The following is a 72,089-nucleotide window of genomic DNA, read 5'->3' on the forward strand; positions in this document are numbered from 1 at the left end:
CCATAATCTCAACAGGCTTTGGGCTCCCAGAAAGACTTGGCGGCTTGGCGCCCAAGAAATTCTTGTACATTCGCCCATCCTTATTGTTTCTTCTTTCCGGGACATTCCTTCGTTCTCCTTGAGTCCCAACTTGACTCATAATGCAACTATTGTTTCCTTCCTCCGAACTAATTCGGGAATTAGTTCGGGTTCCTCAGTAGGTATGATTGGTTCGTCTCTATTTTCATGTAACATCTGTCGCATTTCTTCCCTTTGTTCGGCTAACATAGCCCGAACCATGGCTTGCACCCCAGCCATTGTTATTGGTTCTGGTGCTGCTGCTACAACCGGTATTTACTCAATCACTGGTGGTTGATTCCTGTTTTCATCCGCGTTTCCAACGCCACTCCTGGTTCTTACCATTTTTGATCTACACACCAAATAAGGTGAAATTAGATCCTCATCCATGATAGATAATCAAATCATCCTTATCACTCCGAAACGTTTATATGTTAGTTCTAATACCATAGACGTACGCTTAGAATCCTACACACATAAGGTTTCCAAATCCGGTCAGCAATAGACCATAGATCCGAACAATTAATATCATATATGGTAACATATAACATTTAGCACATAAAAGCATTTTAGGCAACTTTCCTAAAATAAACTAGTGCTCATGTCTGAAATATAGCAGACACACATCTAGAAATCTCCACTTAGCATTCTAATTTTAAGTCTAGAAATCCTACAAATTCCTAGTTCGCTTAAACTAATGCTTTGATACCAACTGTGACATCCCCAAAATCACGGCCAGAAAAGACCGGTTTCATTTATGCTTTTAAAATAATTTTCAGAGTAAATCCTTTTGATTTAAAAGAGTTGCGGAATTTGTTCCCAAAACAAAATATGATAAAATAAAGTTTATCAAAGCATTTCATCAAGAGATGCATTTTCATTATATAACAATATTCGAGATGTCATGTTCCGATAAACAGACCAAAAGCATAAACAACAAAAGATAGACCATACAACAGTTACATATAACAACTGGTCTAATATCAAAAGATCTTGATAAGTCATCAAACTTATGCTCTCGCGCCACTACCTGTAATACAACAAAACTGAGTGGGTCAGGCTTGGGAGCCTGGTGAGCATATAGGTTTTTCAACCCGCAATAAATAATTATATTTAATTTCACCAACAAACAATAACCCGATTACCCATTCCCGTTATCCTCACTTTACGTCCCTAAAACAACATCTATCTCAAGGGACCTAATCTAGGATTTTCATCAGGACGGACATTATTGCAAAGGGGTTTCCTCAACAGTAGATGTCCTAAAGGCAACCATGAGGAGGATAGAGTACACCGGTGAACACATCGTTCACAACACCTACAGGTTATGAACCTGGTAGCGTTCCACAGGACTGTTTAGAAAGAGTATATGGTCGTTATCCATACTCCGCTAAATAACTAGATCAACAACAACATCGAGGTCTCTCATCTGTTTATCACACATCAACTATCTACCCATGTGCTACCCAACATATTAGTAGATAAGAATATATATTTTTATACATAGTTAAAAACCTGTATAGCATTCTCATTCAATACATATTCCAAGCAACAGATGAGACACATACACATAACACGTATTTCATAGAGAATAAATCATATCTATGAGATAGAAGAAAGTGAATATATATTCACACATATAACAACAAAATATACACATAACACGTATTTTGTATAAAATACTTAATAATTATGCGTTAGAAGAAGGTAACTACACACTCACTTGATCAGAAGATGATCATACGGCACTACGACTTGCAGAAGTAGTATTCTTCGGTAGATCTGGAAGATCTTCACACACCGGGCTTCTCGCAGGCAGAGATTCGGCTCAGAAACTCTTTTCTTCGCGGGATCTTTGAGCTTCGGGTCTCGGGATGATATCGGGGTTTCACGGGTACTTCTTTGCACGTAAATCGAGGTAATATGAGTGAGAGGAGAGAATTTGAGCAACCAAACTCGGCTGCCCCCCTTCAAGCTACTTATAGGGCTGAATTTGCCCTCGCCACGTCGTGGTGACTGGTCGTCACTGCGTTCGTCATTGCAGGTGGGTCTGACAGACTCCAGAGCATGTGCCATGTCGTGGTGACTGATAGTTTTGGGGTTTCGCGCCCCGAACTTCAGAAATTTATAACTTTCAAATACGAACTCCATTTTTGACGTTCTTTATATGCACGCGTAGGTGAGAATACGCTCTACAACTCTCGTTTAGACTCCGTTGGCTAATTTTGATTTTATTTTTAATATATTACAAGGTTGTAAAAATCGTTTGACGGTAGCTTGACGGTCGACTGGTGTTAAGAGATTAATCGGTCTTGGCGGGGATTAATAGAAGATTAATCGGGGACCATGGATTATTAATAAAATATTAAAATTAATTAAATATTAATATATCTTAAGAAAAATAGATACTTCAAAATTAGAAAATAAGAAAAATTTTAATTTGCAAATTTGGAAATACGAAAATATGAACATTTTGGTATAATATTTGAAAATTTGAAAATTTGAAAATTTGAAAATTTGAAAATTTTGGAGTAAAAAAAGAAAGTTGGTTTTTTGAATTTTTTTAAATTTTTTTGACCTTTTTTTGACTTTTTTTGTCTTTTTTTGACTTTTGTTGACCGATTAATCCCGCCAAGGCCGATTAATCCCGCCAAACCCGATTAATCATAAATTTCCTATTAATGCCCTAATCCTCAACAGTTGGAGAACGTCAAACGATTAATCCCGATTTCTGCAACCATGATATATTATAATATATTTTTAGTAGGCCGGGACAGGAAAACTCCGTTATAAATTCATAACTTCTTCATCTGATGTTCGTTTTCGCCCATCTTTTTATCGTTTAACTACTATTAACGAGATCTTCGATTCTCGTTTAGATTGTTTCGGCTAAAAATCACTCGATCTCAAATTGAGGATTCGGGCTGCATACTGCTAAGTCGAAATTTCGGAAAAATCATAACTTCCTGATACGAAGTCAGATTTGGGCATTCTTTTCATGCACGCTCTCGGTTTAACAAAATCTACGACTTTCCTTTAGATTACTAGGGCTAAATATTGCTCTATCTTAATTTCGTATTTTACGTCATTCAGCGTCGTGCCGGTTCTATCGCGAAACTTCGACAAGTCATAACTTCTTCGTTATAACTCCGATTTCGGCATTCTTTATATATTCGGAAACCTCGTTTCAACTACTACAACATTATCCATAGATATCGGCTTTATCTAACATTTCATTTTGACTCTTATTTTTATTCTTAATTAAATTAAGACACACAATTAAGCACAAAACACATAATACTCAAATAATACACTTCTATTATTTCAAAACGGGTTACAAAGGTTAACCTAGACTATTATATCAACATTAATGACAAGCCCAGAAACACAGGCGTTACAATCATGTAGTGTGGTCGGGCTTAATACATAATCCCAATCCGATCATCCAAAATGCGGGTCCCGACAACCCATAATCCATATATCCAAAATTAGGTTTTCTAAACCCTAATTAGGGTTTCCAACCCAATCACAACCCAATAGTAACAAAACTAGGTCTTTAGATCAATTAGGGTTTCATTAGGCCCACTAGGGTTTTACTAGGTCCACTAGGGTTTCATAAGTCGGGCACCACCCACTACCAGCTCGGGTAGTGGTGGCCAACGGCGGCTCACGGTGGCGGACACCGCCTCACGATGGTGGTTATGGTTCTAGTCCATTTTTGTCCAAGCATCCCAAAAGCAACTAACACAAGCAAAAGCACACCGCCACCCAACACGACAGTTGGTGGCGGCAGGAGGCGGCAGCCACCACCTCATGGTGGTGGTTATGAGTTTCTTTTTATTATTTCGATGAAATACAATGTTACAACGCGAAATCCAAATAAACGCACACACACAAATCACACTAAGATAAGCACACACACAGCCACCCTTGTGGTGGTTGACTGTGGCACATGGTGGCAACGACCACCTCACGGTGGTGGTGGTGGTGGTGGCTTGTCCGGCCAAATAAACACCCACACACAACACCCTCTCATCGAAAAAATAAACACAAACGCACCAAGCACACACACAGTCACCTTTCACGGTGGCTAATGACGGCAAATCAGGGTAACATGGCGGCAGCGACATCAATGGTGGCTAAAGGCGGAAATAGTTGTGTCTTCGGAAAACGAATCAGCCGATGAGGCAGAAGTGGCGACATAACAGCTCGGAGAACGGCGGATGCGGAACAACAACGCTACAACGGAGCTTATGGCGACCGAGTCTTCACTGGTTGCGACGGTTCACAAAAGCAATCTTCGCCAGTGGCCATAATCCGTCGTGGTCTTGGTTGGTCGGAACATCAAGGGGGTCGAATGGTGGATGAAGCTTCACATGCCGGTGACTGAAGAAGGAGAAGGAGGAGAACGGTGGAATTCTGGTGGTTGTTGCGGTCGTTGGCTGATCGGAAAAGGGCTGGTGGCAACGCCGGTGAGGGAGGCATAAGGGTGGGTGGCGACTAAAGTGTTAGCTAGGTTTAGGGTTATATATTGCATTTATATGAAGGGGTGACGGGTTCATGCCCATCAATTTCAAGACTTAGTCCATAATTACACTTCTATCCCCTCCTTCCGAATTCTTTTCAACTTAAATCCATTATTTACCAAATAGCCCCCCTTCCTTAACAATTCATTTCAATCAAAGTCCCAGAAGTTACCGTTTAACCCCTAACATTCCAAATTATAACATTTGGCTCCCAAGAACCAACATCCCACTAAATATTATGGATTTTAGGGCTACTATTCATATTAATTTTTATCTTTTTATTTACTTATTTATTAACCAGGGTGTTACAAAAAGCATTCAGCTGGTCTGCAAAAATAGTGGCAGCAACCGCCACTGAGTTGGCAGGAAAACTACCCGGATTTCCTAGCGGAACAAAAATAGTCATTGACGTAGGATTTGGTGGAATGGAGGTTGACGATGGACAAAATTCAGCAGCATGGGTATCCGGATTCTGTAAATACTATTTTTTATTTCTTGAAAAAAAACTATATCCCCTTGTGAAGCCTTGATAGTTTCCTCATCGTTTTCATCATATCATACAAACCAAATGGATCTAAAGATAAGTCTTCATATTCAATAAGATATTGCACACTACCATCTTCTTCAAAGAAGCCTTTACCGTGTCCACTCCCTTCCTCATTTCCCAATTTAGAAAGCCCAATTGTAAATGAAAGAGTCCATCTAGGAGCTTCTTTAATTCTAACTTTGAGCACCACCTCATCAACCCAAATCTTTACCACTTCTGAAATTATATATTGACAAGAAGTCAAGATACACACCCTATTTTCATACACTTTTTCCCCAAGGCCATCATTTACTGTACAATGACGTACCATTTGGCAATGATCTTCCGAAAGGTATCTTTACTCCAAGCATATAAATTAAGGAATACCTTCAATATCAAACCAAACTAAACATTCCAAGGGGAGAAAATTCTTATCCCATGCACTTTTTTCCAATATCCAATGACTCAACGCCTCATTAGACATGAAGTTCTTACAAGTATCTTGGAATCAACATGAACCATAAACCTCCCACATATCGGATAACAAAATCAACAAACCCCTCATCCAAACATAAAATATTATGGGAAGTAAGAGTATGGTAATCTATAGCATTAGCAAGACATAAAAGCATCTTTTTTTGCTGTAACATTCAATTCCAGGTATTTTCCTCTTTGGTCCTCGAAGTTTATAATATTTTGAAAAAATGGTCCCCTCATATGTTGGGCGTACATTTTGGTACGCTTAGTATACATGTGCGCCTTGGATCAGGAAGCTTAACCACGTACGATGGGCGTACATGGTGTATGCAGGGCATACACAACCAAAAGATAACCCTTAATTTTTAAGGCATAATCCCTATCTAAGCATCAATATGGCCTTTCGACACTCACCCTCATCCTCCACTGTTATTCATGTCCCATTAAACACTAGTTTACCCTTTTGAGTGCTCTTGAGCTTGGAAGTGACTTTTGTGGCATTTTTGGTGTGTTTTCAAGAAGAAGAACATGGAGACCAAGCATTTGTTGAGGTTGAGCTTCTAGATCCAGAGTCTACATCAACTTAGGAAGCTTTTGAAGGTAAAAAGTTTTTACCTTGATGATTCATTTGGTTGTTGGGGTTTAGGACTTGTTTATGAGTTCATTTTGGTCTCATGGGTTCTTTTGTGAGATCGGGCAACTCTAGAGGTTAGAAGTGTTATATCTCACTCCCCTGGATGTTTTAGATGCATAAAAATGTCATCTTGGTGGTTAATATGAGTCCATGCATGAATATTAAGTCCTTAAGGTGAGCCTTGTTGGAAAAAATGGATGTTGGGTTCCATTAAGACATGCTAAGGCATAAAGTTGCCAACTTTATGTCTTAGAACCCCATAATGGTCGAGATGTGAAAGTTGGAGCGAATGATTATAAGGATTAAGCACCAAATGGATTAAGGTGGTAAGCAGCTCAATACGTTGAGCATACCAAGGGGTACACTGCATACTAAAAAGCGGACGAATACGATGAGCGTACAGAGAGTACGTCAAGTGTACGCCTCTTAGTGGGCTTTGGACTTTTGGGCCTTAGTTAGTTTGGGTTTTGGCCTGTTTAGGGAGGATGAGTTTACGAATTCTGTTAGTGGGCCTTAAGATGTAAGAGTTGGGCCTTTAAGCCTTGGGGCCTATTATTGTGTTTTGGGCCCAGTTTGGTTAGGCTCATTATGGAATAGGTAAATGGGCCTTTATCTTAGGAGTTTCGACTTGGGGCTTAGGCCCACGATTATGGTTTATAACCTATCTCTGATTAGGGTAATTTGTTTATGTTCAGTGTGGGATCTTACGGTTCGGAAGCCGAGCAGTTAGTTATTTATCAGCAGACTAAGGTGAGTTTTCTCACTGTATCAATTGGTCGAAGGCACCAAGGTCGACCCATTATTTGTGATTCGGAAATACCAAGATTCGGCCCTTGGAAACTGTATGAAAGACCAGGATATGGCCCCTGCATTTGTATGAAAGACCAGGATCTGGCCCCTGGTGTAACACCCAGAATCCAGAAGACCCGGAAAGGAAAGAAAACCCTTAGTCAAAGGGGTCAACTCGTCGAGTCTAAGGAGGAACTCGACGAGTCAGAGCGGGTTCCGTGTCACGGATTAAGTGACCAACTCGGCGATTCGGCAGTGGACTCGATGAGTCTGGTCTGGGTTTGGAAACCCTTATTCTGGGACTTGGTGACCTATTTAATCATCCTAATCTCCTCCCTAGGGTTTCATTTGCAGCCTCTCTAGTCCAGAACTCGAAACCCTAGCCACCCAACTCCATTGTTGAGCTAGTTCTTGCCTTGAGAGTGAATTGAAGCTTGGAGAAGGAAGAGGGACCTTGGTGGTGCAAGAAGAAGCTATAGATCCAGATTTGGGGTAGCATGGCAGATCATTTGGAGGTATAAAGCTTATACCTTGGTTGTTAATCATCTAGATTCCCTTTCTAGCTTGTATGTTCCCCCTTTTGGGTCATTTCCAAGGCCGATTTGAGTATTGAGCCTTTGAGGACGAAAATGACTTCAGATCTGGGCATTTCTGAGCTTGAGGAGCCTTGAGTGGGTAGCTTTATCCAGCTATAGCTCCATTTCATGTCCTAGACCTTCATTTTAGCTTGGATTAAGAGTTTTAGCTCCATATCACCTTGCATGCACGTAAAGTTAGCAACTTTACGTGCAATGATGGCATTAGAAGTCCAGATCTATGGGTTGAAGGTGTTGGAATGGACTGTAATCGGCAGAATAGAGATGTCACAAGGTGGCTCGACGAGTCAGTTCATGAACCCGGCGAGTCGGGTCGCATACCCAAACCCTTCTGTTTATGATTCGGATCAGTGAGTGGAGTCAGTAAAGGATTCAACCAGTCTGGGTCCGTAATGGACCAGAAGATCATAGTACTCGACGAGTTGAAGAGGAACTCGGCAAGTCCAAGGCAATCTTCTTAGTTTTGAAATGAACTCGACGAGCTCAAGGATGAACTTGGTGAGTCGGTTGAAGATAGTCCTGAAGTGTTAGATGAAGGAGAACTTGTCGATTTCTCGCTAGACTCGACGAGTGGAGTCAGGGTTATTATGGGACTTGAGGAGCATGGACTCGGCGAGTTGGCATAAAAACTCGACGAGTCGAGTCAATTGGAAGGTTGACTTTGACCAGGACTTTGACCAAAGCTGACTTAGTTAGCTTCTTGATGACAGTTAGGCTAAGTGTTGCTATTTTTGGTATTGGTAGCTCAGAGAGCTAGAGGAGCAGCAGTTCGGAGAGAGTTGTTGGATAGCAGCCTGAGGGTTATCAGCAATTTCAGCAGTTTAAGGTGAGTCTCCTCACTGTGTGCATGGGTCTACGGCCACAATGCCGGCCCATTATGTTCATGCTCATGTTTATGCTTATGTATAGAAGGAAGACCCGGGGGTTAGCCCTAGGCACTTATTGGTATATGATCCGGGTTACGACCTGATGTCGGGCGAGGCCCGAGGAATGTTAGGATGCTAGAGGTCTTTGTGCTTCTTGCATGTTTCGGTATGATAGGATCCGGACCGAGGGTCCGATGTCGGGGTAATCCCGAAGTACGTTAGATGATAGAATGCTTCCGGGCCGGGGGTCCGATGTCAGGGTATTCCTGAGGAAGATTCTTGTGTAGTGCGTTAGGTTATACTTGTTGTCTTCGTGATACTCGTATGTGCCTAGTAAGGAGGTGAGTGTGGGGGAGGTCCCGTATCTCATCACTAGCTGAGTATGGATGGGGTTCCATATGTCGATATTAGCATAACAGGGGCGAGGCCCATGATAGGAAGTATGTGAGTGTGCGCGAGGGCCCGTATCTCACTACTAGTAGGAGTGTGGACGGGGCTCCACTACTTCAGTAGCAGACCAAGGGTGGGGCCCAAGTTATGCGAGGCCTGAGAGCAGGGTATGACTAGGGAATGTTTATGTATGTTTCAGTATGTTATTTAATCGTATGTATGTGTATGGCGGGCGAGGCCTAGAGTCATGCGGGGCCTAAAGGAAACAGATATGTATATCGGGCGGGGCTCGATGCCAGGTGGGACCTGATGCCAAGAGGGGCCTGATGACAGACAGGGTCCGATGGCGGGCAAGGCCCAATGCAGCGGGCAGGGGGGCAGTATGTGATTATGTGCTCATAGTTGTATATGGCATGTTTGGATCAGTAGATATGTATGGTATGTGGTAGGTTGGGGAACTCACTAAGCTTCGTGCTTACGGTTTTCAGTTTTGGTTTCAAGTACTTCCGATAGCCGGAAGAAGAGCTCGGGATGATCGCATGGCACACACCAAGAAGTTTAGCCTGGGATGTTTACTCTGATAAAATGAATAAGTGTTTTGGGAAAAATACTCTGATTTTTCATATAACCCTTATAGTATGTTTGAAATGATTTAATGTTATGGTTTAGTAATGTTTTTAAAAGAAAATTTTGGTCATGATTTTTGGGATGTTACACCTGGCACTTGTATGTAAGACCGGGATTTGATCATCATCAGGAAATTGTTTGTAAGACTATGGTTTAGCTTATAGCATTGTTTTATTCATATTTGGTATGTGGTACTTTAGGGGAAGTCACTAAGGTTTTTCTTATAGTTTTTGTATTTGTGGTTTCGGGTACTTTTGGTACTAAGGGGATGCGCCCGGCGTGATGGCGCAACATTCACTCCTCACTATTTTCTGCATTTTTGATATTGTACTTTGATGACTTGACATTATTGTTATATGATGGTTTTTGGAACAATGTGATGGTTGTAACTCTTGTTTTTAAAATGAAATTTTTATATCCTGGTTTGTGGGATGTTACAATTTCAACAATAAAATCCCCGGAAGCAATGTCAATAATATCTTCAATAGGTTCATCCCTTCAATTATCCATGGATGATCCTTTCACAACACTAGCATAGGAATTAGACGGGACATGTTGCTTTTCGACCTTAGAGCGGACCGAGTAATGTGAAGATGAACTACCATTTCTAGAGAATTTCGAGAACGATGCAAAGAGCTTATGATATCGAAACCAAGTGTCACACAACTATTTAATCATATGCTATGTATTGCTAATACCCAATAACCTAACGAATCCAAACCATTTACCCATTTGAGATTTTTTTTCTTAGAAATAAAAAAAAATCACTAATTTTACCCAACCGGCCACAAACATGCCACAAATCAATGCTTAACACAGAATCAGGAAAATTCGTTAAAAAGAATGAAGAAACGTTTGAGCTTAGATGTGACTAATTATGCCTCTCCAACCTCCGACTTTTATTCAATCTCACCCCTGTCCATATCGATTCCATCTTAATCAAGTATAATAATCCCAAACGTCCCCCCCCCCCCCCCCCCCACTAATCAATGATCGACAACGATCACTCATTCACCATAAGTATGTTTATCATATTGTACATATTCATGTAAAATATCATATTTATACACGAAAAAAATATAACTAAACATCGTATAAATACATTTTTTAGAAGTATAAATGCAATTTTTATGTTATATATATATATATATATATATATATATATATATATATATATATATATATATATATATATATATATATAGGATCCATTGTTTCTAGTAAATATCGTGTAAATGTCTAACCAAATCTTGACTATGAAAAGAATGAATGGATATGATATAAGTGTACATGATATTAAAATAGATTATTATGTATCATATAATAACACTAAAACCATGTAAAATGGTATTATAGACATTTCATGTTTAATTATTTATATAATGTACAATAATTATGGGATGATTTTTGACTATTTTTTGATAGATTTTTTTTTACGATTTTTAGGGTTTGATAATTTTTTTTTGCAAAAGAAAATATAAACACTCTAGGATATAAACACTCTAGGATAAAGGTTTTTTTTAAAAAAAAAACATATTCTTGACAGAATGCGTTTCATTCTTGAAAAAATATGAATTTTTTTTGGAACAAAAATTCCTAAAGGAATATTAATTAGAAATTAATAAAATATACAAAAAAAAAAAAACTAAAAACAGTCTACTAAAATCTAAAATCATTCTTGTGAAATTAAGCTTCATTCTTGATTGAATTACACAAAAAAAATAAAATAAGTTGTATTTTGTAAAGAATTACATAAGAAATAATGAAGAATCTATTAAATACTTCATTTTTTAAAGAATACACTATCATTCTTGAAATATTTTGCAACATATAATGTTGTCATTCTTGAATGAATGCCTCTTCTTGTTTGCAAAATATATAATGTTGTCATTCTTGAATGAATGTCTCTTCTTGTCTTTATATTCTTAACTGAATCAAAACCCTCCAACTTTTCACTTACAATCAATCACACATCGGTTGCATAAAAAATGAAGAACAACGGTAGGCTTATCAATTACAATCTTTATAATCAAGAATGAAATAGGATAAATATTTTTGAAAAAAAAAATTATATTAATGTCGGGTAGAAAAATCGCACCTTATGTCATGCAACCTAAAAATAAATTTCAGGAACCCCTTAAGCATGAACATATCAGGAAAAGAAGCACCACCTATAGGAATTTTTGCAAAGTTAATAACAAATTCAAAAATCAACTAAGAAACTAGATTTTTTCAGAATGTAAATGACATCTATAAGAAACATAAAGGTCATAACGAAATCTCTAAAGTTTTCCATATGTAAATGACATCTATATGAAGCATAAAGGTCTCAAAGCAATCCCTAAAAGCCTATTTCAGTTCAAACGAGTCAACTTACATCTCTACCATGTTAACAAGACACTAAATTCACAGATGGAAACCAACAACAAAAAAAAAACTAGCCTCATGCATCAAACTAATCAATCTTATGATTACTGTAACTATAGAAGAAGTATTAGTAACAAAAAAATTACAAATTTGATTATTTGGTCGACCATCGGTCAATATAAGTAAAAATTAGTCTAAGTTCATTATAATAAAAATACAAATAAGGTTTAAGTTCAACCATCCTAGTTCACAAAAAATGATATAGCTAGAAATAGAAAAAATTAGCACAAAAAAATCTTAACAGTAATCAATGGGTAATATCCACAACCTGTACAACCTTCGACTAAAACTAAAAAAGAAATCCATACCTTAGTTGCTAAGACACTCAACAATATCGACCAAGAAATGCTTCCTGAAATTTATGCTTCTTGAAATTTCAGAAAATTTCTAGTTAGAAGACCTTCGAATACCAAGAACAACACTATTGGAATCTAAACTTGTTTTTCCATCTTTCATTTTTCCTATCACTCGATAGCACCACACCCAAGAACACAATTTGATTTCTCTACTTGTCGATGGATAGAAATCATGCATGCATATAGACAAAAGTCTATGTGCGAACTCAATCGATTTTTAAAGGGAGCAAGCCATAATTTTTTTGTCTACGTCATCTAATCACACATAGATGCACGAAGTTAGATAGAAACAGAAGGGATGAGGCACGAACCGGAAAAGAATCCAACCTTATTTTTCCTTCTCTCATTTCCCCTGTCACTCGATCGTATCACACCAACACACCCTAGAACACAATTTTTTTCTCTGCTTGTCGATGGATAAAAATCACTCACACACTTATGAAGATGATGGTGATGTCCCATGGTGATGTTTTGGTATTGGTGATGGCGGTGATGGTCAAGTCTAATGGTGAAGTTCCAGAAAAATGGAGAAAGAAACGTATATAAGGAGATGAGAGAGACACAGAGAGAGAGAGAGAGAGTGTGTGTGTGTGTGTGGTATATATATCACTCTCTCTCTCTCTCTCCCTCTCTCTCTCTCTCTCTCTCTCTCTCTCTCTCTCTATATATATATATATATATATATATATATATATATATATATATATATATATATGGGTCAATTATGTTAAAATACAAAAAAAAAAAAAAAAAAAAAAAAAAAAAAAAAAGAAGATGTGTTCTTAAGCAAAGAACATGAAACCAAGAACCACAAATTTGATCTAAAAAATAATATATTGTTGAGTTCTTCATTGTTGATTTAGTCTTGGATTTAGTACTCTATTTTCCAGATCTCAAGAACACCTGTTTTTTACTGATTTCAAAAACAAGAACAACTCGTTTTTTTTCATATCTGATGAATTGCCCTCATCATCTATCTGCATTGATTTCATAGGTGTATGTGCGTAGTTGTTTATATGGTCGTCTTCTCCTTTTGCATCGATTTAGGGTTTTTAGATCGGAGACTAGGGTCTTGTAGTTGTTTAGATCCAAAATTTTAGGGTTTTTAGATAATCGGGTGGTGTCAATTTATGGGTTCATCACCATTATTTGCAAATCTCAATTTCTTGAAGGTCTAATCTTCATGTTTCGATTCGTTACAATGACTCAAGTTCCCTATAAATTCATTATTGCATATTTTTAGAAACAAACACTTAAAAGCATTGTAGATCTAGGTTTTAACGTGTGGTTGCTCTTATGTGGTGAACCCAAAAGAAAGAGATAGAGATATATATACGGAGAGAGAGAGAGAGAGAGAGAGAGAGAGTGTGTGTGTGTGTGTGGTATTTTTTTAATTATTGTAAAGAATATAAAAAACTAAATTAAAAGGGAAAGTTTGATATTTTAAAAGTTTTCAAATAATTTTGGACCAAATTCACAACAAATGAAACCTTTTGGACCACTAGTGCAACTCCAAAACATGTTGGACCAAAAAACATCCAATTTTTAACATACCATAGAGACCAAACTTGTAATTTTGTCTATAACTTATAAAATAGTAATTAAAATAAATTAATAGTTATCATAAATCACACACAGCTTGACCAAAAGATTTGGAGATAAAGGTGAACATTGCACGTTAAGAATTATAATAAACTATGTGAATCCCTACGTGTTTCACAAGAATATAATTATTTAATTAAAATAATAACTTTGAACAAATTTTAATTTAATATTTATACATGAATGACCAATGTCAGTAGCAAAAACAAAACATATAGTCCCCTTATTCGTTTTATGAACTACCATAGTTTTATGTTATTAGTTATTTCTACTGTAAGTTGATTTTATGAAATGTTTTAAGTTGTGTAAATTTTATATCAAATGTATGTTGATTTATATATAAAAAAATAACAAAAATACTATGAAAAAATAAATACTACAACTTTTGATTATTTTATAGACGGATTTAAATTGTGTAAGCTGTATATAAACGTATGTTAATTTCTATATGTAACGAATAACAAATAGTATGAAAAAAAAACTATAACTTTTAATTACATAAAATCACAACAACATCTGATATAATATTTATATCAAATAAAATTTATTAAACCCTTATAAATCATACAAAAAAATAGAAATCAACATACATTTGATATGCATAAACACTATTATCCCCTAAAACAAATCGTGTTGCAATAACCATCGATACGACAAAACTTATTTTCTTTTCAACACTTCATATTAAAAATCACAAATCTCTTCAATCACGTGATTTTATATATCATGACTTACTTATATACAACTAATATAGCTACAATATGTATAAATAAGAGGAATGTAAAAATGCATTATATATTAATAAACATAAATGAAAAAAAAAAACTCTTGAATGTATTGACTAATTACTTTAAAACTGAAATCATAACTACACTTAAATTAGAAAACTGTTAAGTTGTAGTGAAAGTTTCAAATGAATTTTAATGTAAATAATAAATTTTATATTTATAGTAGATAAAAAGACCTGGGTTTCAAATCAATATGGTGTTTGTAAATGTTACTATATTATAGTGTGCTCATATATATATATATATATATATATATATATATATATATATATATATATATATAGAGAGAGAGAGAGAGAGAGAGAGGTTCATGTGAGACGGCTTAATTTTGTGAGACACAATCATAGCCGCTCATTTTGTGGAGAAAAAAACATTTTTAAAATGCAAAATAATTGAAATTTTTCGAAAAAAAAATTCAAATATTATTTTCGTTATTTATATTTTCCAAAAAATTTTAAAAAAATCCAAAATAAATAAATAAAATACTTTTTTTTACATATTCTAGTAGAATATTCTAACATTCTAAAAATCATATTATAATACTTACAGTGTAATATTCTATTAGAATATTTCACTTATTTTTCAAAAAAAAAACGGTAATATTTTTAGGTAACTAAAGTGATTAAAATAATAATTAAAAAAAATTTCGGATTTTTCCTTTTATTTTGCATTTTAAAATTATTTTTAGATTAATTTGGTCTTAATGCATCCATTTTATTAATTACATATTAATCTAACACTACAAATCTAGATATCATTTTTTTATTATATATATTTTTGTATACTTTAAAAATGTAAACTATAAAGGAACGTTAAATATATTTTTTACTATTTTATTTTATCATAAACTTTAATGTAATATTTTATAAATATAATGCCTATACTTAATATAAAAAAAAATATCAAAAGATAAAGAAATAAATGATGAAGGAAAATAAAATCATTTATTTGAACCATTTGTTAGTAATTAATGTTTGGATTATATATATATATATATATATATATATATATATATATATATATATATATATATATATATATATATATATATATTACCAATACATTATCATGAAAAAACTATAAGAATGTATAACCATTTAAACAATAACATGAATAACAAAGAGTCTAATCTATATTTATATATAGGTATAATAATAATAATAATAATAACAATAATAATAATAATAATAATAATAATAATGTCATATAAATGTGATGTTAAACATGTGTTTAATCATATTGAAAATATGTATACTAACATTTTAGCCACCAGTAAGGGTCTGTTTGTTTGCATCTTAATACTTGTTAATAAGGGGTAGTTCTGAATCTATAAGATTTAGACCGTTTGTTTACCTCTTAATTTTTGGTCTTAATCTGAATTTTAGCACTTAGCGAATTGAAACCCCATTTGAAAAATTAAAAGGCGCTCTATGTCCCTAACTAAAATCCCATTCTCTCTTTCTCACCCCTTTCTCCTCCTTCTCACCCCACTTCTTCTCCGTCTCTGATCTCCAATAATCGCCAGTTTTGCCGCCCCGCCTCTGCCAACTGATACAGCAACATCGACCTCCACCTATTTACAAAGATGCCAACCTCCGGTTGTAGGTAAGGTTTTTCTCATTATTTACCATGAAAATCGAGTAGCAATAGATATAAACTTGGGTTTTTCTATTTTTTTCAGGAATCTATGTTGATTGTTGGCTGTTTTTCGAAAACGTAATTTGTATGTGGATTAATTCGATTATTCGATTAGTTGCAGTTTTCGATTGATGATAATGAACGATTTTTAAGTGTGTTTTCATTTCAGTGGAGCTTCAATTTATGCTGGTTGGTTATCGATGGGAGTATGCTTCGTTTCACTGATTATTAGAAAGAATGGAGAAGATGCCTCAAAAATGGGTTTAAATGACTATGACAATTGGATGATTTTTGATTTTATTGAAATTAGGTTTCAAGTATAATTGAAATTAATGTTTTCAATGACAGCTCAATTGTTTTATTTGTGCACTTCAATTGTTGGTCAAAGGTCAATTATAGAGTGCCAATAGTGCCAATTAACTGGCTTGTATCTTTGGTTATGGAGTATTATTACAAGAAATTGATATGTAAAGATGAATAGATGGAATGAATGGCATATATATTATCTATTTTTTTATAATGATTTAAGAAGTTATTGGTTTGATTATTTTGATTATTTTATAAACGAAAATATTGAATTTAGAAAAATAATATAAAAGGGTAAAATAATTATTTTCATAATTCAGTATGGCAATTCAGATGTTATGTATGTTAATAATTTAGATCTTAAAAATTCAGACCCTCTTAGAAATTTAGATCTTGCCAAATAACCCCTAAGTTGGATAACTCGCCTTCAGGAAGTTTTCATTACCCATTTTGCTACTTGTCTTGATTTTTTTGAAAATCGAAGGAAAACCATCTTAAGTTATTTTTCAAACATGAGGAAATAGTCTTCAGTTGTGGTGCTTGAATTTGTTCACTCTCGATTAGTTGTTTTATAATGAAGAAAATCATATTCAACTTACATTTTTTCATATATAAGACAATATTACCTGTAAAAAAAATCATGGCTTGGTTAAAACGTTAAATAAAAAAATCAGTGTTTTTGTTCGAAAAAACAAACATGCATAATATAAAATTAGACCTTGAAAAATATTTGTTTTCTTCACATAAATCATTTTGTTTGAAGCTTCCAATCTACCATACAACCACCTAAAATTCTTTAAATCCTACCAAAATAATCTGCAATGTGAACTACATATTTATACAAAGATTAATCAATTAGTGTCATAAGTATCATTAAGTATAATAAACTAGACGAATTCTCGCGCGTTGCGCAACGAAGATTAAAAATATATTGTTAAAATATTGAAAAATATATGTTTAAAATGGTTATGTTATTGACATTAACTTTGAGATAATATCTTTACACTAATTTATATATATATATATATATATATATATATATATATATATATATATATATATATATATAATCTCAATTATTTTGAACAATAATATTCATTGACATCAACCCACAATCATCATTAATAGAATTAAATATGATTATCTATTTAGTATTATTTTTAACAATTATTATTATTGATTAATTATATTTTGACTTATACGATCATTTTCTAATTTCAATAATAATGTTCATTTAAAATACAATTTATTTATAACTAAATGTAATTTATAATTTGATGTTGTTATCATTTAAAATTGTTATTCACTCATTTTAAACCACTTATTATTAATAATAAGTTAAATAAGACTTTTAATAAACACTTAATATTAATATTAAAATGTAAAACATACACTAAATAATAAAGTGATAAAATAGACAATTTGCATTTGAAAATATACTTGCATGGGTAATATGACCTATCCATGTAATTTGATTTTATTATTTATAATTATTGCTTATTAATTTTAAAACCACTTGTTGTTATAATAATTGAAAGAAACTTTTAAAAAGAACTTATTATTATAATTAAAATGTTAAACAAATACTAAAATATAAAGTGATAAGATAAACAATTTGCATTTTAAAAAAGACTTACATGGATAATATAGCATATCCGTGCTTTTTAATTAATTATTGTTTTGAAACAACATGAAAATACAAACATGTATACAATAGTTAATTAAATATTATATATATCACCTTCCATAACATATGATCGATAATTTGAATATAATCTAATTTACATTAAAATTTCAACCACAACATACAATGATATTCTTAAAAGAATACTTAAATCAAGAAAATACCAAAAAAAAAAAAAAAAAAAAAAAAAGTATATAACAAACTTACAAATTGAAAGCTTCAACATAATAACATGGCTCGAAAAATTGTTCAAAGCCCTCAAACCAACATAAAAAAAACTTTAAACTTGTTTTCTTCGTGAATTTTGTATGTGATTTGTATTTGTGTGTCTACTCAAAAAGATTGACATTTTTATAGTAGAGTATCCATTAATTGTTTATTAAATATATTATATAAGTTATAAAACCTTTGAATTGATAATTATTATTAAGAGACTTTTGAGTGATATTCATTAAAATAGGAGGTTTCAAATGCATGAGGTGTTTGCAAATTTTTATGGGGGTTTCAAATATATAAGGTTCAAGAAAAAATGCTAGCTTTATAAGTATGTATGATTATAAAACTCTTGAATAGTAATTAAAAATCATTATTACAAAGAAATATGAAAAGATATAAGTTTCAAATAAATGTAGAGCTTAGAAAAATGTCTCTATCATAAGATATATAGATAGATATAGATTAAGAGTTATCAAATAAATCAAACACAGTTTGACGTGTTTTCAAGTTAGGATCCGTTTAGGGGAGACTTTCCTTGTTTGTAATGGCTCAATCGGTTTAAATTGGCTCGTCTTGCTTCTTTTTTCAGTAGTAGATGATCAGTAGACATTAAGGTGCTATTTTTGGTACGGTCGGTTCTTTTGTAAAAAAATGATTTTTTACCTTTATAGTCATTTCAGTTTGGCTTTTCTTTTACTATTTGCCCTTCTATGTTGTATATAATTGTTTTGGTTTCAACACATATAAAACAAACTTATATAAAATTCATTTCACTTAGGCTATACAGCATACCACCACCACAATTTGTTACTCCACATCAGTAGCAACCCCCACCAAAAAAAATTGCACACTTTTTTCACTTTGGAGGTCATACCACCATTTCAACTCTTTCACGCCTTTTGAGAGAGAGGGGGGTTGGGTTCGTTGGTCTACCATCGATTTGTGCATTTATAGACACGTCATCTTGAAGAGGTGTGGTGTTGCCTTGCCACATCACACCACCCTGAATGCAAAGTAGTAGTATGGCTTGTAGCCTTAGAGCATACAGCATGCGCAATAAAAAATGATGTTATTGTTGATGTGGCACCTCATAACCTAGTCATAACAAGATGAACATCATCCCCCTTCTTGTTAAGAGGGTGTTATAATATATCTCGTTGTGACGAAGACAATATGCAATGGAAAGTATAATTGGTTGTTGTCTTTATCAACCAATCAAATCATTTTCTTTGTTTTTCTCTCTATTTGTTAACATGTTATAACATGGGGAACACCATTTCCCCCTTGATGTTATGGTGGTGTTATGGCTAAGGTGGCGTATGAATTGGATGTTATAACGTAACTCATACCTAATGCTCTTAGCCTTATATGTTGTACAAAGTAGAGTGTGTCCAGTCCAACAAGAATTCACAAAGTCAAAAAAACTAAGAGGATGTGTATCTGTTTGGATTCCAAGAAAATAAAGTTACATTGTTTATGAAATGAACAAACTCCTGGGCATGCATTTAGTTACAAATCAGACACCCACAAAAACAAACCCAAACCCGGAGAAGAGAAGAGAAGAGAAGAGAAGAGAAGAGAAGCAGTCCATGGCATCTGGCTGGCATGTGTTGTTACCCGCTGATTTTGTTCCATGTAGCAGCCTCTAATTCCTTTTCCTTTGGACAGATACACATCTTCCGCACCACCCCTCTAAATTCCCTGCATTCATTTTCATTTTCATTTCATCTGTTGGTTACTACTTATTATCTTCAATAATACACATAAAAATCAAACCCCACCCATTTTCACAGCATATAAATCTATACATCTAAACTCAACATTAACAAAAAAAAAAAATTACTTACGACCACGAGACATCACCAAGCAGCTTTTTGTTGGCATCTCCATCTGCTGCTGCATTATTATTATTATTATTATCATCATCATATGTGACAATCCATCCGCTGGTGCCGCTGACCAACCCTCCTTGAAACCCAAACATCCTGTCAAGCTCCCACATAAGTCCTCCATACCCACTAAAACGTGATACCTCCACGCATCTTCCAACAAAACTTCCATGCTTCAACACCTTCATTAATTATTTATTTATTTATTTACACCATATTCACAGTAACAGTAACTGTAACAGTAACAGTAACTGGGTGGAATAAATAGTTACCTTTATGTAACTAGGGCTGGATTGTTGGTTTCCGGCATTTGATGAGTCTGGAGGATGTGTGTTGCTAATGGTATGCGTATGCGTATGCCCCCCTATATCCACTCCAAAAACCCTGCATTTTTTACTCCTCTCATCATCTTCCCTGGGAATCTTGTTGACTTCCGGAATACTCACTTCTCTCATTCTGATTCCTTCACCTTGCACTCCCAACTCATTATTATTATTATTATAACCTGCACCAATATTTCGACCCCAAATTAAATGGCTTTTATCTATTGGTATTTGAAAACAACAAACTTGCTTACTTTACTTACCAATCATGGATCTCTTTTGTGGTTGCGCATCACAAACAACTGACTGAATGCTCCACGGGGAAACCCTCTTAGGTGGAACATCTCCAGAGGCCGTGCCATGCCACCAAACCTGCAACATTTTCGGATTATTTACTATTTTACCCTTTGGTGTCTCCTAAAAAGTGGCTATTACCTTCAAGCAATGCCATTCAGACCCAGGCCACCTACTAGGATCAACATCTTCCTTTCCAATTATGATCCCTGAAAACCTGCCAACACCATTCTCTTTAATTAATAACTAGTAAAATCTTATTAATTATTCTTAGTTATGCCAAAATATATATATATATATATATATATATATATATATATATATATATATATATATATATATATATACCAACTTTTTCAAGTTCAACTCCGGCTCCTCTCCTCCTTCATCTAAAACCATCTCAACCCTCGTTTCCGGTGAAAAGTTAACTTTAAGCGATTCCATGAAATCATTATAGGCAACTATAAATCCTGAGGGACTGATCCTGCAATAAATCCAAAGATTCAGTAACAGTTTGAATCAGGCAAAGAGGTGAAAGAGAAGCTTACCGAGGATGGTAATATACTGTGAATTCTGTTCTTGTGTTGATTGCTTCAAGGGCTGTGAGTAATATGCCATGCTGCATATTAACGCATGATAAATCTGTTGACAATTTATTCAGTCTCACTGCCCGCCGAACCCCGACATAAAGACGGTTTTGCCCTCTGTCACAACAAAATGCAAAATTATACTAGTATATTTGTATAAATAGAACACATACAATACAAGGGAGTAGGATAGAACCAGATAGAGAACCTTAAGAAAATGCAGGTGTCTCCTACCACAAGCCTCTTTGCACTCAAAAATTTACCCCAACCAGTAGTTAGTATATGTCGCTTTGGCACACCTGTAAATCAAAATTATCCAAAAAAAAAAGTATTAATGTAAACAAAATCATATGCTCGTTAATTGTGAGATCAACAATAAATGGATGTACTCTACAACAAAATGCTGTTGATTTTCATGAAATTTTATCAAAAGGTATTAATTACCACGACAGATGTGGTGAAAGTTCCATATTTTCCCATGAAGATCTTTGGCAAATAGTTCTTGAGATGGTGCATCCTGACCCATGTCCTACAAGAACAAGGTGACAATGTTGACCATATAAATAAATATCAACAAATATTTCAAAATTTATAAAATTTTACAGTAAATCAACATTAAATACCAGAGGTGGAAAGGTTTGATCAACATGTTTCTTGTGTAGGTTGCATCCCCCTTGTTTGATTACATCAGAAGGAGTTAATTTCTTCCGGAAAGAAGTTGCAGGAATCTTTTGAGGAACACTTCTAAAGGTTGATCCTTTAGGTTCTTCACACTATAAAAATCATTTGAAAAAATTAGTCCATTCAATCTTAAAAGTCAGATCCTACCTTTTTTCCGGTTAAAGAAAAAATCATAACATATCCTTATTACATCTGGAATCAAAGTAATCTGAGCAAACACTTCATCGGTATCAACTTCTGCCTGAAAATTACAACTGGAAATCAAGAAAAGTGGCTAAAAATATTGCAACAGATGAACATTTGACATTACCTTTAACTGAACACAGACAACCTTGCAAAGAATCTTTGAAGGTAACCCATAGGATGGTATATCACTCATGCCTTCCTGCTTCATATACACCTCAACCTATAACCAATTCATAAATCATAAAATCAAAAAAATAAAAAAATAAAAAAAAACAACATTTTAAACTAGTTATAAATAATAAAATACTATGCCAGTTTACACCATCTGGTTTGGGATATAAGAGTTGGAACACTGTGAAGTTGTATTAAATGTGGCCTCGCTATAAGATTACATATTAATTAACTCAAAATAATCCAACTAGATGTGTTTATATTTTAAAAAACAATAATTAATCAAATACGAATTAAATGAAGCAATTAATGTGCATCGCATATAAACAAACCTGCTGAAGGTGGCCTTGAGGGAAGTAGAAGACCTTATCGCCTACACGGGGAACTTTCACAGTGAGGCCAGCACATTCATGCCATAGCTGAGTATGCAGATCAACCTGATCATTGCCTACAAGTAAAAAACATAAATAAATTAATTCTATCAACAAATTGATGCTAATTCAAACACATAAACAGATATGAAATCCAGAAATTTACTTGAGGAAGCCATCTTTCTTGAAGCTAGAAAAAATGAAAAGCAGAAAAGAATACAAAATGGTAGAGCAAAAAAGCTTCAACACCACCACAATGCTGCTTCTGTTCTTCTACTACTATGCACCTTATATAACACACTACCAACTTTACTCTCATAAATTGTGCAAAAATACTAACTTTACTCTCATAAAATGTGCAACAATTTTTATGTTGGATGTCATTTATTAGTTATAAAGTCGTGATATTTAGTGAACACACGCAAGCTGACAAACATAATTATTACGCGTTCCTTCCTAAAAAAGTCCACTTTAAATTTATTATCAAAATTCAGATAAAACTTTGTTCAAGATCTCATGAAAAAAGAGCAGAACATTTTATGTATCATAGTTGGTTGTCATTAATTTAAAAGTGTATTTCGTTTCCAAATGAATGAGGCAGTTTTATTTTTTACACCAGCAGTTTCATTGGAAAAAAATATATATATTTATGTTTATAGAATCAATATCAGATTACTCGAATCCACATTTCAACAAAAGCGTTTTTGTCGTTATGTTCATAATTAACTATATTACAATTTAATGTGGTTGCTACAAGAAAATTAATTCAAAAATAAATAAATAACAAAAAATCACTATACTTTCATGACTTTTTACCATTACATGTTCGAACCAAAAGAGTTGCCAATGGAGTACTTATACTTTCACAGTCATTCCAATTACATTATTTTTATCCAATGATATATTTTTATGAGTATATATTTTCATCACAAACCACATGTGCAACTGCACGTACACACACACACACAGAGAGAGAGAGAGAGAGAGAGAACCTTGGCAGGTGTCATTATCTCTTTAGCCCAAGAGAAGAAATTATTGTTGTTGATGTTGCACAGCAGAAACAAGAGATTGTGAGGAAACCTCTCAGAAGAGCAAGTCCAAGAAACCTGCATAAACTTCAAAAGTAAACATACATGTTGTATTTTATCTGTAGGTGTCTTAAAAAAAATGTGAGTTGAATTTTGAATTGCCTTCAGCCATTGACATTCTAGTTGAGACCTCATAGCTTGTGAAACAGAGGATCTCTATACTTGACTTGATTTGAAACCAAGCTTATAGAAATTGGAATCAAGAGATGATCATCAGGCCTGCTGTGGGGAGTTAAAGAACATCAAAATCCTTTCTATTCTGGTGGCAATCTATCATCTCTAAGATGACTAACAACATGAACCATTGAACAAGGGTAACATGTTACGTATGAGATATCTCAATTTAATTGCTGATGTGGCAACATGTATAAGAAATCAGCATCAAAGGCTTCAAATAGAAGAAAAAAAAAATCAGCAGGAAAAAGAAGAGGAAGTGAGGAGCTATATGCAAATCCTAATCCTCTCTGTATCCATTTCACCTAGACAAGGGTTCTTCAAGAATGTTTCCTTTTTGATGAGAAATATGAATATAATCAACACACCTTACAATGGAGAACATACTGCACTGCACTCTGTGCACCACCAGGGTGAAGCAACGTGTAGGGCTTAGTTGCTAGCAATCAGAATCAGCTTCACTTCATACTTCATAGGTATGGGAATCATAAAATACTCCAACATCAATAATTTTAATTGCACTACATAGACAAGGAACACGCCAATTTCGACCCACTACCAAAAATTGGGTTGATTAAGTTTTTGCTATAACAGATAAAAAGAAAGTTACTACTGAGCGGAATCAAGAGATCACATACTCCTTGAAGAAACCCTCTCGAAAGAACAAGTCCAGAAAACCTGCACCATTTCCAAATTAAACATACAGATGGTATTTTGTCTGAAATATTTTTTAGGAGAATTTTGAATTACCTTCATCCATTGCCATTCTGATTGATGATCGATCTTTCCAGAGAGACTTCTGTAGTTACTCTTGAAAAGATGAGATAGATTTAAGGGGAGGTAAGAATGTTGGTCAAACATACGCAAGCTTTTTGGAGTAGATTTATGGGATAGCAACACAACTGTACACCCTCACTTCTTTAGACACTTGGAATGTTGAATTCTCTATGTGTTGAAGCATGGAATTACACACCCGCTCAAATTATTGGGTGTAATGGAACATTGATCAACCAATAAAACATATATAGATGGAGATGGAAACAAAATGGTGTTTGACGATTTCTATCACATATATCTACTCCAAAAGCTTATAGTTATATATCTAAACCATGTGATGTGCCTGCTCGGACTCCTTGATCTTGCAAGCCCTGCCACCGTATCCCAATATAAAATTCATTCTGCCCTCTGTCACACAAAAATGTATCGTCGATGTTAATGCAAAGAAGAAATTAAATATTCTAAATTTTATTTCTACTCATCCTCCTACACCTACGCCTACAGGATCAAATTCTTTTATACCTCCTAATCTTCCTACCATATCAAAATTTGATGACAAGCGAATTAAATTAATATTAATTTCATTAAATATATGGCTTTAAATGTGACACATATCAATATTTGATATAATAGAGAGATGAATAAAAATAAAATATATATAAAAAAATATTTAATTTCTCTTATGCAAATAAGAAGCACATACTCGTATATTTGGTAATCAAATAACAAAACACCCGTGTTTCCATACTCATATGTATAAAGTATTTCATCGGCGGTGTTAATTTTGAATATTATGCAACAAAATGGGGAGTGGAGTTTATCTATCTTCTATATTAAAACCCAGTTAAGACTAAACAGAAAATGGGCCTACCAATGTTCAAAGGCCTTAAACTACCGGCAACCCAATCCAATACAAATATTTATTAAAAAACTATTTTCTTATCTTCCATATACACAACCTAACTAACCATAAACTTTTATCCACATTAGCAATCCAACCCAATCCTTTATTTTGTTTTTAAAAATTATCAAAAAATATATCAACATTATACTCATTTTGTAGAGAATTTTATTTTATGTTTTTATTATATTTTTATTTATTTTTAAAAGTAATATCAAGTCTATTTTTTTATAAAAAATGAAATATAAAAAAGAAAATGGAGAGAGAAAGATAGTAAATTATGGTGAACTAGGTTGTGCTCACATAATTTCTTTTCGTTTTAATTTATTTTTTTAATTTTTTTAGGTGACCAAAAGTGAGCTGCTCACCAATGGGGATGGTCTAAGCCCATATATAAAAAGGCCGGCTCAACCAACTCAAAAAGGAATCAAAAATTTAGGATCCTTTAACATTTATTATAGTTAACTAGGTGTGAGACTCATTTGAGAAAATAAATTTATAAGAAAAGTGAGAAAATATTGAATTATAAAAATTAAAGTGTTTTGTTTTCTCTTTTAAATTTAAATAGATAATTTAGATAAATAAATAAAGAAAATTAATGAATCTTTAATTTAGTAATTTTGAAATTAAAAGGAAAGTTCATTAATGAAATTGATATGCATTTAATATTTCATTTAAATACTATATAGAATTTAATAAAATGAAAAAAACTATAAAATGACATGTGGAACAAAAATTAATTTAAAATAACTACAAAATTACATGTGGCAAATTAAATGAGAATGTGACATATAGCAAAAATATCTTTTATTTATTATGGAGGATGTTATAAACCATTCTCTTTTATCCAGACTTGGGACCAACAATAATAAACTAAAAATTTTATAAATGACGGAGTTAAAAAAATATATATATTATGTATATGTTTTTTTGTGAATATATTTAAGACATAAAGTTAATTTTTCTAGCCTATTTAGATACAATTCTTTAATAAAATTTTCATAATCAATTCTTTTTACTAAATGTTTTTCAATTGACAAAATAGCTAATTCATTCAATATTTCTTGTGACATTGTAGATCTTAAATAATTTTTTAACAATTTTAATTTAAAAAAACTTATTTCCCCAAAGGCAACAGTTACATAAATAGTTAACATAATCTTATAGGCAACATATGCATTTGAAAAAGAACTAAACTTTTTAATTATTAATAATTGTATCACGTTCTAATGTACAATATTTTTTAAAAGTTTTAGTTCATGAAATAAATCTAAATCATCAATATCTAAGTTATCATCATGCTTTAATGATTTTTCAAGATTTTAATAATGTTCTTTTAAAGTATTTTCATCACATTATTTTAATTTTTTCATACTAAATAGAAAACCAAAAATATTTTTGAACTCATTAAATTGTTCAAATCTACTTTTAAGTGAAGTAATAGTTTTATCTACTATATATAAAAAAACAGTTTTAAATAATGGAAGATGAGTTTTAATAGTTTCATTAGCAACATTTTCACCATATCGTTTATTTCTTTGAATAATACGTTTTTCACGAAATTCTGGTTTTACTTTCATTTCTAAAGTCAATTCTTTTGTATAATCTAAAACCTTTTCAAATCCGTTTTGTCTATATTGTTCAAAGAAACACAGAAGTTCATTTAGTTAATCTATAACATCATCGATAGATTGCACGCTTTTGCTAACACTACTAATAACAAACAAAACATCATACTAAAACATCATTCCTAATAAAAATTCATAGTTTTCAAGTTCATATGTAGCTAAACATCTAGCCTCACTTTTACTTTGTGGATATCCATAATTTTTGGATAATTGTAAAAGTGCATTTCTTAATTGTGGCGCTTGAAGTCTAATTGTTTTTACACTTTCTACCCTACTTTTCCAACGAGTTTGTGATAATGATTTAAGTGTTAGGCTTGATATATTATCTTGTAATATTTTCCACCTTTGAGTTGATGAAGCAAATATTGAATATATATGTTGTATAAATCCAAAAAATTCACTAGTTTATCACACAAATTAGTCGTATCACAAATTACTAAATTTAAACTATGACAACCACAAGGAGTGTAGAATGTTATAGGGTTAATATCTAACAATCGTTTATGTACATGTTGATGTTTTCCTTTCATATTTGATCTATTGTCATAACATTGACCCCTAACATCATTTATATCTAGTCTTATATTTTTAATTTCATCAATTATAACATCATATAAGCCTTTACCGGTTGTATTATCTACAATTAAAAATTCTAGAAAGTACTCATTAACTTCTATAGAAGTTGTTGAAAGATCTTAACATCGTAAGATAATTGACATTTGTTCCTTATGACTTGTATCGGGAGTACAATCAAGTATTATTGAAAAGTATTTAGCTTCTTTTACTTTTTTAATAATTTTACTTTTAACCTTTTCTGATAATAAACTAATAAGTTCATTTTGCATATTGTGTCCAAGATAATGATTATGAATTTCTTTGTCATTAATTCGTCTAATATGTTCTTGCATAATAAGATTAAATTCCACAATCATTTCAATTATAGTTAAAAATTACCATTATTTTCTTCATAAATCTTTTCATTTGTTCCATGAAATGCTAAATTATTTTTTTCCTAAAGTTTTCACTACAACGATGATTCTTATTAACACATTTTTCCAATGTTCTTTTTCTTTATTTATTTGGAGTTGCTTGTCAATTGTTTTATTATTTGCTAATCTAGTTTGTAAGTCAATCTAAGGTCTCATATTAAGAATGTGTCCGTTACTTGCTTCATGTCTTTTTAGTACTAGAAATATTTTTTCAATCATTGTTACCTTTCTGTGCTAATGAACATGTAGATGTATTCATATTAAATAATTTACAACAAAAACAAAAACTTTATCTACATCTATGGAATAAACAAACCATGTTCGTTCATATTTTTCTCCATTTGGTATTATTTTTTTTGCATATAAAAAGATGTACTAAAGTTTCTTAAGTGTTAATCTTTTGGAAATTTAAAATCATAAATCTTAATAAGACCTTTTTCTACGATTAAATCTCTTAAATTAGTACTAATATTATTGCATGTACTTTGATCATATATGTTTAAAGACATGTTATCATTTTTAATATTAGTTTGCTCGTTATCATTTTTAATATTAGTTTATTCGTTATCAATATCAATATTAGTTTGTTCGTTATCATTTTCAATATTAGTTTGTTCGTTATCATTTTCACTATTAGTTTGTTCGTTATCAATATCAATATTAGTTCGTTCATTATCATTTTCACTATTAATTTGTTTGTTATCAATTTCAATATTAGTTTGTTTATTATCATTTTCGATATTAGTTTGTTCATGATAATTATTATCAACATTAGTTTGTTCTTGTTCATTATAAACATTAGTTTGTTTCTGTTCATTATCAACATTTTTGTTTGTAGTTAACAAATTTAAAAATGATCCTTTTTGTGATTCTATAAAAGCTTCTTGTTGCATTTTCCATTTCCTTTTTAAAGCCCCTGATTCGTATTTTCTCTTTGACATGATATTAAGTATTTTTATTAATAATAACAATGAAGAATTATCAAGACAACTATTATAAGTATAGAATATATGAGTTATGATTATACCGCCCTTGAGATAATGGAAAGCTCAAATTTGGAAAACTGAAAACTCGAATTCGTTCCAACCTGATATTCTGTAATCTATTGTAATCAATGAACAATGGAATAAAAAATTAGATAACCGAACAAATAAGAAACTTGATTCCAAACTCCAACTTGACACGGTTAATATTAAAATAAATTAAGCCCTAATAACCCTAATAGATAGCCTAATCAAGAAAAAAAGAACCGGTCAAGACTATTCTACATAAAAGTTCAAAAAACAGATGTATTCCTTTCTTTTGTGGAGAAAATAAAAACATATTTCTAGTTTTCTACATCAAACAAATTTAACTTCATCAAAATAACAAAATTTATCATAGATTGTAACATCCTAAAATTCATGACCAAAAATTTCATTTTTAGTATAACTAAAACACATTTGTAACTTGGTTCACACATTGAAAAACATTTCAAAGAAAACATTTATCAGAGTTCATTCCCAGAAATCGCATATTGCGGAAAACATAAGTGTATGCGTTGCGATCGTCCCGAGCTCCCTTATTTGAAAACTGGAGGTACCTAAAACCAAAACTAAAAACCGTAAGCACGAAGCTTAGTGAGTTCCCCAAATACCACATACCATACATATCAACCGAACCATTCATGACATACATAACCGTGAGCCATACATATATCATAATTAATAAAGGTGCTATGTGTTGCACATAGTCTTGCCATTATGCAACGGGCCGCCTCGTGGTCTTTCTTGCGAAGTCGGGGGCCACCCCTGGGTCTTATAGACAGTGACAAGAGCCACCTCCTAGTCTTCCATGCAAGCCTCACAAAGACAACTAGCATACATACTACTCTACTTAGCCAATTAGCATCCAATGTGCCAGGAGCCACCTCCTAGTCTTTCGTACATAATGCCTAAGGCTAACCCCCAGTTCTTCCTACATTACATAATAGCATACAGTGTGCTAGGAGCCACCTCCTGGTCTTTCATACATAATGCCTAGGGCTAACCCTCGGGTCTTCCTACAATACATAAACCAAATGGGCCGACATTGGTGCCTTCGATAGATACAAACATTGAGGAGACTCAATTTGATTGCAGAAGCTTCCTGGAAGAATCACTAGCTTCTACCCCGCCGACTTCCCGAGCTATCAATACCAGAACCAGATAAAATCTTAGTTAATAGGCCAAAACCCTCAAGTTTGGCCCAATGCAGAACTTGGTCAAAAGGCAATGGTCAATGGAAGTCAAAGTCAACAAGTCAAACTTCAGGCTAAGTACGCTCAACGTACTCAGCTCGTATGCATGGCGTACTTACCAACCAGAATCGGGACCATACGAGTATGTGCAGCGTACTCGAAGGTACGCCCGGCGTACCCACCCAAATGACAATTTTCCATTAAGTTCTTAATCTCTTAAGTCCTTTCATCCAACACTCAAATCTAGTCCCACAACATCATTCTAAGTCATAAAGTTTCCACCTTGATGACTTTCCATGTCTAGAAAAGGTCCAAAAGCTAAAACATTAACTTATCAATCCATTAAGACATCATGACATTCTCATGTAAGGTATAAAAGGATCAAGATTACATTTTTATGGATCCTAAAAGCTCTATAATGGATAAAGTTTCCAATTTTATCCATTAGAATGGTCCAAACCACCAAGATCTAGCCTTTAAGCATCAAATGAGACCAAAAGTGCATCTTTTTCAACTTAATCCATTAAGTCTACGTCTCCAACCTTTCAGATCTAAATCTGTAACATCCGGATTCCTAGGTATTAAAATTTGTTCTTTTATTTTTGGGTTTTGTGGGGAGACTCGGCGAGTTGGCGTCCAAACTCGCCAAGTATGGTCGCGGATTCGTATGCGAGTTAATAGCTGGACTCGGTGAGTCCACGCTGTTTAATGAAACCCTAATTTCCAGGGTTTGAGACCTATTTAAAGGCCCTTAGGGCCGTCAATTGCGGCCACCAGCCCCCAGAGAGAAACCCTAAGAGATCTAGAGCGTTTGTGAGGAAGGAGAGGCCATTCTTGATCCTTTTGTGGGTGTTTTTGCAAGAAGGAAGTGACCAAGGCAAGAGGAGGCTGAAGGAGGTGCGATTTTGGTGGTTTTGAGCTCATAGAGACTGTATTGAGGTATTATTCTCGGACCTTCTTCAGTTTTGGTGCTGATCCTTTGTGTTAGGGTTTTCTAACCCTTTTAGAGGTTGATTAAGTAGAGCATTTGGTCCCTTCTCGAGTTTGTGTTTTGGATCTGGACCCAAAGAGGTCCAGAGGCCTTAACCATTGGAGCTTTATGAGTCATTTTGGGAGTCATGAGCTTGGGATGTCATTTTTGGGGCTAAATCACCATTTTGGACCATTTAGATGTTATATGAGTGCCAAGGTCCGAACTTTACGTGATTATCAGGCTTGGGGAGGCCAGATCTATGATTGTATGGAACAGATCTGACCTCAGGAGTTGTATAGATTTTGTGCATGGCATGAACTCGCCGAGTCCGAAGAACAGACTCGGCGAGTAGTATGAAGGTTGCCCGTTAATCACCCAGTGAGTGGACTTGCCGAGTTGGGGGATAACTCGGTGAGTCAGGGGAGACTGAGTTCAAGTGGAACTCGCCGAGTTGTTCTTGAGACTCGGCGAGTTGAGTCGGGGTGGCCCCGCGATTCATGCCAGGTGGAACTCGTCGAGTCAAGGGAAGAACTCGACGTGCCAAGAAGGGGACTAAGAGAGTCAGTAGACATGTGTAGACTCGCCGAGTCGCCCTAGTGCACTCGACGAGTCGGGTCAAAGTTTGACCGTTGACCTTGTTGACTTTTAGGGTTGAGTACAGTTGTATTTATGGGAGTATTTACTTTATGTGATTAGGCGGAGGCTAGATCACATTCCTTCCGAGTCAGATACTTACTGAGACATCGAGGTGAGTCTTCTCACTATACGTTACCTAGAGTGGTATATTGTGTGGACCAGAGGGTCTTATGTGCTATGTATGAGATTATGTGATATATGTTATGTGTATGTTGTATGATGTTATAGAACGGACCGAAGGGTCCAACGATACAGACCGACCCGGAGGGCCCAACGATCTATGACCGGACCAGAGGGTCCAACGAGCTACAGGTCTGGAGGGTCCCGCTGAGACACGACGATCGGAAGGTCGTATTATAGCCTCGAGTGGCGTATTTGTTGTATGTGGTATTTTGGGGAACTCACTAAGCATTTATGCTTATAGTTGTTGTGTTATGTGTTTCAGGTACTAGTGATGAGCGCGGGAAGGCGCCGACATGATTCGTACACACACGCGTTGGAGATTTCGTTTGAGATTCTGGGGAGATGTTTTGTGATGATAAAAATTTATACAATGTGTTTTGACAATATTTTATGAGTGAATGAATGTTTTAAAAATGAAAAATTGTTTTGAAATTTACGTTGTTACAGAATCACAATGATGTTTAGATGGATAAATTTCCAACTTTATCCATAACAAGGTCTCAAACTTTCAAGATCTAAACTTTATGCACTAAAATGACCTAAAGCTCATAACATCCAAAACTAGCTAGATCTAACAAATGCATCATCAATATTCAGCCTTTATACCTCTAGAAGATAGATCAAGGCGAACAAAGTCCAGATCTACAAGCTCCAATGAAACCAACACTTCTACAAGAAGTTCCTTCTTCTCCAAGGTGGATCATGCATACTCCAAAGTACTCAAAATCATATTCTTTTAGCTCAAAAGGCTCATCTAAAATTAGGGTTTCATGAAAGGGGTGTTGGAGGGAATGAGGATGAGAATGGAGTGGGTTTGGGGGAGTTAAGGAGCTTAAATAGGGCTTAAACCACAAAAATAGGGTTTGGGCACTGATTGCGTACACCCAACGTACTTAGGATTCCTTTAGTACGCCAACGTACACCTTTTTGTACGACCAGCGTACTCAGCTTGACCCAAAACCACCCAAACTTCAAACAGACATAACTTCTTCGTTCTAACTCCGTTTTCGATGTTCTTTATATCCATGTAAAACTATTGAGGATATCCACAACCTTATCTAATTACTTTCAACTTAAAATACATCGAACTAAAATCCATAATTCATAAAAGAAGTCTGAAACACTACATTCCTATTTTACCCTTTGACTCTAAAGTGCAAACCGAACTATTGGGTAATATATCTACATTACCCACATTTAAATGAGCTTAAATCTTACCTTTTTAAATGCCCTAATCCTTATGACGACCGCTCCTCCGCCACAACCTCGAATTAGGAATTGATTCAGAACAGGGCGTTACATAAATAATAGATTATCAGCTTATCACAAACTCACAATAATAGATAACCAGATGAAGAACCGAAGAAGAATAAGGACAAAATAAGAACATACTTTTCAGAATTCAACCTTTCAGGATTTAGGAATCACCAAATCAGTTGTGTTCTTGACACTTGACAACCTTTCAGAAAAAAGAATCGCCAATGGAGCTAACCACTTTTTTTTAACAATCAAGAAATAGAATCGATCAGAATTCAGAGCCAAGAAGAAGAATCGAGAATCAGAGAATCACTTGTAATGACTTTTGTGGTTCTGAGGAGCATGAAGAGTGAAGAATGAAATCAGATAATCAGATTTAGAGGACAAAGAAAGAAGAAAAAGTGATGAACAATCGTTGAGTCGCATTTAATGGATAATGGTTTCTCGTTTCTGCCGAATGGTTTGGTTTCATTAGCCGATGTGTGCGAATGAAGATTGGAGAATCCTAATCGACAATTCACAATTCCCTAATTGAGGTTTGGGTTAAGTGAGCCCCCTTAGAAGTGGGAGCGCTAAGCAAGGGCTTAATTTCATACACAATAAGGTCACTCTGAGGCTTAGAGAGCCTTTAGGCTCTCTCTCATTCAAACCATCACAAGAGAGAGACCCTTTAAATTTAAAAAAATTATATTTTATATTCTCTTATTTTTTAAACAATAAAAAAAATTCATAAATGGTCCCTAATATCTTTTAGTTAACGGACAAAGTCTAACGACGTTAGCAATAAAGACCTTTTGTTAAAAGTTTTGAAACCATAGGGATCTTTTGTGAGATTTTTAAACTTATGAACTAAACTTCAGATTTTTGAGATACCACGTGGACCATTTATGAAGTTTTTTCTAAAATTAAAAAAAAAAAAGACAAAAATAAATAATATTTTTTTTAAAATTTTTTTTGAGAAATAAATGGTATTTCTCCAAAACAATAAGGGGGTGTTTGACTTAGTTTTTCACAGCCCAAAAGTCCTTTTTGGAAAAGAAAAAAAGCAAAAGATCGTTTTGGAAAAGAAAAAAAGCAAAAGATGTTTGACAAACCTAGTTTTAAAATCTACTTTTGGAGTTTTTATAAAGTAAAATCAACTTTTTTTACTTTTCCAAAAAGATTTTGGGCTTAGCCTCACACATACAATGATACATCGACGATTACATCGCGAATTGTCTTAGGGCTCTTTCGATTTCGTAAAAAATTGTTTAGGCTCTTTGGTTGTGAAAAGCGCTAAGCTAAGCAAACTCCCTTACGGGATGGATTAGCCACATACATATCGACGATTACATCGCGAATTGTCTTAGGGCTCTTTCGATTTCGTAAAAAAATTGTCTTAGGCTCTTTGGCTGTGAAAAGCGCTAAGCTAAGCTAACTCCCTTATGGGATGGATTAGCCTCACACATACATTGATACATACATATCGACGATTACATCGCGAATTGTCTTAGGGCTCTTTCGATTTCGTAAAAAATTAGGTACTTTTCCAGATAATTGCATCCGATTACTCCGTAGAGACAACGAGTAATTCTTTTTGTTCATACTTAAAAGGTCCGATTTTTATTTTTTCAGGTTTTGATTGTTATCCGATTTTATTTTTAATCTTTTTAATCTCGGTTGTGTTCATTTTGCTCCGATCGTTTGGAAAACGAATGTTTGTGGGTTACCATATCTTTATCTGTGGAAATTTTAATGGTACTACGTGATATAGTAACTCAGGGCTTGACATAAAAGAACTAATTTCGGATTATTTTACTTTTATGAACTGCATTTTAATTAGTTTAAGCTAGATCAGCGGAATGATGCATAAATTGGGATTAATTTTTGTTTAATTTAGGTACTAACGATTGCATGTTGCATGGATTGGGAATAAATTGGTTGTTAACCTTCAAAAGTTGTTGAAGTCCACGATATCTTGTTGTTTGAACTAATTAAAGTTGTTCTGAATTTTAAACACAAGTAGATCTGTATTGAGGTCTTCAATGAGATTTTTGGCTTACTATTGTTGGGTTTATTTTGGTTTTAGACATTTAAGAAGTATTTGTAGTTTTGGTTTAGACATTTAAGAAGCATCTAACAGATAACCTTGTCTAGCAATGAATGTAGATATTATTTGAGATTTTTATTTGCTTCTGGAATATTGCTTCCTTGGGTTTGATTACAGTTACATCCTCAATATGATTTGTGGATACAATGGTTGGAATTCATTAGGATTTAGACTGTCAAGAAGCATATGTAGTATTGGTTCTGGACACTCAAGAAAGCATATTTAATTTTGGTTTTAAATGTTCACTGGTTTCTGAATGAATCTTTGTACTTTATGCAGCTTATAATCTGCAGCAGGAGTTGTATGATGACCTTTCTGAGAACAATTGATTTTGATGAAGGATGGCAGTTCCTGAAGACTAGGATAATGAAACTGAGAAGAATTATGGAAGGGCATCATGAACCACAATTTGACCCTGAAGAGTCCATAATGATGTACACATATCCTGGATACCCTTTGAAGTCAATGTTTCATTCATTTTCTTATAAGGCTCCATCTCTTTCCTTAAATAGATTCCTTATCCTATAATTTTGTTTTACTAGTCAAAGATTAGAACTTTTTATTTTCCCTTAACTTTTGGGTATTATAGCATCGTCTTTAACATGTGCAACAACCAGAAGCACCTCGATGATCATTCTCGTCGGCTGTATGACAAGTACAGGGAAATAGTTCAAGAATACATCAGTTCAATGGTATCCCTTTATCTTTTCTATTTTGTTTTTAACTCAAGTTGCCTTTGCTTTCTATCAAGGACAATCAAGCATATGTAATAAAGAGGAAAAGAATGCATAAACATACATCTTACTGTAAATCTGTAAGATGTATATTTATGCATTCTTTTCCTCTTTATTACATATGCTTGATTGTCCTTAATAGAAAGCAAAGGCAACTTGTGTTAAACCCTAAATTACCCCGGTTCTAATGTTACTTCCCACCTTGAGCTCTTGAAACCTATTACTGTATCCACAAAAGTGGTAGATAAGTGTGTGTTCGATAAAATGCTTGAGAGGGTAGTCCATACTATTTATCAAGCATACATTACAACAATTAGTTTTCATATTGAGATCCTGTAGTGTCCGCGTGTCTAATCCAAAAACACATCACCAAGAATAAGGGAAGGGTCAACAAGAGCGAATCATGTTGTTATTGATTAAGTATTTGGGTAGGATTGCTTGCGTTTCACTGGCTAAACAAGAGCGATGTAGTGTCACCATCGTCATTTTGTTATCCGTGTGGGCAACCATCGATGTCATTCCATCTATTGCCATCCACATCATTGTTGATGTGGAAAAAAGAGCTGATGTGTCCCCTAAAACCTGCTAAAATAGGTCCCGGTGACTAAAAAGACAGGTTGCTTCCAACTTTATGCCCCTATAAAGCAACAAAATAACTTGAGGGACTGAATCGACCAACCTTGGAAACATTGTAGGGTATTTGTGTCATTTTGCCTACAACATTATACAATACAACCCAATCTTGACTCAACACAGGATCCCCAAACCACCTTTACCTAAGTCCTAACAACACCGGTAGGTATAGTAACATAACTGACAAGACAACCCCAACCCCAACCACATCTCGTAAGCTTTTATCTCATTCATCGTAATGAACTAGACAAATGCAAATATAATTCGAAAAAAGTTTTCTCTAACAATCCCTAAGTTTTCAGCTATTTATTATAAACTTCGATCATATATCCAATGTGCATTTTCAGTCTCTTAAATTTCCATCACTTATACCAAATTCATTAGAAACTAGGTCGGTCTACTGTAGAATTCAAGAAAGAAACAAGGGAAGAGTATTTATCATCTTAGTATTTTATTTGGAGCCATTTTCAGTGTGCTTTTGATATTACCTTGCATAGATGAACTTATAAACTGGGGTATCTATCTTCTACCTTTTTCTCAATTGCCTTGATATCAGCCTGCAGAGCAAGTATTCCATCATTAAGTAGTAATTTTTCGCATCACGGTTTGGGAAGCCAAGTTACAAGATTTAATTTAGTTTATGTTTAGTAGCTTGCATATGACATTAGCTTAAGTGACAACTTCAACCGAACTAAAGGAGGGTTGATTGGATTTGGTGTTATATTGTATCTCCAATGGGTCACATTAGGTAAAATTGTACAACTTGGTTAAAATGAAACAAATTGAACAAGTCAAAATCATACAACATGTATTTAAATAAGTATAACCTTCTAAATCGCCATGTTAAAAAAATGTAGATTGCTACTTTTGCTTCAACAAAATAGTTTACTGTTATAAAAAATTCAACAATTATGTTATATATGAACCAACTCGTTCTGAGTGACAATAAAAAAAAAGTATCATTTTTGACCTGTTACCCAACCAAGCTATTGACCTATTACCCAACCAAGCTATTTTGCCACTTCTATATAATACAAGTAATAAAAACTTAACACTTTTGATATTTGGGTTGGGTTGGGCCATTAACACCTTTTTGGCCATTTTTTTGCAATTTATTAACATATTAAAACTTTCTATAAAACTTTCTGATGAAACAATTTAAGAGGTTCTATATACAATTTGGAACTATATGACCTGTTTAATATGGACCCATTTTAGGTAGATGGGTATGAACTGCAACCTCTAAAATTTAGCTAATAAAAAGAAGACATACCATTTCTGTAGGTAGTGACAACAGTGAAGGTTAAGTAGATTCCATGATCGGCAATCCAATTAAATTTATGAAAAGTCTAAACATCCACACGAGATTATCTAATTGGTATCAAGTGATATCATGATATGGATAATTACTAACATGCCCTAAAATCAGGTCATGATCCTGGGTGTGAAATCAAACACTTTATTAAATATAAGCAAGGAGCTGCATCCAGAATACTCTTTCTCAAGCACTTGACTGCTATATATATAATCAACAACTCATTTTGTACATTCTGCAAATAAGAAAAAAAAAACATAAGTATGGCTACATTTGAAGTGTGTAAAGTAGAATAGAATCGAATAAAGAAACATAATAAAACGAATTTAAACTGATAAATAATACACAAAAAGAGTAATAAACCAAATCACAGGTCTAGTTGCACGCTGCAATACCAAAGGTATTATGGCTACGCATGCTTCAATGAGAAAAGGTTCATTAATTACAGAAAGAAAACTAAAGAAGTTATGCACAAACATATACAATCATCAAAGCATGATCAGTTAACAATGACACATGTTACAAATTAAGCTCGTCAGTATATCCAAATAATTACTGAAATACAACTAAAGAGACATTAGTAAACAATCTCAAAATAAAACAAACATCAATAAACCACTGACATTACAAAATAAGCAGTATTCACTAACATAAACAACATTAAAAATGTAAAACATTCACCTAAGAATCATCAATGACAAAAACATACTAGCAGGACCACTATTTTAGGCCCCCTTTTCAACCGTTATAGCACTGCTATTAATAGATAATTACAAACGAAATAATTTTATGTGTTTACAATTGCATTTGATGAGAAATAGGTATTCATCATAGTTGATTTTGGAATTAATCAAGAATCATTATTTCATGGATTTACTTTTAACATTTTCCTAAACATGATGCATCTATGTATAGTATGGAAAGATGAATATAAACGTTATGGTGACGTGGCCATGTGCTATTAATTTTAGTTCAGGTGGACACACATCCATTGGAACAATAAACTAAGGTACTATGAAAATTAAGTTATAAAGAATCATATTATACACCTTGGTTATATGGTAAAATCAACAATGATGATAAGCCAATACAACGAAGAATGGATAGGATCCTGAAAACGTAACAGAATACGAGTTTGTTATTTATGAATCCAACGGCTCACATGATTTGAGTGATTATTGTATTGATTACAAATAAGTCATGATTTTATGTAATTAGTATTTTATATACTTTATAATAAAATATAAGATGTCCCTAGTTTTCTTTTCTAAAACTAGTATTATTATTCACTATTTGGTCGTTGTTGGTAGTTAAAATTCAATGCTTACTCGTACACATTGTTAAATGAAATGCACTACTTTTTCGATTATTTACTTCTTTGATTATTTATGGCTGTTAACTTGTTTGTATATACAAGTAAAAACTTGTTATTACTTGTTAACGATAGAATAACAATTGACCCAATTTTTTGGATCCAAAACATATTTTATCTTCTTAACATTTTAGACGAGTAATAGATTATTTTGATAACTTTGTTTTCTCAATCCATTTTATCTAAAATCTAAAAAGCAATAAGATTATTGAAGGAATCAAAAAGTAAACTTTTTCGATAGTTGTTTTAGACTTCTATACTCACGTATATAGAAAGACACTCCCATATTGCCCATTTTTAGAACATGGCCTCCATATTTCAAGCTTACATATCTTTGCAACATAGCCTAGTCAACTCAAATTTATTAAGTCGGTTTAGCTTGAAACATTCTACTTGTTGGGACTTCATTAAACAAACATTCATAGACTAAGAACCAAAATATGAAATGGTGTAAAATTTGATAGAAAGATCTATTACCATTTCTCAACAATTTTTATAACTCAATTCATTTGAGAAACGTTGAAGTATAAGGAAACAGAGAGTAGAAAACGCACGAGCTAGAGGAAAAGAAAAATAAGAACAAAAGCGAGTGCTCAAATAGTTAAGAATGACATAAAATATGCTTTTAAATGAGAGCAAATTTAAAGTATTGGAGTTGATTAATAGAAGGGTTAATGCTAAGGAACAGAAACAAATAATGTCATTTTTTACTCTAAGCCACTATAAAATTTAATGTACATTCTAACCCCTTTTCGACTTCCTACTTTGGTTTTAATTTAGTCCTTATAATCGTTACATTGACCTTTCAACGTTAACATCTAACATGATGTCCCAACATGGAGTCCATGGGCATTATTATTATTTTATTCTTATTTATTTAGAGTTTAAACTTTATTTAATATATAAAAATTAATATTTATGTTAAAAGTATTTTTATACACTTTTGTTCTCTGTCGACTTCATCTAATTGATACTACTCATCTTTAAGACCTTGCACCGTTGAAATCATAAATCAAATCTAAAAAAAAAAAAAAAAAAAAAAAAAAAAAAAAAAAAAAAAAAAAAAAACAAATATTAATAGATCATGATCAAACCCAAATCTGCAACTTCAAACCCTAACCATATAGTCGTTTGTTGTTTTCCAAACCAACAAATGAAGACAAAAGGGGTGAGGATAAAAAAAATTACCAAAATAAAATCGGCTTTTTTGTTAACGGGATATGCCCTAGCAACGACCCTAGGTCACTTGGAGAATTTTAATATAATTAAGTAGCATTATCATGGGATATTAATATATAACCTCATAGGTTGTGATACTATATCTATGAAAACCATTGTTTAACTATGAGAAATCTCTAACTCAAATAATACAAAGTAAACCCAAACCATGATTGGGCTTGAAAACAAAACAAAAAAATGAACCAAATTTACTAAAAAAAAAAAAAAAAAAAAAAAAAAAAATTGTTGATCGATGCTTAGTAGAGATTTTGTCACCCGATGTTTATGTTAAATGACTTTATCGTTTTTTCAATCATCTTGATCGTTATTTCGTCTATAAGTGGAATTTTCCATCAATTAATGAAGTTGCACTAACTTGTTTCTGTGACATGGTTTGTGTTTATTTTATTATTATTTGTGTTACTTATTTGTCTAAGCTTTAGAGTTCTTCATTTACAATGAGATTGCTTGTGTTTTAATGCAGGTTTACAAGGAGTTAAATGGTAAAGCCAAAGAGGTTGTCGTTGCTCTTATAAGCATTTTGAATTGTGAATCAATGTCATTTTATGTTTTATAGAAAATCGAAACTAAGGATGATTGTGAACCAGAGCAACCAAGAACGAGAACAAGAGATGATTGATAGAGCATTGCTAAAAAAATGTTGTTGATATATATGTTGAACTTGGGATGGGTCAAATGAACTACTATGTAAACGACTTTGAAAATTATATGCTTGCTGCAACTGTTGCTTATTATTATCGAAAAGCATCAAACTGGATTATGAAAGATTCTCGTCATGACTATATGTTAATGGTAAATTTGATAATCTGTTGTCATTTTATATGTTTATGTTATCTTTTGTTTGATCTTTGATTTTTATTATGGAATGTAGGTTGAGTATTGTTTGAGAAAAGAGAAGGAGATTGTCTCTCATAAACTGCATTCAAACAGTGAGCCAAATGATAGCTTATTTTATTTCCTTATTTTTATTAGTTTATTTTAGATTTTTTTAGATCTTTTTATCATTATTGCATTGTATATTATTTATTTTCTTTATTATGGATCATACCGGGATCAAGGTGGAGGAGGCCCGCGATGAGGATAACCGCCTCGGGCCGAAAATGATACCAAAGGTCCTCCATGTAAGTGTTGGTGCGTGCTTGTTGTTCCTCTATGCGGTGGATGGCTGCAGTGTTCCTATTGCCCTGGAGGCGCAAGGAAGCAAGCTGACTGTAAATATCGAGAGGAAACTCGTGTGCGTGGTCGGGCTCATTGTGTTGCTGGTATGAGTGATAATCATGTTGTCGCTGGAAGTATCCTCCTCGCGGGCCTCCTCCACCTTGATCCCGGTATGATCCTTTCTTACTCTCATCCTAAGCATTGAGGACAATGCTTAATTTTAAGCTTGGGGTGAGGTAATCTAATCTTTTATTTTTATTGCATTTAGGTTGTATATAGTTGTATTTAGAGTTAGTCATTTAGGGCATTCATAAAAATTGCATAAAAAAATTCAAAAATATTGCATTTTTTGTTTCTTTCTTTTCTAATTTTCATACTTTTTAGATGCATTCTAGTTTAAGTTCATGCATTTTTGTTCTCTCTTGTTTTCTCATCCCTACAGGTACCAGAGCACCGAGTCATAAGTATTGAATCATAGATTGGTCCCGGGTCTTGATATGGAATTCCTTGTATTTGATAAGTGGGACACGTTTTGAGCCTCACAGACCATTTTAAGACCGCTTGTATGGGGGTCAGATGCAGGTAGCTTGATTGGGTCTAGGTGCGGAGGGATGTGGTTGGTCATACCAATGTGTGCAAGCAAAGACTAGCCCGGTAAGGTATTTTGAAGACATTGAAGATATTGAAGACTCGCATCTTGGTTTTGGGGGGAGTACCCCTTAGTACTCCCGAGTCTCGTCCGAGCCTTGCTTAGTTAGATTCTCACCGCCTTTTTAGGATAGGTTATCATTTTTCTAGGGGTCTAGAGTAGATAGTTAGATAGATTTTGTTTATCACACCTTGCATTGAGGTGCTTGATGAACTTTGAAATGGGTCCCCCAATTCACATCTTTTGGGACCAAGTCTTTTCGGTAACACCCATTTTTGAGTCATTCCCCACCCTTTTTAGTTGATCTTGGCACATTGTCAATTATCATTAGGTGTTCATGTTAGCCTCTATCTATGACTCAATTTTCACTATTGGAGTCCTATGTTACTTGGTGAAATTCCTTAGACCTTCCAAGAAGAAAACACAAAAAATGAAGAAATTTGAAAAAATGAAGACAATAAGAGCCTATAAAAGATGATTCAAGAAAAGCAACAAAAGCAAAGAAGAAAAAGATCAAAACAAAAAGAAGAACAAGATTCCAAGTTCAAGACTCATGTTATATATATGATCCAAAAAAAAACAAAAAAACAAAAACAAAAACGAAAAAGAATCTGAATGTCAAGCAGCAAATGTGATTGAAGACCCAATAACAGAAGTTCAAGATTGAAGATTTAGGTTGTTAGGTTTAGATTTAGGTTAAGTAGAATTTTTATTATTTTATTTTATTTTTGATTTTTAGTGAGAAAATGCCCTGACGATGAAACGGTAGACTGTAAAGGACAGTACAAGGGAGAAGCCTCTGAAACCGGATGTTTGCCCGGAGGCCGTGCTGCAAAGCCCCATTTCATTATTATACACTTTGGCCTGACAAATGTAGGAATCATAGTGTGTGAAGAGGCGCCTTTCCTTCATGCACTATGGTCTACATTGGTGATTTAAAGTGCCCCCACTGGGCGCATCTCTGTTTCCTTTGTCTTGCACACCGCGACCGCATCCAGCCGTGATCTATTCGCCCATCAAGTGGTTGAGAATGTGGTTTATGGCTCTAAAGCGGGGAACATTTTGAAGATGCGTAGGGTCCATGAAAGACTAATTATGACCATGTTGACTGATGTTGACCAATTTCTATGGTACCGTTCTTTTTTCCTTTTTAGTTTAGCTCATCCCAATCTCATATTAGTCTTGTTCTAACTTGAGGACAAGTTAGGTTTAAGCTTGGGGTGATTTGATAGCTTATTTTATTTCCTTATTTTTATTAGTTTATTTTAGATTTTTTTAGATCTTCTTATCATTATTGCATTGTATATTCTTTATTTTCTTTATTATGGATCAAACCGGGTGCTTTTTATGTTACATGAGATATTTTGTAGGTTTTCGGTGCTTGTTGCGGTTGCGGGTTGATTGGAGACGGGTTTAGTGGGCTCCCGAGGCATTATTGGGCTTGGCGGAATCAAAGAAGAATAATTGGGCTTTGAAAGTTATTGGCTTGGATTATTTAGGCTTGTGAAGATGGATCATAAATTTCTAATTTTGGGCTTGGAGCATTCATTTGGTGGCTAAATGATGATCGGTGGATTCAAATTACATGGACAAGGGGGGGGGGGGGGGGGGACCAAAGGAATCTTTGGTAGTGGAAGGGTGGAGTGGAGGAATGAAGGACCAATAGCATTACAGCAACATTTGCACGGGTGGAATTTTCGTCGCGCGGGTACCCACGCAACTGCCCAGTTTGGGCATTTTGGTCATTTGGCACACCATAACCTTTGGGGATCAGATCTAGAGGCTCATTCACGATTTTTCCACCTTTGGAGACCTGCAAGTGACGATTTGGAGAGCAAAATACTCAATTTCTTTCATCTTTTCAAGTCTTAGGTAGATTCTTGATGCAAATTAATTATTGTTCTTGTTACTTTGTTGCCATGAGTGGCTAATACTCTTATTTGGTTGACTTTGGCTGAAAACCAATGAATGTTTGTGGGTTTTGAAAGATTTATGTTGATTATCAATTTATTCCATGTTTATGATTCTAGTTTACAATTCTTATGCTTAATTGATGTTTTGATCATGAGCTTAGTATTTGATTGAGCAATGGTTGATTTGTTTCATTGATTTTGCATTGGATCATTAAATTTATCTAGAACAAAGGCTTTATGATGGTAGAAGTCATCTCTAGCTTATGAATCATAACTCCTTTATGGATGTGTAAGCATTTGACATCCTCTAGGAATTGGGGATTCGTTCATTCTTAAGGCTAATTGATTTCTTGGGATTAATTGTTTCAATTGACCCTTGATCTTAATTAAGAAGGTGTGTTGTGGGCTTCCCCAACCTCCATACTACCTATGAGGAATCTTGGCATATCATGCTTCATGATTGCTATAACCAATTTGGGATGAAGGATAAGCTTTGTATTAGATCCTAATGATAAACACACAAATGTTCATTGTGTTGAATTGCCTTAGTTAACCAATTATTCTCAACCTTTGAGCATCTCATCAACTTGCTTAATTGCAAAGTTTTTTTAGTTATTCAAGTATTTTAGTTTTCAAGTAATCAAACACCCCCTTTTAGTTTAATTGTAGTTAGTTAGATTAATTTCACTAGTTCTATTGAATTGCATTGGTGATTGAATACAACCATTTCCCCGATGATCGATATCCTTTTTTACCATTATATTACGTTTATTTAGCAATTAAAGGGTGTAATTTGCTTTGTGGGCTTGACATCCCATCACCAAAACTCTTGGAGGTTAGTCTTTCCAATATATCCAGAAAGTTAGAAAAGGATAAAAATATTTAAATTTGGGTGAGTCACTTAAATAAATAATATGAGCAAAGAGCACCTATTGCCTACCCTTAGGTGACATTGGATTCTTTTATGGTTTTGATGATGTTTCTTTCTTTCTAAATTCTGCTTTAGATTGTATTTGTAGAAACCTTTCTGACTTGCACATATGGTGGCAACTTTTGGATATAATTCAATGGTTGCACACACAGATAACAAAATGACGATGGTGGCACTACATCCCTCTTGTTGAGCCAGTAAAATGCAAGCAATCCTACCCATACACTTAATCAATAAAAACATGATTCGCTATTGTTGACCCTTCCCGTATTCTTGGTGATGTGTTTTTGGATTAGACATGCGAACACTGCAGGATCTCAATATGAAAACTAATTGTGATAATGAATGTTTGATAAAAGGTATGGACTACCGTCTCAAGCATTTTATCAAACACACTTTTGTGGATACATAACAGGTTTCGAGAGCTCAAGGTGGGAAGTAAAATTAGAACCGGGGTAGTTTGGGGTTTAATCAAAAGGCTTCCGCTGTAAGGATCTAGCAAGAAAAAGTTTTTATGTTCATACCCATCGATAGCTTCAATTTGTTTAAATCTGTAAACAAGAATAGATTGAGGGTTAAAATACCTTATTGATTGCGTGTATCCTTATATTGTGGTAAATATAAGTTACATTATGTGGTTAATTAATTGTGGTATTATATTATCTTGTTAACAAATGAGACATTAACCCTCTATGTCTTGCATAAAATGTTTGTGCATTGAATATTTAAAACGCACGTAAGACATACACATCTGACTTAATCATATAAACATATGTCCAATTACTAATGATCCTAACTATGGTTTCGATCTTTGGCCTTGTGAAATCTTTCCGCCACATTTATCTGCAGAAGAAAACACAAAAAAGAAAATCAACTAGGTCATAAAATAGAAATGTCATAATACGTCTAAAATACCCTTCAATGACAACAAAATAATGCAAAATTACCCTTTTCACCATCCTCACCGAAACATTAAGCAATAACTACACCGTTTCCTTTTTGTTTCAGAGCGAAATTTAACTCAACTCCTCTATTATATTCAAAGGTATCAACTGCATCTGCTTCTGAAACCAAAATGAAGCTAAATTCACCATTCTGTACATAAATATACATATAATCAGCTTCACAAGCGAAATATACAAAAGAAAAAATGCAGTAGCATTTAACAAGCATTTCAATGAAAATATTTATTACTGATGAAATGTTTAAATTATCTCATATTTTAACAAATAGATAATTCATCTTAACAAATATAAATTCATGTTTTCAAAATCGTTTTTTTTAATCAAATAAATGAAATACAGACTTAACTATTTCATAGAAAAGAAACATTTTGTAACTACCTACTCAATTATAAAAAATGTAGGAATTATATATACTAGTTTAAAAGTCGAGATTAAGTAACGCTAGAATCCAAGGACTAAAGTGTCCGCCTCACACCATTTATCTCTTTTGAATCAGGTAATATAATTTTATAATCAGAGATGAAAAAGGCGTATGAAATATATGGTTTACCTGAATCTTGTTTTCTGTCAACACATTTCCCTTGCCCTTAGTGAGGGAGGTCAAGCCTAGGCCATCACCATCATCATCATCATCATCATCTTACCTTCCTTCCTTAGTCCTTACTCTGGAAAATGTTAGGCGTGGGACCCGTTTGTGGAGCCCTTGCCATGGAAGCAATTCCAAAGATTTTCTTTTCTTTTTTTTTTGAAAAATATATATATATAAGCAGGAAGCAAATCACCTATTAATTACTTCCATTGCCACCCGTACCCGATGCAACAATCCCTCAACATCATGAAAGTTGAAGTCAAGAGCCGTTTTAATTTTAATGGCCTCCTCTTTTGAAGTGGAGCCCGCAAAAGCAATCCGTGATTTCCTGGAGGCTTCCATTGCAGAGTTCACATTCTGTGCCTGCAAAACAGAATCCTCAGCAAACCAAAAACAAAAGACCGTTTTTGGGATTTCAGAGTCAGACTTACAAAGCTAAGAATCCGTGTAAAGTTGGGTTTGTGTCGGGCTGCAATTACATGATTTCCAGTATTAACACCCTTGTCAGCAGTGGCTATGGCTGCTGCAGGGTGGTTGTTCAAGTTATCAACATCAGAAGCAGAGGCAGCAGAAGAAGAAGGAGACCCGCCTATCAAAAAAAAAATCATTCAAACAGGAATATCATGTTATTGTTGAACATCCCCTTTCAATGCAAAATCTAAAATATAAGGACCCACACCCACCTGTCTGAAGAGATGATTGCAACTCATTCACATCTTTGGTAGCAGTTGCATGTGAAGAATAGATGACTTTCATGTATGCCACCTCCATGCATTTGTAGGCTAAAGCTGCAGTGCCCATCTCCTTGGTTCTCTCATATTCATGAGCACAATACCTAATAACCAGCAGTTCACAAAACACACTTCATGCTACTAAACAAAAATTACAATTCTAATCCAGAATTTTGCATTACTTACTCGCAGAGTTTTGCAGTGCTACCATATATGGACACCGACTGTATCATATCACCATATCTCCCTGTCTCTTTGTGGCAGGATTCAAACACAGAAGCTACATGAAGAAACTTAAGTGCTGCTTGCATATAAAGCCCTCTACTCTCAAGGCTTGATCCACCATTCTGCAAATATCATTTACCCAATCATCTTCACAAACAGTAATTCACAACCAAGTTGAACACCTTAATAATTATAAAATTCCAAATTCAGAACAAGGGACAGATTAACGTGTTGTTGATTTCATCCACCAGCAAAGGTTGTTGGTAAATCAGGAAAAAAAAAACAAAAAAAAAAAGAACCTTCACGCGATCAGCCGTGTGTTTAAGATTTGTGGCCTCTCTTAGAGCACTTGTTGTAGCCTGATTGGATATATCCCTAACCAGAAGAAGAACAGGGGCATCCTGGTCTTTTCCCTTATCCTTATGCATGTTGGGTGCAGGACTGGGATGTTTAACATTCATAGGCTGATTTCCACTATTGTTCTGAGCTTTCTTATGATGCTTTAATGCCACATTATTTCCCATGTTTTCTTTTCGAGAATCATCAAGAGGTTGTGGAAAACCTTCTTTTTCATTTTGACCCCGTGGTGGCAAAGACTTTGACTTTCCTTTTCCGGTTACATCTTTCCTTGAAGTTTTCTTTGAATCTTGATCCATTCTAACATCTGACCTATGCTTTGATTGCCCATGTGTTTTACCATTCCCACTTGTAAACTTACCTTGTGATTTGTTTCTTCCTTCTTTTGATTTTTCTTCATAAACATTCTTCTTCAAAGGCTCAACCCCTTTATTCTTCTTATTATTATGATTATTCAAGATCCGAAGAGGAGAAGAAGAAACGGACCCCACCGGTGACCCTTTTGCTTCTTGGTTATTATTGGTTTTAGTTTTATGTGAACCAGAAACTTTCGAAGAGCTTGAAGTGGCAGCCATAACCGTATCTTTTCTTGAAGAATCTATCACCTTCAAGCTCCTCATTTTCACATCTTCATTGTTTTTACCTTTTCTTGCAGGGATTCCTTCATCTTTGGGATTTAATATCTTTGCTTTCTTTTCCCTCTTGTGGTTGGTTTCACTTGTTTCTTTCACATATTTGGGGGCACCATCAACTTCATTTTCTCTTTTTCTTTTCTTTGCAACATCTCTTTTATCAAATTTTCCCATGTGGAATGTTCCATCCTCAACATTGGTCTTGACTTTCTTGCAATCTTTGGGGAAATCTTGAGTACTCTCTCTTTTGTTGCTGATCTTGGAGTGATGGTTATTGTTACCTGAGGAAGGGTGATATAAATGAAATCCATTATACATTTTCAGATAGAGGCAGCAATTCCAACCCATTTACCAAAAAATAGGTTGATCTAGGTAATATTTCATCTTAAATGGGTCAACTAAGTAAATGGAAGTACATTCCTATTTCTGGCATTTAGCCCAACATTAGCTATTTATAAAATTCAAAAAAAAAAAAAAAAAAAAAAAAAAAAAAAAAAAAGATTAAGATACCTTCATCCAGTTTTTTCTTTTGTCCAACCACATTCACGTCCCTTGACTGACCAGAATCTTGAAAATCTATTCCATTAACAGGTGAAGGGTTTGTGGCATTCAGGCTTCTGCTTCTATATGAGGCATGAAGGTTCTTTTTTGAAGAGTTGGAAGACATGGAGGGCCTATCCAGCTTGACTTCATTTGGCAGATCTTTTGATCCATGTTTTTTCTTGAAACCAGCATGTGGAATTTGTGAACCGAAATGCTGGTGGGTCCCATCAGGATCATGTGAGATCACTCCTAATTGAACACCTTGAAAAGAAGGACCAGGAACACGAGAGATCATAGCCTTTGTTGTTTCTTCCTCACTGATGCTACACCGATTCATTCCAGGCCTACAAACATGTCAAAAAAAATATTCAAAAAACAAAAAAAAAAATGGCAAGAAAGTGAGTTCCTTTATAGGTACACTTTTACCAAAATGTATATTTCAATTTAACCTTATGCAAAAAAGAAAAGAAGTACTTACAGCCAATCAAGCATGCTACAGAGCCACTTCTCAGGAAGGCTGCTGGGATTTACACCAGGTGGAAGAAGTCTCCATTTCTCACATTTATCACAACAAACCCAATCTTCATTCACTACAGGAACTACCATAGGGACAGCTGCATCAGAAACTAGCCCATTGCCCATTGTAGTCACATGTAAAGATGGTTTTTCACTTTTCTTTCCAATTAATCTTTCTCTCTCTCCGGATAAACTATCATTTTCCAGTTTGACTTTTCCATTATTGCCTCCAGAAGGTTTCTCCAAACCCATTTCATCATCATCATCTTCGTGTTCTAAATCAAGTTCTCCAAAGAAATCTTTGTAGGTGTCCTTCACCTTCCCGCTATTTTTCTTATGATCTTCATTATTCTTACTTTTAGATGTAAAAGATTCATTCTTTAAACTGCCTTGTGAACCATTAACTACACCTTTTGATTTCCTTTTCCCCCCTGAAGATGATGTTTTATCTGGAGCCAATTTCATAGCTTTCTGATCATCCCTCTGCTTTAGAGGCTTCATTGGTCCACTATCAAAAATCTTGCTGCCAATTGAAACATCTGAATCCGTTTTTATAGAGAAAACTGGGTTCTTTTCATCACAAGTCATGTTGTTAGCTTCCCAAATCTTTCCACCTGAACCACCATCTGTTGGCAATACTGGCTCCATGGGTTCCTCTTTTGCTATATCAAACAAGTCTCCAAGAACATCTTGATCAGCTTTACTCAAATCAGACCCATGAAGAGCTGTCACACTACTTTCTTGGCTCCCCTTTTCTTTTTCATTCAAGTGCAAAACATCATAAGGAAGAGGAGATACAAGACTTCCCAAAACTGGGAATGATGTCATTATCTGTTGCAAATTCGAATTGAAAAAAAAAACATCAATTTTAAGCCATTTTGAATATTAATAGAAAATAGAAAGAAAGCTGTGAATATTAGTTATTACTAACCTCGAGAATACTAGTGGGGGATTCATTATGGTCATCTTGAGGCACATGAAAGAACCCATTACTATCTACAGGACTGGCTTCCAATGAAGATGAGGGAGAGACATCAAGGCCAAGTCCACTGTAAATTTCAGCTTTTTTTCTAGTTGACAAGTTCTCAGAGCCAACTTTGATCCTCACCTTCAGAGACTTTTGGTCAGAATCTTTAGTTAAGTTGTTAACAGATTGGTAGCCTTTAGAAGTTGATTTGTCACCACAAGATGTGGGGACTTCTTGTTTCAATCTGCCATTAGCAGATGACCCTTTTCTTGATGGTTGTGATGCACTTGATTGGGAAGCCTATCATGAATAACAATCAGAAATCAACATTTTTGTAGGAAACGTATATATACATTCAGAACCTTATGGTACTAAATAGTAAATACGAATGTAATTGACAAAATTCCAAAAAGAAGCACCTCTATGTGTACATTATTTGGATTTGGAGATTCAGGTGCACTGTGTGCATGAAGTTTCAAAGGTGTCTTTGGATGAGGCCCAACAGGAGAACGCTGATAAGTGGGCAAAAATGAACCATATCCCCCAAACTTTGCCCCTGCAAATAACCACAAATTCACATAACAACTCCAAATTTTCTATTGGTTTTAACTTGCCAATGATCCAGCAACTTACCCAAATTTTCAGCTGTAAATCCACCCTCAAAATCTTTCTGACAATGTCCCAAAACATTTTGAATTTTCTCATCCTTCAGAATTACAACGATTAATGAGGCGAGAATAAAAATGTTATATGAATCAATTTGGAGATAACTCTTGCCAAGCTTGCAGTGATATTCATTTATAGGTAAATAAGGCAAGAATAAAACGGGTCAAATAGTAGCTAGCAAAATGCAATGCCCAGAATCTTTACCAAGTGGGTGTTTGGATGTGCATTTTGAAAGTGTTTACAAGCAGCAAATAGTGTTTGCGTGTGTTTTTGCTGCTTAATGTTGTAATAGCCATTTTGGGGGCGTTAAAAGTTTGGCAAATTTAAGAGGTAATTGAGAAAATAAAGGAAATATTAATGTTTTTATCATAACATGTTGTGTCAATTACTAAAACCAAACTTCCATTCCAGGAGATGTGTATTTAATAAATAATCAAAAGTGAAATGAATTATAAAGAGACAATAAAGAACTAAAACAGTTGTCGGGAGATAATGATAATTGCTTACAATATAAGAGAGAGAGATATCAGGGTCAATTGTTGAAGCATCATCATAATTACTCTGAAAACAAGCTTCCCCTTCTTCGATATCAGTCGTCGTTATTTCCATCTTTCCACCTTCAAAACCATACCTCAAACTCAGCCCCTTCTTTTCATCTATACTCCCAACAGAAATCATCCAAAACAAAGCAATATGAATTGCTTTTCTATATCTTAAACAGCAAGAACTTGCAACAAAACTTAAAATCTCATCTACCAAATTCAAATAATCGAAAACCCATCAAAACCCACATAAGATTTCTCCAAAAACATCAAGATCGGAAGTAAAAATTAATCACCCACACAGAGAATATTGATATTATCAGCTAATTAGCCGATCTCTTGACCAAATTGTTCAAAATCGCTGAAATTGGAGCTTGGTAAGTGCTAAGTTTTTACGATCTTTCTTCAGACGCAATCAATGAGGAAGGTAAACGACTAAAAAACCGGAGGAGAATCTGGTTTGGGGTACACCAGCCGCGTTTTTTTCTCTCTAATTCTTTATTCTTATTTTCAAACAGTAATCCTATTCCTCACCTTATTTGTTCTTTGGAGACTACGCAAATTTTTTATTACTAGATATTTTCACCCTCATTTAAAATTTATATTTTACACCCTCATTAAACAATTTCTTTTCCTTTTAGTCCGATGATAATTCCAAAATGTTCAAAACAGCCGTTTAAATTACACAAAAACCAGACGCAAACCAACGCGTGACCACGCCCTTTTGTAAATTCCACTTTAAATATAATAATCCCCATGAAGTGGAATAGGAGTATTTATAGGTTATCTTAAATATTACTAAAAGAGAAACATTATGACATCATCTTAAATAATATGGACCATTGATTGTATTTCAATCTTATTTTTTCCACCTTTAGATCAAATTGCTGACATCATCTTCCCCATATAGAATGTATTTGATTCCAATAAATGTTTTTCAATCATCAATCAATAACTTACATTCGTTGAAATGGAATGTATTTAATTCCAATAAAAGCTTTCCATATTTTATATATCTTGAATTTTCAGTTATGAAGATTTTAATATGGTCAATTTTAAAAACGTATTACTAACAAATCATTTCAATCAAGGCCTTAATATCAACCATTAATATAAATCCGTTTATATTAGTAAACCATTAATATAAAATCTTTTTTTATTAGGAAATCATTAATACCGAAAAATCATATTCAAATTATCACATACATATACGATTCATCATTGAATCCGCGACTCACATTTATTTTCAATCGTTTCTTTTCTTCAAACATTCTCCTACAACATCGTTAATATTGCTTATAACTTCCATCATCATTCTCTGCTATAAACATTTGCTCTTGTGCGCTAGAAGGTCAGTACCTTCTTTCGCTTTTTATATTTTTTTCGATTATTTTTTGTTCCTATATCAAATGTATGTATTCATATATTTCGATTTTCTTTGTCACAAATTACATGAAATCGGTTAACTACTTTTCTGAAACTTTTCAAATAAACATGAAAAGATATTAGGTACCTTTAACAAAACAAAATTTAACTATCTTGGGAACTGACATTAATTATGAAAATGACTTTTATATATTAGAGATGATTATGATTTTTTTTTAATTTTTATGTCATAAGAATCCGGTTAATTTTGGCATGATTTTAAAAAATCATTGAAATTATTATGTTTTTGTATATCATATCAACCTACTTTTTTATCTTTGTATAGTAACAAAAAAATTTATTAATTTATACAACAAACATAGATATTTCAAATTTTGTAATATTATTATACCTTACAAAATACAACTCCCTCCAAAATAAATTTTCGCCAGTAATTTCATCCATAATTTCAACAAATTTAAATTTGTATTTTCTTTATATAATTTTTTTTTAATGATCCTGATTTTTTTTCTCCAAAAGTATATCAAACATTTACGTCTTAGATAATGTTGTCCTATTATAATTATTATTTTCCAAAAGTGTATCCGTTTAATGAGGAATTTGATATAATAAAGGAAGTGAATGTTAATTAAAACGATATATATATATATATATATATATATATATATATATATATATATATATATATATATTCCATAATTATTACATGAGTTTATCAAAAAAAATTAATATCAAGGTGTAAACATTAAGCATTTTTAAAGTGAAATTTCAGAATACATACAAAACCATGATGTTGTACAATGAAATATAAAATTGAATAGACTGAAAAAAAAACACTATTAAAACAGTTAATTTTGAAAATAACATAGTTATGAAAAATTATAAAGTAAGATAAAAATTATAAGATATTAGGAGATTTGTAAAAAGTACATTTAGTAAAAGCGTTACGGTTATTAGAAAAAATAAGACCGTTAAGATTAGTGAAAATACAATATATAAATTAAATTATCACAATAGTAATGAAATGTCATTATTTGATATTGCATATAATTGACAGATATATCAAATTACATTGATGATATACTAAAATTATTCACAGTTGCGCTAAAACTAATGCAAAGTTCTTGCGAACACTAAATAAATAAGAACAAACATAAAAGCTAGCATTTATATTTATAATCAATACCAATCATGATTTAGAAAAGAATCTCCATTGATGATATACTAAAATTAAATCTATATAACATTTAACATTTTATAAATTATATTACATAACTTTATTTGAATAAATGAGATAGTTATCAATATTTAATGCAATAGAAAAAACGGTATATTGGTTGTCAATATATGTTTAAATTATGTAACATTATTATGCAAGGAACATCTAATTAAAATGCTTATAAATATATAAATATCATAACTATATGAGACGAGGAAAGTCGTTCAACTAATAAAACAAAAAATGATGTCTACAAAGAGATTTTTCAATGATTATATATATTTATCGTTTTCAATGTATTTTCTATACATTTCAATAATACCAATAACCATATATTTTTTTTATAATCATTATACAATATGTATAAACGATTATATGTTTTTTTATGCATTTTCCGCGTTTAACGCAGGCTATAATCTAGTTACAATCTTATATGAGACATTAATTTTTAACAGCCTTCTACGCATCCTCCTTGATTTGTGTTACACAAATATCATGTTTGGTTGTTATAAAAACTACGAGTAACTTTTGTTAAATAGACATATTATAAATTTATAATAGATAAAAGGATTAAAAAGAAGTGTGTTATTATTACTGCATAACCATCTCTTAAAACATAAATACATGAAATAAATATATGCATACAATGCACACATATTGTGCTATCTATGGACTCATTTAACGTGTCATTGTGCTAGTTTAAAACGTGCATAATCAAAAAAATGATATCGTTTGATTTGTTTGACACGACATGACACTTTTTGTATTTATTTTTATAATTTAACAATATAAAACAAATATCATATCAGGTTATTAAGTTCTTCATACCATGCTAAAGACGGGGGATGAAATGACAGTGGTGTGGCCACGTAAACACCACATCTAGGGGTGATGATCGATGTGACGCTAAGGTGACAATATTTTTTGGGTGTGGATAGAGAGTGACAATAACCTAAATCCTTATGTATTTGTTGTAAGTTATAGATACTGATTTACCTTTTAACCCCTATAGCAATCATGGAAGAGGAGGTGGGGGGGGGGGGGGGGGGGGGTCAAGGGGGAGTTGCCCCTTGTCGGGATCGAGGGCAACGACCTAGGAAGACATTTTTCATGAACTGGTTTCTATATCAGCTTCGCCTGCAATTTCGTCATAGGCCAATTTTCGTAAGAGTTTTCGTAGCATGGCATTTGGCATTTTTAGGTCAACTTCCTAGTAAGAATATATTCATTGAATTTGTGTAACCAAAGTATAACAAGCCATTCTGCAGAATTCAATAAAATCTCATCTCTGTGCATGTTTGTGTTCACTCTGATCATGCGAATCACATAAATTGATTGTGTTCTTATTGGTCTGTGTAAAATCGTCTAAATCACTTGTGGAAGTGTTTAATCATTATGTCACCTTATATTATTTTAGTTATTGAATCATTGATACTTATATTATTTTCTTTTTATCATTTAACTTTGAATGTATATGACATACACAATTAGTTTTAAATATAGTACACAAGTAAGTTTAATCAAATAAATTTACTTTGTAACCAACATGATTATGAGATGATTTTACTTTTATCATTTGTACTTATAACGTATTCTTTGTCGTTTAACTTTAAATGTATATGACATACACAAATAGTTTTAAATATCACACACAAATAAGTTCAAAGCCAAATAAAACTTTGTAATTGACATTATTATGAGATAAATAGTCAAATAAAGTTTACATTATTATAAGATAAATTTACTTTAAAGTGTAAGTTTATATGAAAATGAATATGTATCGTTTATAGTATGTTACCTTTTATAGATACGAATATCTATCGCACATGTACTTTTTTTTTTGGAATCACAATATTATATTAGCAACAAAAGCTAACAAAGAACTAGACAAAAACAAAAATATTAATTACAAATTACATGTCAACTAGGGATGGAAATGGGGCGTGGTTAACCATCCATGTCCTCATCCCCAAGTGTCTAATCTCGTCCTCATCCCCATCCCCGATGAATGCAGGGAATCAAATCACCTCCCCTTTGCATTTTGGACTTTTCCCCAGCCCATCCCGGCACATCCCCAATCTATCAACATAATAAACTCAACCTTAAAAAAAAACAAAAAACAAGTTTAATAAGTGATCAAAATCATATGTCATAAACAGATTCTGTTTACATTAATCATAAAGTTTAACAAGCATCAAAACAAAAAGTGTCGATTTGGTATACAGATCGACAAACAAAGTGATGATTGATTAACTCTTGGAATTGGGAACATAATTTTGTATATGGACTCTATCTCTAACGGTTTAATATAGATCAATTCATTTTAGTGGATTTAATTCAAATTCAATAAATGATCTATATATATAATCATCAAATTAGGGACGGAGCGGGTTGGGGATTGTTATACCCGGCCCCGGCCCCATCCCCGATTTTAACATAATGGTGATCCCCGACCCCGTATCCGGTCCGTTTTGACGGGGAATACCCGTCCCCGATTGGGGCTGGTGAGTCGGGTTTCCCACCGGGTGGGATGGAATTTCCATCCCTAGGAGCAATGTCAATCGCTCTAATTCAAAGAAAACACGCAAGGCAAGAAAGACATGTATATCATATTTTGTGTGTGTATGCAACATATTCATCATGCTTTCCTGCATGTCATTGTGCTAGATAAAAACACGCAAGGCAAGAAAAACATGTTCCAATTATTATGATTTAGCACACTTATATTAGGCGAAGCATTCTTTTATTTTTTTTGTTACATATTTATTATAATCTATATACATTAAATATTATATTGTTTTCACTAATATTCACAAGAACAGATGAAATACCGATTATAATGAACACATAAGTCTAGTTAACAAGACATCTTTGTCATTGTAGTTACATGACCACCTTGCTTTGAAAGAAAAGTTTATAAAAATGAGAGACGAGGATACATAAATGAAAGTAGGGGAATACACACACATACGAATCATAAGTATCATGTGAATGTATTAGTAATTTTAGTAATTAAATTAGAAGAACGAATAGATGTGATCATAAAGTGGATGTTATTAACATGTACTATACCCTTACACTTAATTAAATATAATGGCATATATGACATTTTATACAAGAAAGATAAATAGAAATTATCTACATTTTAGCCAAGTTAGTCAAAGTAATTAATATAAAATTAAATCAAATTTTATATTTTATTCAACACATAAATTAAATCAGATTTTTATATAATACGACTTCATTCAACATATATGAACATATATTTTCATCATTTCATTCTTAAAGAACATTATTTCATTGAAGATATTTTTTAGAGATAGCATTCTCATAGAACACGAATGCATATATATATATATATATATATATATATATATATATATATATATATATATATATATATATAAAGAGAGAGAGAGAGAGGTAGGTTCAAATGTTTTTCACATCTATTGTGTGCTAGAATGCACCAATAGGAATTTAGTATTAATTATATGTATATTAAATGTTATCCATACTTATAACTCATTTTTATGGAAACCAATTAAATTTGTTATTAATGTCAACAATAATATTCTTTCAGAATAAATTCATATCTAGAAGAATGAGAGTGTATTCCAGCAGAATGATAGTGTATTTTAGTAGAATACACTCTCGTTCTTCATATTCTATGCAACTTTATTGTATTTTAAGTGAGTGGGCCCTGAAACAAAATATGAACTCATATATAAAAACCTAGATGTGAATTCATTCTGAAAAAATGTTATTGCTGACATTAATGACGGATTTAATTAGTTTCCATAAAAAGAGAATTATAATTATGGATATCATTTAATATACATATAATTATGAAAATCATTTAATATTTATATTTATTTAATTAAATAATTATTTAATTTACTAAATTCCTATTAGTGCATTCTAGCACACAATAAATGTAAGAAACAAAATAACCTAGCCATATATATATATATATATATATATATATATATATATATATAATTTGTATCATAATAATAATCATTTTATATTTTGTAAAATACATATGTAAGAATAACAATTCGGATCAAGAAAAAAACAACGGTAAGTTAATTACAGTGCAAGTATAACATTCTCATGAGAATGAATATAACTAAAAGTATAATGTCCAAAAAATAAGACCAAAAAATTCCATTTTTCAATTAATAAAACATTATCCCAAAACATCAACATAAATCTAAAAAGGATCAAATGTATCAAACATCACAAATTATCATAGTTATCATGAAAATGCGGAACTATATCGTGTGTGCACTGCAATCACCCCAAATTTTTCCCTTTTGCACCAGAAGTACCTAAAACATAAAGTGAAAACCGTAAGCACAAAGCTTAGTGGGTTCCCCCCCCCCCCCCCCCTCCCCAAACCCCAAATACCACATACCACACATATCAAACATATAATGGACCCCGCCCGATGAGTGTAACGGGCCCCGCCCTAACTCGCATAACGGGCACCTCCCACTGAGTATAACATGCCTCGCCCTAACTCTCACAACGAGCCCCGCCCAACATACAAACATACAAATAAAACAAGTAATGACATACAAATTACCCATTAGGGCCTGCCCAGTAAGCATACATACACATGCAAGAGGCACGCAGACATCTAGTATCCTAACATAACAAACCATAGGTCGGCATTAGTGTCTTCAACCTGCTAAACACAATGAGGAAGACTCGCCTCAAACTGTTGAATCTCACAAATGAATCTCTAATCATTGGTCCGAAAATCCTCGCGTTATCATCATAAAATAACATCCAATTAATAATTGGATTCCAATCCATAACCACCAGTCTAAATTAGGGTAAAAAAAAATACCATTTTACCCTTTACCTAGCTTAGTCCAAGACCAAGGCCCAAACCAATTACACTAAAAGGCCTAATTCCAAAATGGTCACCCAAAGCCCAATTATGGCCCAATTTTCCAAATTGGGCCCAAGTCCCTTTGTGGGCCTTCATCCAAGAGAACCCAAATAAAAACATCAGCCCAAAATAAACCTGACCCAAAGTCAACGGTCCAAACTCCAACAACGGGTTCTCACATCGTGGCCAACCCATGGTCACATCGTGAGGACTAACTCAATCCATTCCCGATTCAATGAGTCAACTAAGCACGTCAAGAAGGTTCCAGTCCCTGTCACGTCGCGACCTAACCCTGAGTCACGTCGTGACCTAATCCAGACAAAATAGTTGGGATGGCTAGCATTCTCACGAGGCAACGGTCCTAATTATCACGTCATGAGATCTGTACTGACCAGCTTAAAACATTAAGTTCTTATTCCTTACAGCTATAAATTGGGACTTTCTAGGGGGTCTTCCTTTACCCAACACAAATTTGGTGGTTGTCGAGGCCAACACAAATAATAACCCTAAATATTACACACTAAAATAGTGTATAGTGGTAAAGGGATCGAATCCACGGAGATTGGTTCAATTTATAACTCTATGAAAAATCTCTTTGTAAAAATACTTGTAAAATGACAATAAAAATAAAATGGGGGGTTTTGGTGTTTTGAAATACTTGAAACAAACTAGAATTAACTATGATTTAAATAGACAAATGCAACAAAAATAAGAGTTTGATGTAAAATCAATAAGGGAGAGATGGTTGACTTAAAGTTTCCTCACTTTGACTTTTGATGAACATATCATTAGAATCCAATGGTGCAATACTTTGATTTAAATCCTTAATTTGGCTATAGTAATCCAAGGAGCTTGAGATTACCTAGACTTTTCTTAATTGTTGAAATGGCTAGAGAAGCTCATAACAATTTCCTTAGTCAAAGTCACTAATTCCAAATAGCATGTAATTAGTGAAAGTCAACTAGCATTAAGAACCAAAAAGTCACCAAATCCAAGAGGGGTCAAATGCTTTCACCACCATGTTGGAGGAAATGTTTTTATGACTGTGTGAAGCAAAAACAACACAAAAATCATTTGTTGCTTGCTAATTTGAGGATCCTTTACTTAATCAAGAAATTAGCCAACTAATCACCACAAACACATTTAAACTCATGAACTAAAACATACAAGTAGTGATAAGATGTTAAAACACAAAACATTCTCATAAAGATTTAAGAACATGTTCATGGGTTCTTCAACATTCAACAAAAGTTCAAAGGATTAACCAAAAGTCAACCAAGATTAGTTTAGCCAAGCATGGCTAAACTCAAAGAAACAAAGTTAGAGAAAATTGTACCAAACATTAAGCAAGAATCAAGAGGTAAAAATATGATGTTCTTCAAGTGTTCTTGGCCTTCAAAAGTCTTCAAAACTCCAGAGAGAATCTCCAAAAATCGAATGTCCAAGAGTCTCCAAAAGATGGGCACCAACCTTCCTCAAATAGCCTTCCAAATGGATTTCCGAAATTACCCCTGCAGAAGGTTGCGCGACCTGCATGTTGTTGCGCGGGTGGTCCCTGAATGTAGCATCTTTGAGGTTTTGGGCCTCCATAGCTTAGCCCACTTGGCCCAGTGCGAGCCCAATCAGCTCCTAGCCCATTTTCTTCAAGTTTTCTTCAATTTAAGCCCAATTTGGCTTCTCCAAATGATTCATAGCTCGTAAACTAGCCCGATTAATAATCTATGCATGCTTGAATATACTCCCGCATCTTGCAAATTTAAATGTTTATTTCTCTCCAAGCCTTCAAATAATCATCAAGCTCGCTCCATGCATCATCTCTACCACCCATCAAGCCTAAGATCCTTGTTTTCCACCAATTCCCATCGCTTTCCATACGTCCCGAACATTCCCGCTCCACTAGTCTCCATGAAATTTGCAATAAAGCTCACGAAACTAGAAAGTGCCCGAAATAGTCATAAAATAACAAAAAGGAAAATATGCATGAAAATTAACTAGATTATGGATGAAATATGCTAAAATAAACTACAAAAAGAAGTAAATAAAATGAAACTATCACACGTCGTGACCTAATCCAGACAAAATAGTTGGGATGGCTAGCATTCTCACGAGGCAACGGTCCTAATTATCACGTCATGAGATCTGTACTGACCAGCTTAAAACATTAAGTTCTTATTCCTTACAGCTATAAATTGGGACTTTCCAGGGGGTCTTCCTTTACCCAAAGGATGATAAAAATTCATAGCTTTTCAGTCATGCATGTCCAATGCATGACTAAAACGCTTACTAGACCCAAAGTGGGGAAAATGAGATCTAGACTCAAACTTGGAGTCCCAAACTACACCATAACTCATATCCAAAGACTATATTGAAGAGAACGAGTCAATGATCCATAAAATTGCCAACTTTATGGATCCCATGCAAGAAATCCCACCCAAACATGCAAAAAGGAGGTTATAATTTAGATCTAGAATGAAAAAGGTAGAAAGGTCCAAGCTTTAAGACTTATAATGGTCCAAAAGCTCCAAGGCATGCTCTGATTAAGCAAGCTTTGGCTTGGAATCCTCATTAGAACGAGAGACATGATCAACCACCTATAAAAAGCAACAATAAGTAGAAAATAAATTTTGATCAAAAGGAACACGAAAACACTTACAAATTGGGAGAAAGAAATTAGCTTCCTCAGTGCTTCATTTGTCCCTAGATTCTCAAGATCCCAGATATCGGAAGATTTTCTATTACGAGATGAGCAAGGCTTCACAGGAAGGTCAAGCTGGGTCTTCTTGGCGGGAGCGGAAGGTGGGATCTTTTCCTTCTTTGCAGCTAGTAAACCGCTAGATATGTCATCCTCAAGATAAGCAAAGCGAAGCGAGCACTGGAACAAGTGGTTTTAGTTCCTGCCAATCATGAAGGATCCTTGTAAATTCAGGATCCTAATATTGAAGTAAACAAATAGAAAGGTATCCTAACAGGTAGCCATGGAAGCAGTCGTAGATGAACCTTCCTTAAGATTTGCACAATCAAACTTGAACGTCCTAACTCCTAACACCAGTTGGTAGAGCAAGAAAGTCTGCAACCTTTGCCTGGGTATCTTCAGCTTCAGAAAAAGCTTTCCCAAAATTCAAACCTGCATTTAAACAAAAAAAAAATAAGAAGGGTAAATTTTAGGATCCTCAAAACCAACAAACGAACCCTACCCCTTTTAGCCCAAGTTTTAGGCAAAAACTCTCCGTCGGCGATAGAATCACGCCTCACAAAGAAATACTTCTCCTTCCAGGCTCTGTCATTGTGTTTCGATTTCAGAATCAAAAGGGAGTGATTGAGCTTAAGCTTGAGTAAGAAAAGAGAATTTACAAAGGTAGAAAGTTCATAAACGAAATCCAACTCAGGAAGATCTATCTCTTGATCATGGGAAAGATTTACTCGGTCAATCCAAGAAAAAAATCCTCCAGATTACAGGTATAGTTTGAACAATTTAAAGTATCGTGGCTTGAAAGAGCTTGGAGACAATTCCAGAAAATGGATACTTTAAACCAAGGGAAAATGGGTATTCTAGAAAACATACCCATGAGGAAGATGCAAAATCGGTTTGAATAGAGGCATCGAAAGGTTTAAAAACGACGTCGGATGGGAAAGCTCCTATTGACTTAAGGTATTTCATGTCCTTGTCATCAAAGGAACATACCTCATCGTAGGTCAGGATCCCTTGATCGACGAAATCGCTCTCCAACGGAGCAATAATGTTGGCATGCGAACGAGTCATCTTTCTTCCCATGGACGACTACAAAAAAAAACAAAGGAAAACAAGGAAGAAGGGAATCACCTCTGAAGACGATTATGGATGATCGGAGGGAATGGTAAAGAAGGTGAAAGAAAATGACGGTTCCTCACCCTACTTAACCTAGCCGCAGAAGAAAAAAGATAAGATTTGACTCAGCAATGATTACTTTGAACAGATAAATCCTATCTGATTAAGATTTAAAATTCAGATTTCCTATCTCTTTCTCTTAATTGTTTTTAATTTTTAATTTACCTAAATCATCCCTTTAAATATTGTGTAAACTGACCTCAAATATTTTACAGGAATAATTTAGGGGCAATTGTTAGGGCAAGGATCATAGAATTACATTCATGATCCTCAATATTTCCAAAGCCTCAGGATCCTTAAACATACTTCAGGATCCCGATTATTATCATTTATTTTCCTGACATCTACAACGGTTATATTCTTCTTTATTTTCCTCACATATGAAGAAATAGTCAACTAAAGACTTATTATCAACGAAGAATCATCTTGACCAGGCAAAAGACTCGGAATACCAAGTCAAACAACGTTCATATGCTGATTCTCGGAGGATCTCGGAAATATCAGACTTCTTTTTATTAGCATTAAACTATAAATAACACTTGTATTACACACACTAGACACACGATTAGCTCGTCTACAATACTTGTACTTACATTTACACATTCATCTCTGTAAACAACATTTTTAATCAATAAAATCATCAAGGCAGATGATCATTATCACCTCCCATGATTTTGTGTCGAAGATCCTAGCAAGGATCAATGACTTTCCTTGTAAACCACTTGTGTCTCTTGTACATGTTTTACCCTAAATATCACAATCTCTCATACAATTTGATTGAGTTTCACTTGTGTAATCTTTGACAAAAACAGTAGATATATTTAGAAGCATAGAAGACTCATAAGCTTTGTATTTAAAAGACCTTTGATTTGTAATGTCTTCTTAAACCTTATTTTTATATATGTTGTGACACTCTCATAGGAAATGTTTTTATAATTAAACCACTAAATGTTTAGAAATTTTTATTTGGGACCGTTATATGTATTTGAACTCTGTAAAATATGTTGAATTAAACTTTGGGACCATTTTCCTCACACTAAAACTTTGAAACCATTTTAAAAGATTTAATTGATGATTATTTCAAATTAGCACATACAATGAGTTTTACAGTTAATAGCTTTTTGATTATTAGTTTTGAGCTTTGGTTAGATCATGAAAGTGTTTTTAATAAAAACAACTTTGATTGTATGAAACTTTAAATATAAACATCTTAACGAACCAACTTCTTGTATCTAGGAAAAATATACAAATAATTTGGAGATTTGGTGGTTATCTATTGATTTTAACGGATATTGAAGATGTAAGAATGCATGTCTTTTTTCATTATTCATTTTAATTTACTTTTAACCATATATATATATATATATATATATATATATATATATATATATATATATATTAATACCTTATAAAACATTTTTAGTCAAATGCTGAATTTTAAGTCGTACAACACATAATGCAACATGTTCAACCATTTTATGCGTAGAAAAAGTAAAAATCTTATTTGGTCAAACGTATGCTTTAAACCTTCAATTTTCAACACTTTTGACCAGGTCTCAATTTCTTATCCTACCCAACAACCACCAAATTATGCCGCCCTTTTCTTCTGCTGTAATGCTATATCTTTGTTAATATTCTTCCCTATTTATGTAATTGTATCCCACCCTAAACCTCACTCTATATCTCAATTTTATTTCTAAAACTCACTTAGATCTTGATATTTTGGAGCTAGGATACATATTACGATTTCTCTTTACACTCTAACCATCTATATTCCGCCACAACGAATCACTGGCTACGTTTTTGGTTGTCATTGTTGTCGTCACAAACGAACACACATACGAACCACTGATCCAGAGCCGGTGTACCAGATATGGTATGCTTTAAGCTCTTACCAAGGTCTCTCTCTCTCTCTATCTATCTAATGTGTGTGTGCGTGTCAATTTTGTTGATTCGAATGATCATATCTATGCTTATATTTGATTTAACATCTTTGTGCATGGTTTTGTAGGGGCCTGGATACAAAGCCTTTTTCACGTTGCGAACTTGGAAGATGAACGGAGGTTTGGGGTGGAGAAGCAAACCATATTTGTAACTAGAAAGCCTTATTCTCTTTCTCTCTCTCTCTCTCTCTCTCTCTCTCTCCCTGCGATGAAGAACATGACAGTTTAGATCCACCATCAGGTATTTATTTCCTTTTTTTCATTTTTAGTTAAAAAACTTAAATCTAGGCTTTATATCACTACATTGACAACTTTTTTTATGATCTTTTCTTATAAGTTTATGATCTTTATGAAGAATCAGGGAGTAGATGAAGAGTAGGGGTTTAAAAGTGGACGTGGAACAATGAAACAAGCAAACATCAGGTTGTTATTGTCAATAACCATTTTTATTGTGTCATATTTATACTTCGAAATGACAATTTGTTTGTGGTTTATTTACATAATGTACTCATTATGCTGGTGAAGGCAAGCAAGACAAGATTTTTTTTTCCTATTTCCATTTTTGAAATTATAAATTATTTTTGCAAAGAACATGACAAATCAAGCTTAACTACTTTATCATACTCATTATTTTGTGAATTCATCAACTATATTTCCCTCTACTGCAAAGATGATGACACCTACATATATATTTTGTTTCTAACCTAAAAAACTGATTTCGTTTTTAGCATTACACAAACTTCCAAAGGTTTTGAACATGGTTGTGAAGCTTTCTAACAAATCAGAAAGAGAACACAGTAAGACACTACATTGAATTTTTTGTTTGCCATTTTATTTTGCAACCAATACTACAATTAACTCTTTTTTTCATAATCCCCTTAATTCATGTGTTTTTATGTATGGTATTATTATGATTAAAAGGTTATTTTCTTGATTTCTTGAAGATTGGATTCGTTTTGCAGGACCACAAATGGTTATTTACTCAACCACGAATCTACTGTCCACCTGCAAGTGGTCCATTGATGTGAATGTGCAAGTGGTCCATTGATGTGAATGATCAATTGGCAGCCATATGGAAATCTAACTCCAAGGAAAAGAGTCATAATACAAAGGTTTGATGTTTTCATCATTTTGTTCACTCCCTTGTCTCAGTTAGGGTTAAATGCAACATCCAAGACAAATTGAAAGAAGGTTGATATATAAACATGTATATGTTTCTATTACTTGCATTTATTTTGGATTAAATGCAAGAAATAGCTATGTACTTTCTTACATATTTTTGTATAACATTATGCTTTAAATTTGTCCTATTTGTGACATTTAAACCTAATTAAGAAAAGATTGTTAACAAATGAACCATACAACAAATTCTTGCATCAGGTCTGAATTTTAAAATTTGGCATTTGGTCCAACTTTTAAAAGGGCTTAACCTAGATTGTTTATCGTGTATGATTTTCTAATGCTCCCTCTTTCTTTTTAAGGTTTGAATATGTGTAGTTAAAAAGAAATTTGGATGTTATATATCCATCAAATAAACTAATTGTTGAAAACCATGTCATTTATAGTCTGTCTCTTTTAATCTGCAAGGAAGTGAGAAAAGAATTCAAACCGGAAGTATTTTTGAACTATTATCTCTTCTCCTTTAAGAGTTTTATGTCTCTAATTTTTTTTTTTATGTTGTTGCTACTGTTAGCTAGAGAAAAGTTGAAGTATTAAAGGCAAGAACATGAAATTTAGGGTTTGTAATATGGTTGTTTTAGGCGGATCTGTTGCATATGTTAAGTCATTTTCGTCAATTATTCGCTTTGTTCTTTTTTAGTTTCTGGTTTATTTGATTATTTTTTGGTTTTTGATTGACTTTCTGTTTTCTAGGATCATTTGGACATAAAATGGTTGGCATGTACATGTGTAAGCTTATATTTACATTCGATGAGTGGGATTATCATTGTTTTTTGGCATTTATAAAAAGCTTGGTAGCATAAGGGTTGACATCTAAGGGTGGAATGGGTTTATATCTGAAAGTTAAATTTGATGAGCAAGACCCATCCTCATATTGATTATCAAAACCCAACTATGTATAAAATTTGTTGTCTTTATAACCATATATAAATGCCTTTTTAAAGTTGGTATGTTCAATAGACTTGGTCTTTCTTGATGTGCGATTGAAATTTATTTTAATTTTTTGTTTTATTAATATACGTGAATGGGTTCCATTTTTAATCATCTTTCTGCTCGAGTTTTTCATGATTTTATAGAGAATCTTGATCTTTCTGATATTCCTTTGAGTGGACCTCGTTTTACTTGGAGTGATAAATGGGGATCTAAGTTTTGTAAACTTGATAGATTCTTGGTCACAGATGGGTTTATGACTGCTTTTCCTCATCTTGCGGGTATTGTGTTGGAAAAAAATATTCCTGATCATCGTCCGATTCTACTTTTGGAGCATATGGTGGATTATGGCCCTATTCCTTTTCGGGAGTTTCATTCATGGTTTGATAGAGATGGTTTTGAGAATATAGTGCGGGATTCCTGGATGAGTGATTTGTTTGGGACGGGTCTGGATAATCCCTGGGTGAGATTTAAGAAGAAATTGCAGCGTCTTAAATCTAATCTTAGGGTGTGGAATCTAAATTATTGGAATTTGTTGGTTACTAAAAAGAAAAATCTCCAAGATTTAATTGAATCTATTGATAGTCGTCTGATGGATGGGGAATGATCTTCTATCTTGAGGGAACATAGGGTTTCTTTATTAAATGAGGTCTCATAGTTAGATCATTTAGCTCAGTTAGATCTCGCTCAAAAAGCGAAGATTCAGTGGGGAGTACAGGGTGATAAGAACTCGGGTTTTTTTCATGGGGTTCTTAATGGGAAGAGACGTCAAACTGCAATCCATGGTCTGTTGATTGATGGGGTGTGGGTAGATAACCCTACTTTGGTTAAAAAGGGGTTCCATGAGTATTATAAGGATCTTTTTTCCGATCAAAAGTATTGGAGGCCTAAGACTAATGCTAGTAATTTTATGTAACGCCCCAATTCTGGTATGTTATTTAAATAACTATTTTTCAAGTTTTCAGAAGGAACTCGACGAGTCAGTAGCCAGACTCGTCGAGTTGAGTCGGGACTTTGAGCATGTGTAAGTTGGCAACTCGACGAGTCTATATTCCGGACTCGGCGAGTCCGCCAGTCTGGATGAAACCCTAATTTCAAGGGTTTGCACCCTATTTAAACAACTTTTGGGGCCTCAAGTCATCCCCCATCACCCCTCAGAGCACCATCGAAACCCTAGAACCCTTTTAGCATTTTGTGTGATTTGGTGGGTTTATTTGAAGATTTTGAGAGAAGAAGGAAGGTAGATCAAGAAGAGAAGAAGGGGATCCAGGATCTTTGTGGTATTTCAGAGAATAGTGAGGTATAACTCGTCCCTTTTCTGTTTTCATGCTTTAATTCCCTTTGGAAAGCCATTAAAGCTATTCTTGAACCATTTCTTGGCTTGGTAATAGTTTAGAGGACTCATTGTGATGAATAGCCTTCGGATCTAGCTAGGTTTGAGTTCCAGAAGCTTAGATATAGTACCTTTATGGAGCCATTTTTGCATGAAAGCTCTAGATCTACTCTTATAGTGTGCTTTGAACCCTAAAACCTTCATTTGATGTTATTTACACGTAAAATTGGAAACTTTACGTGTTAATCAAACCCCAAGAACCCAGATCTATGAATGGAATGGACTGGTTTCAAGCAGAATCGAGTATATAGTGTTTGCATGCATGCGACTCGGCGCGTCGTTCTTCAGACTCGGCGAGTCGAGTCGCGAGTCCCCTGTTTTCCCCGTTTCGAGTTATGCCGAGTGGAACCAGTGAGTGAGAGAAGGACTCGGTGAGCTAGAGGGTTAAACTCATTTGTGGAAGAACTCGGCGAGTCAATGCCCTGACTCGACGAGTCCAATGCAATCTCCATGCCTCAATAACAGACTCAACGAGTTGTTCATACAACTCAGCGAGTCGGATGCATATTGTCGGAGTGTTAGTAACAAACAGGAACTCACCGAGTTTGTGCCAAAACTCGACGAGTAGTAGCGAGTAGAAGCATAAAGTGAGAGTAAGGACTCGACGAGTTGGTGACCCAACTCGACGAGTCAGGTCAACTGAATGTTGACTTTGACCGAAAGGTTGACTTTGGCCAGGGGTAAGATAGTTATTGTACCCTCAGTGTTATTATCAGTGTTTGATTTATGGTACTTATGGAAATTGTAGCCGGGGTGAAACCGGAGCAGCATCAGACAGATTCCGGAGCAGTTCCTCCAGCAGCTAGATTACGAGGTGAGTTTCCTTCCAGTAGGAACAGGTCTACGGCCACAATGCCGGCCCGTTTAGTTAGCAGTAGTTTCCGGACTTCGGTCCGATGCAATAGTTAGTATGTTTGATGCCTTCGTGGCACAGAAAGGATTTATGTGTTGGGTGTTCCGAGCTACGATCCGATGCAGTATGCAGTTATGTGCTAGTTGATATGTTTATGCTATGCTATGATATGTCAGTTTCCGGACTTCGGTCTGATGTAGAGGGCAAGGCCCTGGTTAGTTCCGGACTTCGATCCGATGCAGTCAGTTCTGGACTTTGGTCCGATGCAGGGGATGCGGTCCCAGTCAGTACCGGAATTCGATCCGATGCAGTTTTCGGGCTTCGGTCTGATGCAGAGGGCAAGGCCCTGGATAGTTCCGGACTTCAGTCCGATGCAGTTTCCGGACTTCGGTCCGATGCAGTAGGCAAGGGCCCAGTATGTGTTATATGTCATTGTATGATATGTGGTAGTTTGGGGGAGCTCACTACGCTTTGTGCTTACAGTTTCAGTTTTGGTTTCAGGTACTTCCGCAAGTAAAGGGAAGAGCTCGGGATGATGGCATTGCACACACCACAACTTCAGTTTTATTCCTGGGAGTTTGTTGATTCATAGTTTGATTTGATACAAATGTTCATGACATCTTATTATGAATTGAGATATTGACACATGGTTTTATGATGTGACGATCAGTACAAGATTTTTATTATTATTAAAACAAAGATTTTTGGGTCGTATTTTTGGTTGTTACATTTTAGTACCTTATCTTCAGTGCAGGTGAATTTCTTAAATTCGCCATTTTCTCGGGAAGAGATTAAAAGAGCAGTTTGGGATTGTGGATCGTCAAAGGCCCCAAGGCCGGATGGTTTCACTTTTGGATTTATTAAGCGTTTTTGGGATCTAATAGTTGATGATGTTGAGGCGTTTATTTCACATTTTTTCATCACTCTTCTATTCCAAAGGGGTGTAATGCCTCTTTTTTCACTATTATTCCAAAAAACAGAGACCCCAAGACTGCAAAATATTTTAGACCTATTAGTCTAATTGGTTGCCAATATAAAATTATTGGTAAACTGTTAGCTAATAGATTGGCGGAGGTTATTGATAGTGTCGTTAGTATAGAACAATTTGCTTTCATTAGAGGTAGACAAATTTTAGATGGTCCCTTTCTTCTAAATGAAGTGGCTGCCTGGAGCAAGACCTCTTGAAATCCTTTGATGTTATTTAAGGTGGATTTCGGAAAAGCTTATGATTCTTTGTCGTGGGATTATCTTTTGGAGATTATGATGATTATGGGATTTGGGGAGATATGGTGTGGCTGTATTAAGGAGTTACTATGTACTGCTAGGGCCTCAGTTTTGGTTAACGGTTCTCCGACTGATGAATTTCAAATTCATCGGGGTTTACGGTAAGGCGATCCTTTATCTCCTTTCTTTTCATTTTAGCTATGGAAGGGCTTCATGTTTCTTTGGTTACGGCCCGTTCAACTAATGCTTTTAGGGGGATTTCGATCTCAGGGGTCAAGATTTCACATCTTTTTTATGCGGATGATGTCATGTTGATTTCTTCTTAGGATCCACAGAATGTAAATTGTCTTTTCGGATTCTTCAGTGTTTCTACATGGCGTCTGGGCTGAAAATTAATTTGCTTGAAAGTAAATTGATTAGTGTGGGAGTTCCTTTTACTGAGGTTTCTAGTGTTGTAGAAAGAATTAGGTGTGCTGCCTCTGAGTTGCCTTTTTCTCATCTTGGTGTTCCGGTAGGGCAGTCGATGAATCGTGTTGCTGTTTGGTCTCTTATTCTTGAGTGTTTCCGGAGTAGATTGTCGAGTTGGAAAGCTAAGAGTCT

General features: G+C 34.0%; 3 protein-coding genes across 14 annotated transcripts; 1 reads left to right on the top strand and 2 right to left on the bottom strand.

The window, feature by feature from the left end:
- Positions 1-19,930: 19,930 nt before the first annotated feature.
- Positions 19,931-25,536, bottom strand: LOC145073796 (auxin response factor 2-like). 9 transcript variants are annotated; one of them, XM_079020290.1, is made up of 18 exons: positions 25,020-25,536; positions 24,908-24,947; positions 24,638-24,824; positions 24,198-24,483; positions 24,000-24,113; positions 22,969-23,084; positions 22,590-22,685; positions 22,470-22,520; positions 22,222-22,371; positions 22,043-22,127; positions 21,807-21,897; positions 21,560-21,715; positions 21,364-21,495; positions 21,153-21,228; positions 20,981-21,089; positions 20,667-20,899; positions 20,353-20,576; positions 19,931-20,206 (listed from the first exon to the last, which is right to left on the bottom strand). In XM_079020290.1, the coding sequence occupies exons 7-18, from the start codon at positions 22,671-22,673 to the stop codon at positions 20,119-20,121; spliced, it is 1,479 nt and encodes a 492-aa protein (XP_078876416.1). In that variant the 5' UTR covers positions 22,674-22,685; positions 22,969-23,084; positions 24,000-24,113; positions 24,198-24,483; positions 24,638-24,824; positions 24,908-24,947; positions 25,020-25,536; the 3' UTR covers positions 19,931-20,118. The 9 variants fall into 9 exon arrangements, with proteins under 9 accessions (XP_078876416.1, XP_078876420.1, XP_078876419.1 ...); XM_079020294.1 differs by having other exon boundaries at positions 24,198-24,314; positions 24,638-24,737; positions 25,020-25,475; XM_079020293.1 differs by having other exon boundaries at positions 24,198-24,317; positions 24,638-24,737; positions 25,020-25,475.
- A 20,966-nt stretch (positions 25,537-46,502) lies between these two features.
- LOC145075162 (cysteine-tryptophan domain-containing zinc finger protein 3-like) lies at positions 46,503-53,121 on the bottom strand. 4 transcript variants are annotated; one of them, XM_079021460.1, is made up of 13 exons: positions 52,563-53,121; positions 52,023-52,095; positions 51,809-51,945; positions 51,354-51,689; positions 50,385-51,253; positions 49,874-50,250; positions 48,674-49,644; positions 48,336-48,496; positions 48,102-48,253; positions 47,850-48,007; positions 47,380-47,781; positions 46,830-46,928; positions 46,503-46,707 (listed from the first exon to the last, which is right to left on the bottom strand). In XM_079021460.1, the coding sequence occupies exons 1-11, from the start codon at positions 52,731-52,733 to the stop codon at positions 47,608-47,610; spliced, it is 3,579 nt and encodes a 1,192-aa protein (XP_078877586.1). In that variant the 5' UTR covers positions 52,734-53,121; the 3' UTR covers positions 46,503-46,707; positions 46,830-46,928; positions 47,380-47,607. The 4 variants fall into 4 exon arrangements, with proteins under 4 accessions (XP_078877586.1, XP_078877585.1, XP_078877584.1 ...); XM_079021459.1 differs by having other exon boundaries at positions 46,812-46,928; XM_079021458.1 differs by having other exon boundaries at positions 46,830-46,959.
- A 14,992-nt stretch (positions 53,122-68,113) lies between these two features.
- LOC145075291 (uncharacterized) lies at positions 68,114-68,626 on the top strand. Its single transcript, XM_079021585.1, has one exon. The coding sequence runs from the start codon at positions 68,114-68,116 to the stop codon at positions 68,624-68,626; it is 513 nt and encodes a 170-aa protein (XP_078877711.1).
- Positions 68,627-72,089: the final 3,463 nt, after the last annotated feature.

This window comes from Lactuca serriola, chromosome 9 (assembly GCF_051521515.1).
Source record: "Lactuca serriola cultivar US96UC23 chromosome 9, Lser_US96UC23_V15, whole genome shotgun sequence".
NCBI classification, from domain to species: domain Eukaryota; kingdom Viridiplantae; phylum Streptophyta; class Magnoliopsida; order Asterales; family Asteraceae; genus Lactuca; species Lactuca serriola.

Excerpts from the sequence above, each read along its gene's own strand:
- LOC145073796 (XM_079020290.1), bottom strand. The coding sequence starts at position 22,673 with ATGAAGCAGGAAGGCATGAGTGATATACCATCCTATGGGTTACCTTCA. Across the intron at positions 22,372-22,469 it reads AGATTACTTTGATTCCAGAT|TGTGAAGAACCTAAAGGATC; the intron begins GTAATAAGGATA and ends TGATTTTTATAG. Across the intron at positions 21,229-21,363 it reads CCGGAGTTGAACTTGAAAAA|GTTTTCAGGGATCATAATTG; the intron begins GTTGGTATATAT and ends TGGTGTTGGCAG.
- LOC145075162 (XM_079021460.1), bottom strand. The coding sequence starts at position 52,733 with ATGATTTCTGTTGGGAGTATAGATGAAAAGAAGGGGCTGAGTTTGAGG. Across the intron at positions 50,251-50,384 it reads TGTAGCATGCTTGATTGGCT|GCCTGGAATGAATCGGTGTA; the intron begins GTAAGTACTTCT and ends ACATGTTTGTAG. Across the intron at positions 48,008-48,101 it reads GCAATCATCTCTTCAGACAG|GCGGGTCTCCTTCTTCTTCT; the intron begins GTGGGTGTGGGT and ends TTTTTTTGATAG.
- LOC145075291 (XM_079021585.1), top strand. The coding sequence starts at position 68,114 with ATGGGTTCCATTTTTAATCATCTTTCTGCTCGAGTTTTTCATGATTTT.